This window comes from Salvelinus sp. IW2-2015, linkage group LG4q.1:29, assembly GCF_002910315.2.
Source record: "Salvelinus sp. IW2-2015 linkage group LG4q.1:29, ASM291031v2, whole genome shotgun sequence".
NCBI classification, from domain to species: domain Eukaryota; kingdom Metazoa; phylum Chordata; class Actinopteri; order Salmoniformes; family Salmonidae; genus Salvelinus; species Salvelinus sp. IW2-2015.
Window position 1 is genome coordinate 51,958,217 of NC_036842.1, and position 72,089 is coordinate 52,030,305.

At 42.7% G+C, this 72,089-nt stretch overlaps 1 protein-coding gene across 1 annotated transcript; it reads right to left on the reverse strand.

The window, feature by feature from the left end:
- Nucleotides 1-6,136: 6,136 nt before the first annotated feature.
- LOC111962130 (protein inscuteable homolog) lies at nt 6,137-49,838 on the reverse strand. The gene is made up of 12 exons (XM_023984978.2): nt 49,742-49,838; nt 35,092-35,440; nt 34,063-34,115; nt 33,819-33,942; nt 32,794-32,907; nt 28,201-28,326; nt 19,627-19,798; nt 19,194-19,372; nt 19,038-19,104; nt 17,184-17,339; nt 12,600-12,676; nt 6,137-7,654 (listed from the first exon to the last, which is right to left on the reverse strand). Exons 1-12 carry the CDS (start codon nt 49,819-49,821, stop codon nt 7,526-7,528), a joined length of 1,626 nt encoding a protein of 541 aa, XP_023840746.2. The 5' UTR covers nt 49,822-49,838; the 3' UTR covers nt 6,137-7,525.
- Nucleotides 49,839-72,089: the final 22,251 nt, after the last annotated feature.

The window sequence follows — 72,089 nt, forward strand, 5'->3', positions numbered from 1 at the left end:
TCAAGCTGCAATGAGGGAGACAAAGGAGATACAGAGAGAGGAAGCATTGTTGCAAGCAGGGAGAAAGGTTAGTAGTACAGGGGTCTGGGACCCATGTGTGGTCCCCTAAAATGTAAATAGGGTTCCCTGAGAGAATCTTTCATATTATCGAACACATTAATAACTTGATTCTCTTGAAATGGGTATAGAATACAACATTTTAGAGTCAACTAAGGGTCTTTTACACTGTCAGAATTAACTTTCATGTAATTATGTGTTGGGACCTGTGGGACCTACCTTTTTGTGAAAATGTTATATTATCATGTATACTGAACAAAAATGTAAACGCAACAATTTAAAAGATTTTATTGAGGGAAATCGGGCCAACATCCTCAGTAATGATTCATCAGTAATGACTTGCCACTCATGTATTAAATAAGTAGTGAAACACGTATTATTGAATAGAACTTGTAAGGTAGTGATTCATATAGTAAGTTAGTTGTTTTTTCATGAGGTTGTGGCGATATACTGCCATCTGGTGGTGACTAGAAACAATTGCATAATAGGAAGTATTGCAAAGTAGGCCAGATGGCGGACTGAACACAGCGGAGCAGATCTCCTCAAGATAAAAACGTAATATTCAATATCTGTAAGTTTGACTAAATATTAGCACTTCACTCCACATATTTGTGGGTAATAACCTTCAATCTGGATAACAACACAAAACAAATTTTAACAAGAATTTAAGCTTTCAACCGATATAAAAACATGTATCGACCAATATTATCAAACCATGACTGAGACTAAACATAGAGAACCAATCCCCCCCAAAAAAGCGACTCCTCGACGGACACAGTCGAATTATGCCTTTCACCATCCGAAATGGTAAGGGTGGAAACAGATCTGTTAAAGTCGATAAATGATCAACTGGACTTACTTGAATTAGTCAGTAAAGGTGTTGAAGACGAGCCTCGAGATGAGTGATGAAAAAGCTGCGACAATGGAGAAAGAAACAAACAAGCTAAGAGGGACAGTCAATAAGATGGAAATGGACTTTAATGAACTTAAAAAGGAGAACATGTTTCTGAGACAAGCCTTACTTGACATACAGACTTGATCTATGAGAGAAAATCTGGTACTTGCTGGTATCAAAGAAAATGGCGGAAATCCTGAAATCGTGGTGAAAGAATGATTTCTTACAGTGCTACAGATCCCAGGCGATGTTTTCGACAAAATCCAATTTGAACGTGTACACCGTATAGGACAGAGATGAGCACCCAATCGTTGCCAAATTTGCATTCTTTAAAGATAAAATAATTGTTAAAAGCCTGGGTAAAAGACTCGCTGGCACGAAAATAGGCATGAGTGATCAGTTCCTGAAGGAAATTGCAGTACCGTGCAAAGTTTTGTACACACTCTTCATGGAGAATAGATTAAAAGTGAAACGTGTAGCTCTTGTAGTCGATAAACTATATATGAATTACCAAATGTTCCAAGACACCAAGACTACTCCATGGCTATTCTAAATATTACCAAGTTTCCATAGAGGAATTGAATAATGGAATACCATCCATGTTAGGATTTGTAATAGAAAAAATATATCGGAAAACAATAAACTAATGAAATAAACTACAACAACACTATACTATTCAAGATAGGGAATGTTGTAAAATAATGAGTATTCAACGTTCTATTTATAGTATTTTATAAATAGATAAGAAAGCATTAGAATAAAGGATAATTAGCAAAATAATACATCTTCAAATATACGGAACTGGAACACAAAAGTACTCAGAATTAACATGATAGGGGTAAAAACACAGCAAACAGAGAACATAGAAAGCACAGTATGTGGGTATGTGCGGATGCATTGTGACATTAGAACTGTCACAAAATAACAATAATTAGACGCCCCTTTTGTTAAGATGGAAACAAAATAGCAGGCCATCTAATTATTGTTATTTTGTGACAGTTCTAATGTTAAAGGTAATCTATTTATGATATTTTGTTTGTGGTATCGTTTGCTAAATGGTCTGGTAAAATGATTGGGAAATCAGGGTACGTTCATGTTATGTGTTTCTGTGGTTGTGTGATTGTGTTTACAATATAACGTTAAACTTCCAACGGAAAATAATATGTCTTATCCAATTTGGACATTAAGTAACTGGATCATTTTTGTAATATTCTGCAGAAAAGTATATTAAAATGTATTTTACTGCCGCTTAAGTTAACAGTATGAAAAGGCAGGTTAACAGTAGCCTAACGTTAATTTATAAGACTGAGTAGGTTATCGACACATAAAACGACTAACGTTAAGGGATTTCTAACATGTTTAGGCCAGTTTCATAATCAGCAATCAGATTGTGTTGTTAATTTACAGCAAACTGCTAACAAACCTCTTCTAATTAATCAAGGTGAGTGTTCCCTGAAAATGACAGAAYTTTTTGAATGTTAATGCAGTCACTTTGACACCTAAAAATCTCTGCTCTGTCTCTCTAACCTGCCAGCTAATTCCAGKAGTAGCCCCAGCTCTTCCTCCTGTAGCCAGCCAGCTATTCAGCCAACAAAGGTGATTAAGGTTCCTAAGAATTAATGCAAGTCAATTTCCTTTAGTAATTCAGRTCATCAATGTGMGTTTTAGAGCTGACGTTRGTCAGAAATGACTGAGAAGTATTCAGAGTATAGTGAGACTTCAAACATCCGGTGAAGGTATACTGCAAACGTATCAAGATTTCTGACCTCTATCCAACAAGAGCAGTCTACACTTAATGTTGAAAATAATGCTGTTCCTCAGACATTTTATATGTCCAATGAGGCCGCTGAGGAAACGTTGTTCAGTGGTCAGGATTTTGAGGATGAACTGTTTGTGGATGRGTTGATGGACACTGCAGGTGTAGAAGGTGGAGGTCAGGATGAGGTTGATGATGCTGAGGAGAACGTTGATGATGAGGGTGACGATGTCGAGGAGATGGTTGACGATGAGGTTGAAAGTCCACCGGACCGTTTCAAAGGCTACTTGGTGAATTGGGCTCTTGAATATGGAATAACAGTTGCGTTAACAGCCCTGCTTTCGATTCTGAGGTTCCATCATCCAACGTTGCCAAAAGATGCAAGGASCCTCCTCAATACCAACAGGCTAAAGAGTTAACAGGGGTGCACTTTTTTAAACTTTGGTATTCTCTATCTGGCGCGCTTGACAAACTTTGGCAGAAACTCCCAAATAGGTACATGTTGAAATTACAACTCAATTTTGATGGGCTTCCTCTTTTCAAAAGTTATTCTATGCAGCTGTGGCCCATARTGGGACTAATGCAAGGATTTAACATTAAGAAACCAAATTCATTGGCAGTGTATCTAAAAAAAATTGTGGAAGAAGCAAAACAATTACACTCTGGCTTTATGTTTAAAGGGAAACAACTCTTCATTACAATTAMTTCAGTAATGTGTGATGCCCCTGCACAGGCTTTCATCAAAGGCATCAAGTCACACACYGYCTATGCTGGGTGTGATAAATMTACWGCATATGGTTTGCATTTTCAAGGTACAGTAGGATGACCTTTCCTGAGACTAAATGTGCCTTAAGAACTGATAGGAGCATTTTCCCATGACTACATGCACCTTGTATGTCTTGGAGTGACAAGAAAACTGTTAGAGCTATGGAGRGGCAGCACTGGTCCACTTCAATGCCGGTTATCATCTCAAAGGGTTACTCACTTGTCTCAGAATCTACTTTCTCTAAAAAGCTATACTCCCTCTGAGTTTGCAAGAAAGCCTAGGGCTGTTGCTGAAAGACAGGTGGAAGGCTACGGAATTCAGACAATTTTTGTTATACACTGGGCCAGTTGTGCTGTACAATGTTTCGAGTGCACCGGTGTACAATAATTTCATGCTCCTTTCAGTTGCAATATCAATTCTTGCTAGTCATTCCCTATGTGTTCAGATGTGTGACTGCTAAAAACTTTGCTGGTGTCTTTTGTAGAGCWCTTTGCCAGCTCTATGGGGATAAGAATTTGGTATACAATGTGCATGGCCTTATACATACTMCCCTCCCAAGCAAAAAGGCAGTAACTGCTCATTTGGTCGAAAATMAGTTGTCATTTTTGTTACATTAAATASATGCTTWATCATGTGGACAAGTATCCTGCCTCTATTGTATTGTGTTTTGGAGAAAATGGGGGTTGTATTAGCAGTAACTGCAAAAAGTTACTGTSAAACCAAGGTAAATGGCAGTAACTGAARTTACTGTCTTTTAGCTTGGTTTCAACCTGCCCTTGGCTGCAGTTACTGCGTTTTACCTTGGTTTCATACCATTTTATTCTGATAGTGATGCAATCGAACCTGTATGACACTGACTGACAGCTACACACACATACATTGCTTATCTAGGGATACAACACCATGGCACAGCATTCCCYGGGGGAAATGATGGTTGAACTTGCTCTGAAACGCCGARATCCAGACACTGGTAAGAACTAGCTAGCTAAGTAGATCTGACATCAAAATMAATTAGCTAGCWAGCWAGCTAAGCTAGCTAACGAGCATAGACTAATGTGAAGGATGGTTTTGTTCTCTTTTTAACAAAAATATATGCCTTATAGAAATAGGACATGTTAATCACAAAACATAGCGTGACTGCAGAAAAGCTGTTGTTAATCTAGGGTGTCGACTGTGCAAACCAGAAGGTTGAGACAAGATGGAAAAATGCTGAATAACAAGAAAACAGGAACTGAGGAATGTGTAGCCACCGACAACTCAGCTCAAACTTCACAACAAACACTTCCGGATATCTGGATCCTGTGTGCTGTGCGGCTGGGACCAGCCTGGGCACCACCGATAGGCTAGCAAGTTTAAACCACGCTAAGCCTCTACTGTGACAGGCCAACTCTAAAGTTGGAACTACCTCTGTCACAGTATAAAAGAAGATGTCTGTACTATTTCAGTCAGTTCTCTGCTTTACCCTGCGTGGTGATACAGTGAACCCGTATATACGAAAATTGCATTTACCATTTATCGCTTATGTTAAGWAAAAATACTTAAAGTATATTCGGTGACTCGGTGACTGAATCACATTTTATCCTGATACCAGATTCGATTGATGCAACCCTTGACACAATGCTACCTACTTTCATAAAATGAGATCTGCAATTGATACTAACTTCAATCTATTAGCCATATAATGAATTATATTCTGACATTTCATCTGATGGTTTCTTTGAATCAGTACACCATGCACACGATTTCTAGCCAGTGACAGCCACCTAGCTAAAACTGACGCGCCCCTACCAAAACGTCAAAATCTACCTAGCTAGCATTAGCATGAAGCAATAGATTATGTTCCCATAAGAGACGATCAGCAGTTTATACTAGCTTCAATCTATTATACCTAGAATTAATAATAATCCCTAGTTGTATTCMGACATTTCATGGGTTATTTGAATCCGTAACGTTACACCACGATTCTGCCATGTTTCTGTGTTATTTGCCTCGAAGCGAGCATAGAAGTAATTTAGCTCGTCTGGTAGGCTCGTGTCACTGAGCAGCTCTCAGCTGTGCTTCCCTTTGTAGTCTGTAATAGTTCGCAAGCCCTGCCACATCTGACAAGCGTCAAAGCCGCTGTAGTACGATTCGATCTTAGTCCTGTATTGATGCTGTGCCTGTTTGATGGTTCGTCGGCGGGCAAAGCGGGATTTCTTATAAGCTTCCGGGTTAGAGTCCTGCTCCTTGAAATCGGCAGCTCTAGCCTTTAGCTCAGTGCGGATGCTGCCTGTAATCCATGGCTTCTGGTTGGGGTATGTARGTACGGTCACRGTGGGGACGACGTCATCMTTGTTAGTGATAAAGAAACAAATTTGAGCATTGTTCCTTGGAGATGTATGTCTGGCAGTGTAGCAGCTCTCGTGGGAGAGGCGTGGCTACGGACCTTGGGCCCTCATTAGGCCTTATGAAGGGATATAAGGCATCATTGATAATTGAACAGTCATCTCCTGTGACATGGTCTCGCTTTGATGAGCCAAGTTCTACCTTTGGCGTGCCATGTTACTCTTGTTCGTCATAGCTTTTTCTGGTCACATTAGCACAGTAGTGAAGCCYAGTTTCAATGGAGTCAGTTTCTGAATGGATACTTGTCTTGACAGTGACAAACAAACACAACATTCCGTTATAAGATATGCTCCCTTTATTACAGTATATGCATGCTATACAATGTCATTTATTTTTAAATATATATKTTTTTTTAAACAGTTTCACTGCAGATATTGTGTTTTACGATCCATTTATGTTTCTTAGTAGCAAATACAATGTTTGAGATCCAAGGCGAGATTGTAAAATACAATATGATCAATTTCAAAGAACTTTGTTGCCAMACAAACCTACTTCAGGAGTCGTCTTCCGCTCCAAACAGTAACCTATTTCATTAACTCCTCTGAACAAGGGAGGTTTAATTAGATCATGTAATCAAATACCTTGACAATATACTGTTTGTGCRACAAACTCATTATACAAATTCTTATCTGAAAGTAACAGAGCACAATAGTAATTTCTAATATATTAACAACCCATTAAATTGGCAGCTGACAAGATGTAAAWTAGACAGTCAGTGAAATCTTTGACAAACTGACTGATTTAAAATGATGAAGGAACTGACCAACAAGCTGTTCATTTCCAACACCTACAGTGTGTTGGGAGCCTGACACTTTAAAAGGTAGACTCAGTGAAATTATGTTYCAARGAGCAGCARCTCAGATATTGAGATGAGCAAGATGCAGGACTATACAGTCACACAGTTTCTGCACATGTGCACAGGTTCGCTTTCAGGTTGTTCCGTGTGGTAGCCAGGGCACCAAAACAGTGGAGAAGTTGAGCCTTGCGCTTCAACGCTGTTTTCGTTCTGCTTCTTCGTCATATCGCTGAGTCTACCTTTAAAGTGTTCTTGGTTCATTATCTGTCACTTTMAATTTCATTTCTAGCACCCACAGTGTTAGGAGCCTAACACTTTAAAAACAGTTCTTGATTCATTATGGGTAAATTTGTAAATTTCCAACACCCACTAACTTTTTAACACTTGGTTTAATAATGACGGTCCCATATGTACACTGTGGGTGTTAAAAACACGAAGGAGATTTTGGTACTAATTCATGAATGKTTCCATCATGTACATTATTTTAGCTTACCAGCTTGTCCTCCAATTTTGGTGTTTTGTACTCTGAGAATGGAAGTTCTGAAATMACTAACGGCAATTCCGTTCATGCTCAGATTTTTTGGTAAACAGTCAAGGCGTGCTTTGGGATATAGGGACTGATTTCATCAACCCTTCCTTTGTCTGTGTTTTTAAGTCTCAGGCTGAAACAAAAGCTCACTGTGACTCCCCCAGTATCTGTGCACCAGTGGAGGCTGCTGAAGGGATGACGACTCATAATAATGTCCGGAACGGAGTCAAACYCATGTGTTTGATACCATTCCATTTACTCCATTCCAGACATTATTATGAGGCGACCTCCCCTCAGCAGCCTCCACTGCTGAGCACCCAACCCCTCTGCTCTGGATCTTCCTATACAAAGCTCTCTTCCATGTTGGAGCACAGCAGGAAAGAGTCCACCAGTCTGGGCTTGATCAGCTGCTGGTGGTCGGTGGCCTCGATGCTGTCTGGACACCCCGCCGCCAGCCTCCTCAGGGCAGCCTMCAAAGCACAAGGAGAGGAATGGATCAGTGAAGACACTCAACATCTATTCCAGTGACAGCACATGACATAGCATAAAATAAGATTGGTCATTATAAATYTACAGGTAACTAACAAAATGAGCGTTGGGCCACCATGAGCCGCCAGAACAGCTTCAATGCGCCTTGGCATAGAGTTTACAAGTGTCTGGAACTCGATTGGAGGGATGCGACACCATTCTTCACGATAAATTTTATAAATTTGTTGTTGTTGATGGTGGTAGAAAACGCTGTCTCAGGCACCGCTCCAGAACCTCCCGTAAGTGTTCAATTGGGTTGAGATCTGGTGACTGAGACACACATCTTTAAAACACCGCTATGTTCTTTTAAGACCCCCTTTTCAAAGTCACCAGATCTCTTCTTCTAGCCATGGTAGCCAAAATAATGGGCATATTTTTACATGGCCCTAAGCATGATGGGATGTTTAATTTGCTCAATTAACTCATGAACACACCTGTGTGGAAGCACCTGCTTTCAATATACTTTGTATCCATCATTACTCAAGTGTTTCCTTTATTTGGCAGTTACCTGTAGAACAATAGACTATAGAGCTAGATATTGCTGACTTCGCAGATATACAGTGCCTTCTGAAGGTATTCTGACCCATGACTTTTTCCACATTTTGTTGTTACAGCTTATTCTAAAATTGATTAATAAAGAAAAAACATCAGCAATCTACACAATACCCATAACGACAAAGCAAAAACAGGTTCCGAATTTTTTGGCAAAATATATATATATATTATATATATATATATATATATATATATTACTGCTCAAAAAAATAAAGGGAACACTAAAGTAACACATCCTAAATCTGAATGAATGAAATATTCTTATTAAATACTTTTAATAAATCACACAAAAATTATCAATGGAAATCAATTTATCAAACCCATGGAGGTCTGGATTTGGAGTCACACTCAAAATTAAAGTGGAAAACCACACTACAGGCTGATCCAACTTTGATGTAATGTCCTTAAAACAAGTCAAAATGAGGCTCAGTAGTGTGTGTGGCCTCCACGTGCCTGTATGACCTCCCTACAACGCCTGGGCATGCTCCTGATGAGGTGGCGGATGGTCTCCTGAGGGATCTCCTCCCAGACCTGGACTAAAGCATCCGCAAACTCCTGGACAGTCTGTGGTGCAATGTGGCGTTTGGTGGATGGAGCGAGACATGATGTCCCAGATGTGCTCAATTGGATTCAGGTCTGGAACGGGCGGTTCAGTCCATAGCATCAATGCCTTCCTCTTGCAGGAACTGCTGACACACTCCAGCCACATGAGGTCTAGCATTGTCTTGCATTAGGAGGAACCCAGGGCCAACCGCACCAGCATATGGTCTCACAAGGGGTCTGAGGATCTCATCTCGGTACCTAATGGCAGTCAGGCTACCTCTGGCGAGCACATGGAGGGCTGTGCGGCCCCCAAAGAAATGCCACCCCACACCATGACCCACCGCCAAACCGGTCATGCTGGAGGATGTTGCAGGCAGCAGAACGTTCTCCACGGCGTCTCCAGACTCTGTCACGTCTGTCACATGTGCTCATGTGCTCATGTGCTCAGTGTGAACCTGCTTTCATCTGTGAAGAGCACAGGGCGCAGTGGCGAATTTGCCAATCTTGGTGTTCTCTGGCAAATGCCAAACGTCCTGCACGGTGTTGGGCTGTAAGCACAACCCCCACCTGTGGACGTCGGGCCCTCATGGAGTCTATTTCTGACCGTTTGAGCAGACACATGCACATTTGTGGCCTGCTGGAGGTCATTTTGCAGGGCTCTGGCAGTGGTCCTCCTGCTCCTCCTTGCACAAAGGCGGAGGTAGCGGTCCTGCTGCTGGGTTGTTGCCCTCCTACGGCCTCCTCCACGTCTCCTGATGTACTGGCCTTTCTCCTGGTAGCGCCTCCATGCTCTGGACACTACGCTGACAGACACAGCAAACCTTCTTGCCACAGCTCGCATTGATGTGCCATCCTGGATGAGCTGCACTACCTGAGCCACTTGTGTGGGTTGTAGACTCCGTCTCATGCTACCACTAGAGTGAAAGCACCGCCAGCATTCAAAAGTGACCAAAACATCAGCCAGGAAGCATAGGAACTGAGAAGTGGTCTGTGGTCACCACCTGCAGAACCACTCCTTTATTGGGGGTGTCTTGCTAATTGCCTATAATTTCCACCATTTGTCTATTCCATTTGCACAACAGCATGTGAAATGTATTGTCAATCAGTGTTGCTTCCTAAGTGGACAGTTTGATTTCACAGAAGTTGATTGACTTGGAGTTACATTGTGTTGTTTAAATGTTCCCTTTATTTTTTGAGCAGTGTATATACACACATTTTAAAAACACGTATTTACATAAGTATTCAGACACTTTGCTATGAGACTCGAAAATGAGCTCAGGTGCATCCTGTTTTTATTGATCATCCTTAAGATGTTTCTACAACTTGATTGAAGTCCACCTGTGGTAAATTCAATTGATTGGACATTATTTGGAAAGGCACACACACACCTGTCTATATAAAGTTATGTCAGAGCAAAAACCAAGCAAGAGGTCGAAGGAATTGTCCTTAGTGCTCCGAGACAGGATTGTGTCGAGGCACAGATCTGGGGGAGGGTACCAAAACTGAGCAATCAGGGAAGAAGGGCCTTGGTCAGGGAGGTGACCAAGAACCCTATAGTCATCCTGACAGAGCTCTAGAGTTCCTCGTCGAATGGGAGCACTCCACCAATCAGATTTTATGGTAGAGTTGCCAAACGGAAGCAACTCGTTAGTAAAAAAGGCACATGACAGCTTGGTTGTAGTTTGCCAAAAGGCACCTAATAGGCTGACCACACGCGAGCGTTGCAAAATAAATTTAGAAATCCATGTTATTCAATTGCATCAACACTGCCAACGAGCGTCTGCATTGCCAAGGGCTAAAATAGAAATCGGTTCTATTTCTGACGCAGATCACGCTGCAAGTCCTGCCTCTCCCATCTCACTGGTTTGTAGAAGCAGGTACCCACGTGCCATCTCCTCATTGGTTATACCCACGTGGGTGACTGAAAGACGAACGAGGTCAGTGGCGGTAATGCACCTAATTTATGAAAGTTGCCAATCGCAATATAAAATCAAGAGAAGAAAAAGCCTGGAAGGAGGAGAGATGACTAGAAACGATTCGGTTGACCGTTTTATGTGTGGACTAATTGTAGAGGACCTTGGGCATTTCAGGTAAAATAACAACTCAATGTTTATATCCCAGGACAAATTATCTAGCAACAGCAAGCTAGCTAAATAGGACAAATTAGCTAGCACGTGCAAGCTAGCTAGATAAATTGCCATACATGTTTAATGKTTTTCGACCTGTCCCCAAATTAATGTAATTGGTTCAGAGTTTGTTTTGATATTTTAACCTGCGTTTCGTGATTGCGTTTGGTGTGGGGGGGACACGATGGCGCACGCGTGCAGCCGGTTTGGGTTCTGTGTAAAGACTCTCAGACCATGAGAAACAAGATTCTCTGATAAAAGCAAGATCTTACTCTTTGGCCTGAATGCCAAGTGTCACATCTGGAGGAAACCTGGCACCATCCCTGCATTATGCTGTGGGGATGTTTTTCAGCGGCTGGGACTGGGAGACTAGTCAGGATCGAGGCAAAGATGAACGGAGCAAAGTACKGAGAGATCCTTGATGWAAACCTGCTCCAGWGCGCTCAGGACCTCAGACTAGGGCGAAGGTTCATCTTCCAACAGGACAACGYCCCTAAGCACACAGCCAAGACAACGCAGGAGTGGCTTCAGGACAAGTCTCTGAATGTCCTTGAGTGGCCCAGCCAGAGCCCGGACTTGCCCCTGATCAAACATCTCTGGACAGACCTGAAAATAGCTGTGCAGCAACGCTCCCCATCCAAACTGACAGAGCTTGAGAGCATCTGCAGAGAAGAATGGGAGAAACTCCCCAAATACAGGTGTGCCAAGCTTGTATCGTCATACTGAGTAAAGGGTCTGAATACTTATGTAAATGTGATATTAGCAAACATTTCTAAAACCCGTTTTTGCTTTGTCATTATGGAGTATTGTGTGTAGATTGATGAGGGAAAAGGCTGTAACCTAACAAAATGTGGAAAATGTCAAGGGGTCTGAATACTTTCCGAAGACACTGTAAATACTTCAGCTACTTGCTGATGGACTGAGGATTGACTGACTCTGCAGTGCATGACTGCTTCYGTATTCTGTAATAAAACAGAGGGAGCATGGCAGTATGAAACAAAATTACAGTTCTGCAGCAGGGGAATACCACATGTTTACATATCAGTTAACAACATTATCTCTGAAAGCCAACCCTCTTTGAAGGCTGGTTCCTACAATATCTCAATTTTACCCCTGGCGCTAGCYATAAAAAAATGATCCTATTAAATCGACTTGATTATAGCAAACACTGTAAAACAGTGAAGGAGAGAGCCCTTATGTGCAAAATCCATCCAGCAGTCTTAATTAAGCCTATGACTCTTATACACAGATCTAAAGAGTTCTTTATCTAGCCTGTGATCTGGCCTTATCAATTATGAGCAGGCTGACTGAATGATAAAGGATGAACAGGAATATGTATGATATGTGCCTATTTAAGCATACCCGGCTACATAGTGGGATCTCCTTATAATGAGAAGACTGGTTCAGATGCAAGGACTGCGGTGTCTTTCAACTTTGCCCCATGGACATCACCCTCTCATTACTTACATCTAAGTAATTAGGTACACTTATGCACTATGCCCTGGAAAGATATTACTTCAGAGTGCAGTYCAGGTGTATGGGAAATATACATAGCAGAGGCTTTAAAAACATACATACAATACACGTTCAAACACATTCTCGAGAATATAACTATTGTACACAGACATTCATACTAACACATACTCAAAGATCTAGTACATACCAGACATGCAACCAGTACAGAGTCGCTGTTGTTCCTCTCTGCTGGTGAGCGACACAGTTCGATTAGTCGAGGAACAGCTGGAGAAATGGAAGACCATGGTTAGTTAAGCAATTGTGTTGCTGATTGTTCTACATAATGTTCCTTTGATTACTGTGATTTAGGGCTGGATACAATCCATATCACCGAAGATCCACGATATAGCACGATTCAAATTTAAGGTCATTTCGGATCAAGCGTTTATCCTTAATGCAGCCTCCATAAACCTTACTTGGGGCCCCACAAGGGTGCGTGCTCAGCCCCCTCCTGTACTCCCTGTTCACCCATGACTGTGTGGCCATGCACGCCTCCAACTCAATCATCAAATTTGCAGACCACACACACACACAGACACACACACACACACACACACACACAACAGTAGTGGGCTTGATTACCAACAACGACGAGACAGCCTACAGGGAGGTGGTGAGGGCACTCGGAGTGTGGTGTCAGGAAAGCAACCACTCACTCAACAAAACAAAGGAGATGATTGTGGACTTAAGGAAACAGCAGAGGGAGCACCCTCCTATCCACATCGWCGGGACAGTAGTGGAGAAGGTGAAAAGCTTGAKATTTCTCGGCATACACATCAGACAAACTGAAATGGTCCACCCACACAGACAGTGTGGTGAAGGTGCAACAGGGCTTCTTCAACCTCAGGAGTTGGCTTGTCATCTAAAAACCTGAAACTTTTACAGATGCACAATTGAGAGCATCCTGTTGGGCTGTATCACCGCCTGGTACGGCAACTGCACCGCCCTCAACCGCAAGGCTCTCCAGAGGGTGGTGCGGTCTGCACAACGCATCACTGGGGGCAAACTACCTGCCCTCCAGGACACCTACAGCACCAGATGTCACAGGAAGGCCAAAAAGATCATCAAGGACAACAACCACCCGAGCCACTGCCTGTTCACCCCGCTACCATCCAGAAGGCTAGATCAGTACATGTGCATCAAAGCTGGGACCGAGAGACTGGAAAAACAYCTTCTATRTTAAGATCATCAGACGGTTAAAACAGCCATCACTAACATTGAGTGGCTGCTGCCTACATACATACTCAAATCATTGGCCACTTTAATAAATGGATCACTAGTCACTTTAAATAATGACATTTTAACAATGTTTACATATTGTAGCAGGTTCAAGGGTGTGGGGTGTCCACGTCACCAAGTTCAATAACCAAACACGCACAAGGAGCACAACTAGAATGCAAATGGGGAGTTTGGCACCTTGGGAAAAAGGGGAGAATTCACCAACCATTTCACAGTCCACAGTCCGTTCTCGTGGTCCGTTCCATTCTTCAGGGGTAATCCTAAAACTCGGGTCCTCAGCCAAACCGGTTCGGTACACAGTGYGGGTAATCAGACAGCTAGTTATCTCTTCTCACACCCTCTCCCATTCTCTGCCCCTTTATCCGCAAGCACTCCCTGGCTTAATGATCCACAGGCTCACCTCGTTGGGGCAGGAAGTCCATATAAGGCTCGGGTGGTGGAGCCAGCAAGRAAGGTATCTCCTTTCAATCATCACTCCTTGCCCCCCCTCCCCCAGCTCCGGGATGGAGGGGTGGTCCAGCTCCCTAGAGCATCCCTTCTGGAGAGGGCATCGGCATATCCATGGGCTGCGGCTGATCAGTGTACGACAGAGAAAGCGAAGGGCTGTAAGGATAGGAACCAGGGGGTGTTCTTATTCTGTAACATCCAAACTAGTGGTGCATGGTCCGTTACGAGGGTGAAGTGCCGTCCCAATAAGTAATATTTCAGCTTCACCAGGTGCCCACTTGATCGCTAGACATTCTTTCTCCACAATGGAATATCTTTGTTCCCATTTTCATTAGTTTGCATAGATCCTTCATGATTCGCGACATGAACGGGGTGCCCTGGTCGGTCAATATCTCGTCGGGGATGCCTACTCGGGAGAACAGTGTAACCAACTCACGTGCGATTCCCTTGGTGGCCATGGTGCGCAGGGGAATGGCTTCCGGGTTCCTGGTGGCATATTCCAGAATCACTAGGATGTATTGGTGCCTTCGGTTGCTCTTGGGTAGAGGTCCCCCGAGATCCATTGCGATCCTGCTGAAAACGGACTGAAATAATGGGTAMGGGAATGAAAGGAYCATCGGAAGTGGGGTTTAGTCGCCACTCGCTGGCACTTTGGGTAACTGCGGCAGTAATCTTCCACTGCTCTCTTCACCCCCAGCCAGTAAAATCGTGCCTTGATCCTGTCTAAGGTTTTCTCCACCCCTAGGTGAGCCCCAAGAAGGTGGGAGTGCGCCAACTGCAGGACAGATAGTACAAAGGGATGGGGCACCAACAACAACTCCATACATTCGTCATTCTTCACAACCTGATATAGCAACTTCTTTATTGAAAAATGGGGGTAGGTGATTTGATTTACCACCTCCATGTGTTTTCTGTTCACCACGGTCACCTGCTAAAGAGCGCTGGCCAAGTTGGGATCCTCCAGTTGGGCCGTGCCGAACCGCTAGAGAAGCTCTGGCGCCATCCTCATGGTCCATCGGGAACATGTCTTCCAGACTCGCCACCTCACCCMCCAGTCTGGCTTCACCCGAGTCGCCCTCCGAGAGGGGTTCTGTTGACGCCTGGGGGTCCACTTCCTGGAATCCACACATCTGGGCATCCCTCCTTCTGGCGTCCCTCCCTCCCACCTCTCCGGCTTTTGGTTCCCTCAGTTCCTCACGTCTCCGGACATACTGGTCCACGGTTGGTGGAACATCGGGAAATCCCTCCCAATAAGGACCGGCACAGGCAGGTTCGGGACGACTCCCACTGGCCCRGTGTGTTGTCCCTTTGCCGTTGTCCCTGAGGCCGAAGGACATTTCCTGCTGTCCAGGAAGGGCGTCGTCTCGGGGAGCTGGCTGTTGTTGTCCCCTCCATCCTTGCCCGGGGTCCCGGCGTGGTCCTCCGCTCCTTCAGGCGAGTGGAGGGTTCCGCCTTCTGTGYTTGTCCGCTGTGCAGGAACTCCAAAGCCACCTGTTGTCCTTTCAACAGTTCCACCAGCTGATCTGCGCTCTGCAGGTTAGCTTGGCTTGCTAACTTTTTGGCTTTGAACAGGAGAGAGCATAGAAATGTATCTATGACCACTTTCTCAATGGTCGTGAGCGTCAGTGGTTCAGCAGTTAGCCAGCTCTTGGCCAGTCTAATTAGATCATGCATTTATGATCGGGGGAATGCTGTAGGATCCTACGCCCAATCATGGAATCTTTGTGCCCTGCTAATCAGGGTGTAACCATACCGGCGCATGATTTCCTTTTTCAGCCCCTCGTAATGCGTCTCCTGGTCAGCCGCCAGATCCTGATGGTCTTCTGTGCCACGCCTGACTGGAAGGGTGCTAGCCGGATGGCCCATTGCTCATGGGGCCATTTCTCCCTAGCCGCCGTCCTCTCGAAGGCTTGGAGGTAAGCCTCGATGTCATCAGCTTCAGTATAAACCTACTGGGTTTGGGACGAGAGGCTGCCGAGAGACTGCCGAGAGACTGCCGAGAGCCTGCGCAGCTTCTCACACTCATCTCACACTCATCTCACACTCATCTCACACTCATCTCACACTCATCTCACACTCATCTCACACTCATCTCACACTCATCTCACACTCATCTCACACTCATCTCACACTCATCATAACATACGCTTTCCTCTCCATTCTCTGCCCCTTTGTGCAGGCCGCTTCCTCTTTTATCCCTAAGCACTCCCTGGCTTAATGATCCACAGGCTCGCCTCGTTGGGGCAGGAAGTCCATATATGGCTCGGGGGTGGAGCCAGCGGGCTGCAAGTTATTTCCCTTCAATCACCACTCCCCTCACCTCTCCCTGCCGTCTGCCACAATATCTCCCTGCCGTCTGCCACAATACATTACTCATCTCATATGTATATACTGTATCTTATAACATCTATTGCATCTTGCCTATGCCACTTGGCCATCGCTCATCCATATATTTATATGTACATATTCTTATTTAATCTCTTTAGATTTGTGTGTATTAGGTAGTTGTTGTGGAATTGTTAGAATARTTGTTAGATACTACTGCACTGTCGGAACTAGAAGCATAACCATTTCGCTACACTCGCATTAACATCTYCTAACCATGTGTATGTGACCAATAAAATGTGATTTGATTTYCTTTGATWTTAAATTTCAATCACGCTATACCGCAGATCTTCCACGATATGGATTGAATCGAGCTCTAAGAGAGCCAAAAAAGGCTTGAAAGGTAAGAATTTCCTCTAGTAAATCAGTCTCTATAAATAGATATCCCCCCTAGAGGGAACTGTCTCAAAAGTYGGGTCATCACAGTTGAGATCTTGAATGCAACTAAAATGTAAAAGGCCAAAAGAGTGGTCTAAATGCTATACGCTTAGGTAGCAGAGAAGCCGATGGCCTATGAAGTAGGGGGAACTTGCCTCTAGACACTAATCTTGAATCAGTTTATAATTTCCCCCACTAATTGTGAAATGTAGGATTGGGGGAGGGGAAGCTAATCCTAGATCTGTACCTAGGGGAAACTTGACCCCAGAGCGATGGCCTATACCTTGCAGCTGGATGGCTGTTTGGGCCACGTCCGGGTCTCTGCTCAGACGGGCCAGTGTGACAGCGGCTTTCTGCTGGACCCGCTCGCACGCCGCGCCCTCCGATGGACTGGAGGAAGATGGCTTCTCGCTCAGCAGCTGGAGCAGTCTCTCAATACCTAGCAAACAACAGACACACAGTCAGAGGACGTAGACACACAACACAGACAGTCAGAGGCCGTAGACCAGGGATCATTAACTAAATTCAACCGCGGGCAGATTTTTTCCTTGAGTGGATGGTCGGGGYGCATTAACATAATTACAAATAATTTGTAGACTGCAAATTGACCGCAAGAAGCCCAAACAGATATAATGTTTGACTAAAACATAATCATTTCAGACCTTGTTTACATTTGTATACGATCCCGTGTCTCTATTATGCGTGGTAATACTTGGGAACAGATTTCTTAAATTAAAATCACTTGGAGCTGATTTCCTGGGTTTTTTACAGTATTTTATGCCCAACAACAACATTTTAATAATGTATACATATTTTTTGCCTCAGAAAACTTGGGGGCACTGCTGTAGACCATGCCCGCTACTGGCCGTTCTCCCGCCATAGGCAAGGCCAAAAATTGCAGCCCTCCTATACCCTGCAAATCTAGAATAMTCCCAGTAAGCAAAATMATGTTGACATCAGTCCGTGGTATCAGCCCATAATGGAATGTTATGAATGCCCATCCATGTGGTAAGCCCACCATTTGTAAAACAGGCAGTTGCATTGGCTTTATTATACCTGATTTCTGTGACTAATCYATTTGGCTATMTAAGCTCTGAATATCAGCTACCCAACTTTATCAGGAGTTATCCTGAGCTTATTTGCAATGTGTTTACACAGAGGGAAATMAAGAAGTATTTTATTTTTCGCTATGATCAGCTCGTAAAAAATTGATGGATGCAAACTTGAAACCACTGATTCATGACAATTTAGCCCATGAGTTGAAACTCCTAGACAGCAGTTGTGAGTATCTTTATTGTCCATTCCTTATTATCCATTTTACTTTGACCTGTTTGTGCTCTATTTAGGCTATTTGATCGGAGAAACGTGCATGAAATAAAAAGTGTGCACTGCTTATCACAGGGCAGCATCAGCGCTCACCAAAGACCCAAATGCCACTGGTTGAGAGAAATTGTTTTGGGYCAGAATTATGTGAGGTTGTATGTGTTGTTAGAGGTGCGTCTATGTCAATTAACTTGMAAAATACCGCCCTCGTCAATCTGCCACCATAGGCGGCCGCCTAATCCTGCCTCATGGGCGGGCTGGCCCTGCCGTAAGAGGACGTAGACACAAAACACACAGAATAMGAAAAAATAGACAAACACAGAGACAAGGGCTCAATACATAACATAAACAACAACAGGTCAGACGACAAAACTAATAGGGTTGAAGAAGCAGGCAACATGACAAAAATGTGGGTTTACGTTGCCATCTTGAGGATTATAACTGCAATACAATGGATGGGGTTTTCCCTTTATCTGTCCTGTGTGATTCTGTCATTTATCTGCAATAATTTTGATAGCATTCTTTGATATTAATCCATTTCTCCGTGTGGAGATGTTAATTGTGAAGTCATCCTCATTCAGTGCCTTCCTGTATTATACTTATGCTCAAATGTTTATTTTACTCTACTGAGCCATTTACTTTATGTTCATATTCTTATATTTTAATATTTCTTATTGTTGTAGCATTGTTGAGAAGGAACCTGCAAGTAAACATTCCATTGAACTGTACATACCATGTGTATCCTGGACATATTACTAATAACACTTGAAACTTGAGATATCAAATACTGGTAAAAACGTTGTTTTTTGCATACCCTTCTCTTGCAGGACRTCAGATGAAGACTGRTCCAAAACAGAGAGGTTTGCCAAGATGGTCACCACCTAAAAAGGACCACAGTCAACAGGGCCTGTTATACCAGAGATTTGACCACGCTCAACACATTTTAGCTATGGATCAGTGTGTCCTCTACCTGGTCTTTAGAGTAGGGAGTATCCACTCTTTGGCGGTCTTTGCAGGACTGGAGGAGTATGTGGATGGCYTTGAGCTGGAGGAGGATCTCACAGGCCATGCTGTCGAAGAAAGTGATGTTGGCAAGGGCAGCAGACGCCAGGAGGAAGACCTCACCACAGGAGGCACTCTCGCACAACTCTGGAAGAAGCACATGCACACGTTTATCTCCGGAAATCATCTCAACCTCATCTTGACCMTACATTCATCGCTCCGTCTATGAATTTGAGAGTGGTCGCATTTCTGCAGCCCCGTCCCAGGATAAAGTTAGCTGCCGTTCTCTTGTTTTTCGTGTTAAAGTGTYGGCCTTTTAAAGTGTTTCAGAATGAATAATGATCTAGCTCAAGGACCTGTGGCCATATCAAAGCCCTGAAGTACAGCAGCCATGCACTCACTGATGAGGGCGGTGACGATGTCCTGCATGCTCTCTAAGAAGCTGCCCAAGTGCTGGGTGGAGGTGTGGTGAGGCGAGGTGATCTGGGCCACCACCGCCGCTGCCTCTGCCCTCGCCGCCTCAGCACTGTTCTCATCGGTCAGGATGTCAGCCAGGCACAGGATCCCATCCACCTAGAGTATAGAAGGATTGACACATTACACGCAACGACAAGCACATTCTGTTATGTCAAAWCATCTCATGCTAAACATAAGGATAACACGACAACGTAGCAACTGGTTCAATGACATCAAACCAGTGGTGGAAAAAGTACCCAATTGTCATACTTGTGTAAAAGTAATAGAAAATAACTTGCATAAAAGTGAAAGTCACCCAGTCAAATACTACTTAAGTATCAAATTACATGTAATTGCTKAAATATACTTAAGTATCAAAAGTACAAGTATAAATCATTTCAAATTCCTTATATTACGCAAACCAGGCGGCACCATTGTTTTTGTTTATAGTTTTTTCTACGCATAGCCAGAGGCACACTCCAACACTCAGACATKATTTACAAATGAAGCATGTGTGTTTAATGAGTCCGCCAGATGGCAGTAGGGATGACCAGGGATGTTCTCTTGATAAGCGCGTGAATTGCACCATTTTCCGCTCCTGCTAAGCATTCAACATTTCTGGGAGTCAAGGAAAATGTATGGAGTAAAAAGTACAGTATATCATTTTCTTTAGGAATTTAGTGAAGTAAAAGTTAATGTTGTCAAAAATATAAATTGTAAAGTACAGATACCCCAAAAAACTACTTATGTAGTAATTTAAAGTATTTTTACTTAAGTACTTGACTACACTGCATCAAACTTTATCTGAGGGAATTCAGTACATAACACATTCCACACACACACATTAGCCTAGCCCCATACCCACATATTGTATTTGCCATGGTCAACTCTTCTATCATTTTTAAGCCCTACATACAATGCATTCGGAAAGTATTCAGACCCTTTGACGMTTTCCACATTTTGTTACGTTACAGCCTTATTCTAAAATGTATTTAAAAAATGTACACACAATACTCCATAATGACAAAGGTTTTTAGAAATGTTTGCAAATTTATAAAAAACAGATATACCTTATTTACATAAGTATTCAGACCCTTTGCTATGAGACTCAAAATTCAGCTCAGGTGCATCCTGTTTCCATAGATCATCCTTGAAATGTTTCTACAACTTGATTGGAGTCCACCTGTGGTATATTCAATTGATTGGACATGATTTGGAAACACACCTGTCTATATTTATTTGACCTTTATTTAACTAGGCAAGTCAGTTAAGAACAAATTCTTTTTTACAATGACGGCCTACTGGGGAACAGTGGGTTAACTGCCTTGTTCAGGGGCAGAACGACAGATTTTTACCTTGTCAGCTCGGGAATTTGACCTTTAGCCTTCAGGTTACTAGTCCAACGCTCTAACCACTAGGCTACCTGCCACCCCTATAAAAGGTCCCACAGTTGACAGAGCATGTCAGAGCAAAATCCAAGCCATGAGGTTTGAAGGAATTGTCCATAGAGCTCAGAGACAGGATTGTGTCGAGGCCCAGATCTGGGGAAGGGTACCAAAAAATGTCTGCAGCATTGAAGGTCTCCAAGAACACAGTGGCCTTCATCATTCTTATATGGTAGAAGTTTGGAACCACCAAGACCCTTCCTAGAGCTGGCCGCCCAGCCAAAATGAGCAATCYGGAGAGAAGGGTGTTGGTCAGGGAGGTGACCACGAACCCGATGGTCATTCTGGCAGAGCTCCAAGGTACCTCTGTGGAGATGGGAGAACCTTCCAGAAGGACAACAATCTCTGCAGCACTCCACCAATCAGGTCTTTATGGTAGATTGGCCAGACTGAAGCCACTCCTCAGTAAAAGGCACATGACAGCCTGCTTGGAGTTTGCCAAAAGGCACCTAAAGGACTCTCCGACAATGAGAAACAAGATTATCTGGTCTGATGAAACCAAGATTGAACTCTTTGGCTTGAATGCAAAGCGTCACGTCTGGATTAAACCTGGCACCATCCCTACGGTGAAGCATGGTGGTGGCAGCTTCATGCTGTGGGGATGTTTTTCAGCGTTAAGGACTGGTAGACTAGTCATAATCTAGGAAAAGATGAACGAAGCAAAGTACAGAGAGATCCTTCATGAAAACCTGCTCCAGAGCACTCAGGACCTCAGACTGGGGCGAAGGTTCACCTTCCAACAGGACAATGACCCTAAGCACACAGCCAAGAGAATGCACGAGAAGTTTCGAGACAAGTCTCTGAATGTCCTTGAGTGTGTCAGCCAGAGCCCGGGCTTGAACCAGATCGAACACCTCTGGAGAGACTGAAAAATAGCTGTGCATTCAGCTCCCCATGCAACCTGACAGAGCTTGAGAGGATTTGCAGAGAAGAAATGGCAAATTTCCCAAATACAGGTGTGCCAAGCTTATAGCATCGTATCCAAGAAGACTCAAGGCTGTAATCACTGCCAAAGGTTCTTCAAGGAAGTGCTAATTAAAGGGTCTGAATACTTATGTAAATGTGATAGTTAAGTGTTTTGTTTTATATACATTTGCAAAAATGTCTAAAAAACWGTTTTTCTTTGCAATTATGAGGTATTGTGTGTAGATTGATGAGGAAAAAACTATATAATTGTTTTTAGAATAAGGCTGTAACGTAACAAAATTTGGAAAAAGTCAAGGGGTCTGAATACTTTCTGAATGCACTGTACATGCATTTGGCCTTGTTTCGACGACGGAGGTCATTAGAATAATATCCAGCATGCTTTGAAAGTATTAATGTTTACATTTTGGTCATTTAGCTGATACTCTTATCACAACATAGTGCCATCAGACTTCTGATACCAATGTAGAGTGAAAAGGAAAATTGCAATAAAAAMAAATGGTATAGAAAAGTATTTTGAACATACAAATTACAGGTCTCAAAAAGTTTCAAAAGTATCTTGTCACAACATACATTGGATTCTAGTTCATTCCGGTGAAATACAAATGACAAAATACTCAAAAGTAATTCACATACATATTTCAAATACAGGTAACAGAAATACTGCCCATCTCTGGCCATGTACAGAGCCACATATGATGTAACAAGCTCCGAGCATCTCATTGATTTGACAGGCGCCTTTGATTAATCAAAGAATCCCTTTATAGTAGTTATATTTGTAGGCGGTCCAGACAGATAGTTAAGTGTCGGGGTCAACCCGGGTGAGACTTAGTAGCTCTGCCTATAAAGCCATCACAATTAAACGACACCACTCCAAGCTGACTCCGGTTGTCAGTCGAACAGTGTTTCCCCCGACACATTGGTGCGGCTGAAATCCGGGTTAAGTGAGCAGTGTGATAAGAAGTAGGCGGCCAGGCAGGTCATGTTTCGGACGAGGCGTGACTCGCCCTTCTCCTCTTCCTGAGCCAAGGAACCTAATTCGGGGAGAAAAGGGGTGAAACAAAAATAAGCTGGTGGCCATACCACCCTGAACACGCCTGTTCAGAGTCGGGCATGGTTAGTACTGGGACACAGTGGTGTAAAAATACGTTCAAGTACTACGTACGTTTTTTGTTGTTGTTGGTATCTGTACTTTTACTTTACTATTTATATTTTTTGCCAACTTTTACTTCACTACATTCCTGACACCTGAAAATACTTGTTACATTTTGAATGCTTAGCAGGACAGAAAAATTGTCCAATTCACACCCTTACTGCCTACTGCCTCTGATCTGGCGGACTCACTAAATACAAATGCTTCATTTGTAAATGGTGTCAAAGTGTTGGAGTGTGCCCGCGGCTATCTGTAATAAAAATAAATAAAAAACGGTGCCGTCTAGTTTGCAATTTGAAAGGATTTATAAGGATTTATACAATTTGAAAGGATTTATACTTTTACTTTTGATACTTTAGTATATTTAATCAATTACATTTACTTTTGATACTTAAGTATATWTAAAACCAAATACTTCTAGACTTTTACTCAAGTAGTATTTTACTGGATGACTTTCACTTTTACTTGAGTCATTTTCTATAAAGGTATCTTTACTTTTACTCAAGTATGTACATTTGTTACTTTTTCCACCACTGCTGGAAGGGAGAACGCCTGGGAATACCAGGTGCCGTAAATTCCTCCCCAAAATYTCTGSATGTCTTTGCCCTGCTTTTATCTTKATTCTGATTGGACATTGTTTAAGATGACTGAGGGTTGTGGGTGGGTGGGTATGTGTATGTATGCGTGTGTGTTGTGTGGTGTGGTGGGGGTAGGCAAACTTGGGTGTGTGTGTGAGAGAGTGCGCGTCAACCCAAGGAAGTTGAGTCGAATGAGGAGTGTCTGTCTATGCAGTGAACTTTTTCATCCAGGTTAGGAAATAAAATCTTTATCCACATGGTGGCAATGTTGTACAGACAAAACTCTGGTACGCTTCCCACTGCTACACTAAACTTTTTTGACCTTGCGTCTGAGCAGTGGTGCCAGTGACCTAGGATATATTAGTGCCCAAATATACTGTGGAAGAAAAAAAATATTTGTATTAATATTAGCACAAGATATTACCTTAAAACAAATAACCTGTATAACTCTGCCTTTTGAAGAATTTGAAGGTCTAGTCTGTAAGAGTAGCGAGCATATTACAATACAGAGCACGCAAACAGAAAAACATGAAATAATTGGCACTTTTTGCTTTTGTGTCTCAGTTTGAGTAGAATTGTTTGAGTGAGCTCATACGAATTATCCATCATAGATTCACCTGTCAGAGTCATTTCCTGAAGACCATCACTATGAGCTTCATGATAGGACAAATCCATATTTCTGGCTCCTAATCCGTCACCAGTGTGCCAACACAGCCCATTGACGCAGAACAATCCACCTCTTAACTCCCGTCTTTCTCAGCAATATTCTGCWCTGAGATGAACTTCTCATTCATATTTTGCCCCCGGTCTACTCAGGGTCTCTTCCTAAAATTGTTTCTCGTCGTATGGAAGAAGACACTCACATGGCTTGATTTATGACAGTTTTGTAGCCTAATAACAAATGTCTACTACCTACTTTTTGAAAGGGGCATATATAATAACTTTGTACAGAAGTTAAGCTGCCCAAATACTATGTACTTTTTGTCAGTGTGAATTTTGTCTCCTAGTGCAGTAGACACTCAACCAAGCTCCACGACCATGGAGGTTAAACTTCATCGTGATCATTTGTGATATTTTAGGGCTCTATTCAATCTGTTTCGCTGAAACATTGCAGATTGCGCAACAGAAATMATAAYGTCATTTCCGATTGAGGCGACATATGCAGTGTTTACCGTGAATGCAGTCTCCGCGAACGCGGAAACATTGCCTTTACATTTCAATCAAGKTGTAACGCTGAACTTCCACGATACSTATTGAATAGAGCTCTTACTGTTTTAACCACATGCCCCAACAGACGTAAACAAACAGTTTCCAACCAATGAGATAATAAGTGGGAATCAGTCCCTTTCCTCCATCACCKGGCAACTGCGACAGGTGTGGTTGTCGCGGCTGAGCGATGGCTTGCGTTCGGTTCGTAGCATCAACTTCAGCAACAGTTCCCCCCCGGAGGCATTYGATCTAATCTGGGGCCCATTGTCGTTCTTGTTCTGTCTGGCGTTTCTACACCCGACTGCCTCCGTTCTCCAAGCTGCTCTTTGAGCAAACACAGACGCCGGTGTGGCATCATTAKTCAGTGAATGGGATTGTATTTGTCTTTCATGGCTGCCACTGGGTTGAGATACTTTGTGTTTTTTGTTTATTCTCCAAAGAAGGGGGAAAAAACACAGAAAATACTGTTTATATAGGTCGAAAAGCGTTACGCACTCAAACACACCACACGCACACATTTATCCGTCAACTGTGTCTAGGTRCAGTGGTCTCTTACCAACCTCAAATTCTTGCTTCCAGAGCAAATTGAAACGCAACGTTACATAAATCAACCTGCAAAGAGCCCATGGTGAGCAGTGAAATAAACGCTCCTTTGTACGATCTCTGTGAGCTCCTGATCAGCGAGCATCGCTCACGTGGCCAAGTCTCCCGCTACTCTCATTGTTAGCATGTTTTCACCTGTGAAAATAAACTTGCGCCCCTGTGAAAACATGCCATGCGTGTGTGAGGCCTACAGTCCCAGTGTGTATTAGTGGAGCATTATACCTGCCCACAGGGAGACTAAACATCTCCCACCGAAGCTCTCACTCCAGCAGACCACTGGAAAGAAGTCTGTGTCTGTCTGTCTCTCAGCCTGTATGTCTGGTCTGACTGTCTGCCTGTCTGCCTGTCTGCCTATCCTCTGCTGCTTATTAGTACAAATGTTTTAGTGTATGGATGTACAGTACCAGTCAAAAGTTTGGACACACCTCATTCAAGGGTTTTTCTTTATTTTTACTATTTTCTACATTGTAGGATAATACTGAAGACATCAAAACTAGGAGATAACACATATGGAATCATGTAGTAATCAAAAAAAGTGTTAAACAAATCAAAATATACTTTATATTTTAGATTCTTCAAAGTAAGCCACCCTTTGCCTTGATGACAGCTTTGCACACTCTTTGCATTCTCTCAACCAGCTTCACCTGGAATGCTTTTCCAACAGTCTTGAAGGAGTTCCCACAAATTCTGAGCACTTGTTGGCTGCTTTTCRTTGACTCTGCGGTCCAACTCATCCCAAACCATCTCAATTGGGTTGAGGTRGGGTGATTGTGGAGGCCAGGTCATCGGATGCAGCACTCCATCACTCTCCTTCTTGGTCAAATAGCCCAGCKTGGAGGTATGCTGGAGGTATGCTGGGTCATTGTCCTGTTGAAAAACAAATGATAGTCCCACTAAGCACCAACCAGAGGGGATGGCGTATCGCTGCAGAATTCTGTGGTAGCCATGCTGGTTAAGTGTGCCTTGAATTCTAAATAAATCACAGACAGTGTCACCAGCAAAGCAACCCACAACATCACACCTCCTCCTCCATGCTTCACGTGGGAACTACACATGCAGAGATCATCCATTCACCTACTCTGCGTCTCACAAATACACAGCAGTTGGAACCAAAAATCTCAAATTTGGACTCATCAGACCAAAGAACAGATTTCCACCGGTCCAAGAGACTTGCTTGGGCCAAGGCCTGATTCACGCAGTCTCCTCTATACAGTTGATATTGGGATGTGTTTGTTACTTGAACTCTGTGAAGCAGGGCTGCTCTGCGAAGCAGGCTGATAACTCTAATGAACTTATCCTCTGCAGCAGAGGTAACTCTGGGTCTTCCTTTCCTGTGGCGGTCCTCATGAGAGCCAGTTTCATCATAGCATTTGATGGTTTTTGCAACTGCACTTGAAGAAACTTTCAAAGTACTTGAAATGTCWTAAAAGTAATGATGGACTGTRGTTTTCACTTATTTAAGCTGTTCTTGCCATAATATGGACTTGGTCTTTTACGAAATAGGGCTATCTTCTGTATACCACCCCTACCTTGTCACAACAGAACTGTTTGACTCAAACGCGTTAAGAAGGAAATAAATTCCACAAATGTACTTTTAACAGGGCACACCTGTTAATTGAAATTCATTCCAGGTGACTACCTCATGAAGCTGGTTGAGAGAATGCCAAGAGTCTGCAAAGCTGTCATCAAGGCAAAGGGTGGCTACTTTGAAGAATCTCAAATATAAAATATATTTTGGTTTGTTTAACGCTTTTTAGGTTACTACATGATTCCATATGTATTATTTCACAGTGTTGATATCTTCACTCTTATTCTACAATGTAGAAAAAAGTAAAAATAAAGAAAAACCCTGTAATGAGTGTGTGTGTCCAAAATATACATATTTTTTTTTATTTTTTTATATTTATTTATTTTGTTACTTTTACCCCTTTTTCTCCCCAATTTTGTAGTTACAGTCTTGTCTCATCGCTGCAACTCCCGTACGGACTCGGGAGAGGTGAAGGTTGAGAGCCATGCGTCCTCCGAAACACAACCCAACCAAGCCGCACTGCTTCTTGACACAATYCCCACTTAACCCAGAAGCCAGCCGCACCAATGTGTGGGAGGAAACACTGTGCACATGGCAACCGTGTCAGCGTGCACTGCACCCGGCCCGCCACAGGATTCGCTAGTGTGCAAAGGGCCAAGGATATCCCTGCCGGCCAAACCCTCCCCTAACCCAGGTGACGCTGGGCCAATTGTGTGCCGCCCCATGGGTCTCCCGGGCGCGGCCGGCTGCGACAGAGCCTGGACTCGAACCCAGAAACTCTAGTGGCACTGCTAGCATTGCCTTAGACCACTGTGCCCCTCGGGAGGCCTAGGTGTGTCCAAACTTATGACTGGTACTGTATGTGTGTCAGTTTGTATCTGCATCCATATGTTTCTGTGTAAATCCTTTTGTTTGTGTATCAGACACRAGTAGTGGTGTCCAACCACACKTCCACCCAGCACCTGSGCAGCTTTCTGGAGTGCATGCAGGACATATTCCACTGCCCACATCGGTGAGTACCAACCTCTGAATGTGTGTGTGCGCTAGTGTCTACATGTTTAAACGCTGCACTACAGTACCTTCTCTAGCTGGTTGATGCCCTCCTCCACGCAACATATGGAGGCCACCGTCCTCAGGGCATGTGCGTAGAGGTCGCTGAAGCAGTCCTGCCGGCAGATCTTAAACAGGGCCACCACAGCGCCCTCCTGTGMACAYACAAAAACAACACCATTAGCATCATTAGCATCGCAAACAATGCTCAGTGCTAAACAAGCTAARGTGGGCTTATGTCAAATTGATAGTCCCTCAAGCCAAACAGACAAACTAAGAAACAGAACACATTGTGCTAGGTCAAACCTTCCAATAGGCTAGCCAACAGTATAAAACAAGATGGCTAGTCCATTGGACACTTTTGGCTAACAATGGATTACCCAACAAGGCTGAGTATTCAAGCCGACAGTTATCAGTGGGCTTGCCAACCTGACAAGCTATCCAAATGACTATTTAATCATTATTCTCTTGTGAAGTTTTGAGCACAAGGGTTTGATATGTTCAAMGGTCTGAGCACAAGGTTTTGATATGCTTCCTATAATGGTTGTTTATGTCTTTTGCATTGCAGATTAGGGTAAGCAAACGTAAGCAGTCCGTCATTTCCACATTCTGCCATTTCCTCTCACAAAAACACTTGCTGGCAGAATTCTATTCACCATGGAGATTGATAGAATTACCTGCAAGACAAGGTCCTGTAACTACCCCCATTATCCTAATAAGGCCCATTATAGGAGGTGGTGGTATGTCTCATGCACAGATAGAGCCACACAGCCAAGCCTGGAGTGGCTAATCATCCTGCCCCTACACCCTAAACACTCTTACCTTCTCTGCCCACGCAATACATTCCCTAGAAAACCAAAGCACCAAACATTTTAGCCAATCCCCGAGCAGCATTCTTCATTCAATCTTCTAAAGAGCGAAACTCCTAAACAAGTTATTATTTTCAATCTAATGGAGGAGTCCTGTAATCGTTTCATCACTTTCCTGTGACGCAGTTGTTGATGTTAGCCCTCACAGGTTTAATCCATTTTTTAAATTTAATTGTACCTTTTATTTGACCAGGAAGTCCCATGTGATAAATATTAAATGTTTTGAGGAGAGGAAAGAGGTATACCCATTGCTTTATATGTGTATATTTAAATATTTTTCATATCACATTATACAACTCAATGGCGTTTTGACGTGTGTTTGTGAGAGTGGATTCAGAAATAAAAGGCATTGCAGGTGACTTACCACACATGCAAGTGTATGAAGTATAGCACGAGACTAACTCATGAAACAGCTGATCTACATTTATGATGTAAAGGCTGCATGGCCGTCGCATTTGATGGAGTTCAAAAAGACTGAACTCCATCTAAATCAACCAAGTAAATGGTGCCTCTCCAACACAAGGTTTGAATGAATCCATGATTCATCCAGGATTTATCCATAAAACTGTCTTTGACATGTTAACATATGGTTTGTCTCTGGGAAGCCTAATTATTCATTTTAGCGAATGGAGACGAAAAGAGAGAGAGACAAAGAGAGTCAGAAAGCGAGAGAGAGAACACAGCCTCTGTCCTTACATGGTGTAATCTTAGTAATGGATCTGAAAACTTCCCATGTTAAATGTTTCTGAACTCCGTGGGAACTCCCGCATGGTTTGAACAGGACTCACGTGACGATTGCGTGCTACAATTATAACTAGATTATGCTTTCACACCCCAGCTTTTTCTTTGTTTCAAACGGCTGCAGGAGAGACCAGATGTAGATTTGTGAATCTGCAGACATGGCCGACGTTTAGATCCATATACTGTACATAACCACAGAAGGTAAACAGCAAGACAGTGAACTCCCATTAAATCATGACGTGGTCTTACTTCTTCTTCCTGTAGCCCTCCAATATACAATACCAGTCAAAAGTGTGGACACACCTATTCATTCAAGGGTTTTTRTTTWTTTTTWAAATGTTCTACATCGTAGAATAATAGTGAAGACGTCAAGACCATGAAATAGCATATGGAATCATTTATATTTGAGATTTTTCAAAGTAGCCATCCTTTGCCTTGATGACAGCTTTGCACACGCTTGGCATTCTCTCAACCAGCTTCACCTGGATTAATTTTCCAACAGTCTTGAAGGAGTTCCCACATATGCTGAGCACTTGTTGGCTGCTTTTCCTTCACTCTGCGGTCCAACTCATCCCAAACCATCTCACTCCATCACTCTCCTTCTTGATCAAATAGCCCTTACACAGCCTAGAGTTGTGTTGGGTCATAGTCCTGTTGAAAAACAAATGACAGTCTCACTAAGCCCAAACCAAATGGGATGGTGTATCGCTGTAGAATGTTGTGGTAGCCATGCTGGTTAAGTGTGCCTTGAATTCTAAATAAATCACAGACAGTGTCACCAGCAAAGCACCCCCCCACCATCACACCTCCTCCTCCATGCTTCACGGTGGGAACTACACTTGTGGAGATCATCTGTTCACCTACACTGCGTCTCACAAAGACACAGCAATTCYACCATGAAGGCCTGATTCACGCAGTCTCCTCTGAACAGTTGATGTTGAGATATGTCTGTTACTTGGCTGGTAACTAATGAACTTATCCTCTGCAACAGAGGTAAATCTGGGTCTTCCTTTCCTGTGGCGGTCCTCATGAGAGACAGTTTCATCATAGCGCTTGATGGTTTTTGCGACTGCACTTGAAGAAACTTTCAAAGTTCTTGAAATGTTCAGGATTGACTGACCTTAATGTCTTAAAGTAATGATGGACTGTCATTTCTCTTTTCTTATTTAAGCTGTATTTTACCAAATAGGGCTATCTTCTGTATACCACCCCTACCTTGTCACAACACAACTGATTGGATCAAACGCATTAAGAAGGAAAGAAATTCCACAAATTAACTTTTAACAAGTCACACCTGTTAATTGAAATGAATTCCAGGTGACTACCTCATGAAGTTGGTTGAGAGAATGCCAAGAGTGTGCAAAGCTGTCATCAAGGCAAAGAGTATCTACTTTGAAGAAACGCAAATATAAAATAAATGTTGATTTGTTTAACACTTTTCTTGGTTACTACATGACTCCATCTGTGTTATTTCATAGGCTTGATGTCTTCACTATTATTCTAAAATGTAGAAAATAGTAAAAAATTAAGAACAACCCTGGAATGAGTAGATGTGTCCAAACTTTTGACCGGTACTGTATATGCACCAAAACGCAGCTCTGTCTATTCTCCTCATACTAAATCAAATGTCTTTCTTTCATGGCTCAATTCATATTTAGGCTAAGGACCATACTCATGCGTGAGTCTGGCAAGGAAGCAGGGTGTGCATTGACATGAGTGAACACTGCCTGTATATACTGTGCATAATGAGCAGACCTAGAATACATAATGGTTGGTGGGGGGATTTAAACACCGGTGATTGAAACACCAACAGACAATTAATTATACAGTAACATACTCCAGGCTAAAAACAGACTCTCCAACAAACAGGCTAGGCTTCGCACACACCCTCATCTCATGGAGTCAAGTTAGCTCACTGGACACCTGATTGGGTTCCAGTACATTCATCGGACCTGCTGCATCGAGCGTCTCATCTTGCCACTGCCAGACTTTATCGCAGTCCGTTATGCAGCARATCGTAGACTAAAAGCACATCTATCAACAGTTCCAGGAAAGTAGGGGGACGGAGGGGGGTGGAAATAGATGGCAAATGGCAGATATTCAACAGCAAAAAGAAGGGGGATGTCAGCGCTACCAAAGCACAAAGATGACAGAGGAGCTTGACTATCCACCCGAGAGACAAAGGCTTTAGAAAGAAAGCAGAGTAATACATTCAGATGCCAACAGATGTTTAGTGCTCTGTACTCATTAGCCCCATTGGCAGCCATGATTTCTTAACCAGCCCTCTGAGGGTTCTCAGAATGGAGAGAGAGATGCTGTATGGGGAAAGGTAGAGCGGATTGATAGGTAAAACAGAGGCAGGGAGGCTGTGTGATCAATGCCCAGTCCTAATGGTAACTGACACTATTGATCTCATCTGGCAACAAGGGAGGTGTGTGTGTATGAGTGTGTGTGTGGGGGGGGGGGGCTCAGTCTCCCACCCGGAAAATTCTTATCAAGAGCATCCTGGAAGCGTCTGGTTGGCTAATGGCCACATGGACATAGTGTCTGGCCTGTCCCCTCTTATCTCCTGGAGCAAATTACTCTTTAGCTATAGAGCTTATTATGGTGGGTGGGTGCCCAATCCCTAGCCCCTTTACGATCGGCAAGGAAGAGTGAACAGGGACATAGGGATCTGTTTGGGATTGGGCCAGGGGTTCATGTGGAAGGATGGGGAAGTTGATGGCAGAGAGAGGTGGGACTGTGTTAACATGGGGATGTAGCAGGGCCATGTTCATTTGGCACCAAACAGAAGAAAATAGACTGAGACAGGGAGGGACTACTTGCACTTGTCCAATAAGAAACGCTCTATTTCTGTTGCATAATGTTTTGTGGGGGTGGGGAAATCTGTTGCGTGTCCTAATAAAAATGACCCAGACCATCATCCCCTCACATAATGGTCCTCCTGTGTGTATGCAGACACAAGGGTGGGCCTGTCTGAGGGGGTGGGCCTGTCTGAGGGGTGTGTCTCACCTTGGCGATGATTCTGCAGAGCTGCGGGCCGTCCTGGGTGAGGGAGAGCAGGTTGCTGATGGCACTGCCTATGGTGTACACACTGTCTGACGACTCAATCTGCTTGATCAGGATCTGGAGAGGACCCCGGGACACACACACACACACACACACACACACACACACACACACACACACACACACACACACACACACACACACACACANACACACACACACACACACACACACACACACACACACACACACACACACACACACACACGAAGGTCATTGAGATTGACATCTCTTTGCAGCAAGGGAAGCAGCAAGGGAAATTGCAATGAAAGGAGGAAGTTTTAGGAAATCAATATTAGCACTAATTAATGACTGTATTGTGGTATAGCACTGTGGTTAAGTTTATATGCTATATTATATACAACAAACTCAGCGTCATTTCATTATCTGAATACAGGTTTCATTTTCTATTGAACTCAGTATGCAACTCCTTATTACCAGTTCATACTCCACACTATTGTGATCATTCAAATAGAGACAAAAATCTYAACCAGCGATGCAGGAATGATGTAATCCCATATTATAGTGGCGGCTATATTATAGACTTTAAATGTTTACCTTTTGTATTCACCCTTCCTGAACTGTTCTGGTTTGTTTTTTAGTCTCTATAACAATACATCAGGGAGACTAACGGGCTAGCCAGGAATGGGTCTGGTTGTGGAGTGTGTGTGAGTGGCTATCTATCAACCACATCAAGAATGAGTAAGGCATGAACACGTCATTGTCCGTTTCTGTCCGTCAACGGTACAACTCAAGTCAACTATTCTCTGACGATTTTGCCCATCAAAAGTTGGCAGTTTATGCGTTTTTTTGTCGGACAGTCATCATCCGTTGTCATTCATCAGGCAACGGGTGACTTCTATTGAGAAAGCATTGGCTCCATTCGAAATTCTAGGAATCTAAATCCCAGTGTGCCAATGGCCTAAGTAGGTCAAAAGAGAATTCTGGGTGTAGTCAAAGCCTCATACCTGGATCTCATTGGCCAGGGCCATGTCAATCATGTGGCTGAARGAATCGCTGACATCAGTGAGGATCTCGTGAATGGCCTCCCTCATGGACTTCAGGAAGAATTCATCCTCGGTATGAAGGCATCTGTAGAAGAGAGGTCAATGGTTTGGATAAACCTTGAACATAAACACTTAGTGAGCTACTGTATTCAAATGTGTATGACAATATTCAGAGGTCATTAAGAGTTTTGTATGAATGTTTTACCTCTCTGTTATGGTGGTCAGCTCCATGCACTTCTCAAGCAAAGACTTCTCATACTGCACTCAAAAAGGAGAGACACATTTCAAGTTACAATAAGACAAACACACATTAGACACAAACAGTAGAACACCCACACGCACACACAGACAGTACACACACACGCACACACAGACAGTAAAACACCCACACACAGACAGTAAAACACCCACACGCAGACAGTAAAACACCCACATGCACACAGACAAACACACACAGACAGTAGAAAACCCACACGCACACASAGACAGTACATACATACACACACAAAGCAGAAACGAATGTAATTCTCCAGTCAAGGCGGATGATCAGCTATTTGTAACAGAAGCAGAACCTTCACATCATCATTTTAAAATGGATGGAGTGTACTCCGTATCATACGGTGCAAGTGTGATTCCACTCGACGGGAAACCTGCATGAACTGCTTTAGGGAAAGGGCCATCAGTGGCGGCTAATTCGTGTCTTCAGCAGCCCGTCCAAGATGGAACCAGACGGGTGGCTCCCAGAGACTCATTTTAATATCATTGTTGTCTGAATTTCGCTCTGGGCATGAATAGCGTATGGGACCTATAATAGGGACTATTTACATGCGGCAAATGTACAAGAGAGTATTCCCGGAAGTTTTTATGCATTTGTCCCTCTAGTGTTACTGACTAAGAGCCAAACAAATGCAAATARAGTAGAATCACACAGACAGAAGATCACTGGAAGTGCGTAGTTATAATTCCTTTGGTGTTAAACAAGTGAGTGTAGGAAGTAGCTAAACRCCTTTAAAAAAAAAGCCGGTTCTCATCCCCCCCAGAAGAAGGCCACCCACTGGGCACACACTGGTTGAYTCAATGTTGTTTCCACGTCATTTCAATTCAATTCAATTGAACCAACGTGGAATAGATAATGGGCAGTGCCACAACACTAAACCTTCTCCCTAGAGTTTTAGACCGCCCCTCCATCCTCCACTTGCTCAACCAGCCCAGTCCACCCTTCCTCCATCCTCACCTTCTGCATCTCTGCGGGGGTGTTGCGAGCGGCGCTATACTCATGCACCAGCGAGCGCACGTGGCAGTTTGCCCGGACGGCGGTGCTGTGGACCCGCTGCCAGCGGCCCTTCTCCAGCCGCTGGAACATCTTGCCCAGCTCGGTGCTGACCACCAGCGCCCGCCGCAGCAGCGTCTGCAGGTTGTCGCGGGCCACATGGTCCCGCGTGGCCACGATGAGCTCACCCTGGGCATCCTCCTCCACGCCAATGGCCTTGGCCTGCAGAACACACATGCACTCCACCTCCGTCATGTGACGCAGGTCCTCCATCCAGCGCTGCACCGAGTCCACCTGGAGCGAGTGCATCCTGCTGCACACACAAACACACACAGGTAATGTGAGTATAGAGCAGTGGTCACCAACCTGGGTCAAGATCACTTTCTGAGTCAAGATCACTTTCTGAGTCAAGATCACTTTCTGAGTCAAGATCACTTTCTGAGTCAAGATCACTTTCTGAGTCAAGATCACTTTCTGGGTCAAGATCACTTTCTGAGTCAAGATCACTTTCTGGGTCAAGATCACTTTCTGAGTCAAAATGCAAGTCGAGATCTGCCTCTTTGATTTTTTTTGTATATGACTTTAAAAAAATGTAAGCCTATGCAACATTAACCAATTAAAAACTGTTCTGTGTCACTGAGGTTTGGGCAGATGGCTATTGGCCCAATACGTTATCACTGCATATTGACTATGCTTGAATTGCCCTGCCAATGTTGTTCTTCTCAGACCATTTAAAAATTATATAAAAAAATGTAGGTATATGATCACACTGGTAATAGATCATTTGTTATATTTCTTGTGTAGCACAGCTAAGTGAGCATAATAATTGGCTTTTTTTTTTATGGACTGATGGCCTGCATCTGATGGTCAGTCAGGGGAGGAGCAGCGGTGAGGCTGCCTCCGCCCTCCTTCGCTCCACTGAGAAAAGGGGACACGGTCTTCCAGCTGAGTGCGAAATTTAAGTTGCTCTGCCTCATGCACCAATTCATGTTGTTACTCCAATGACCAGAGAAAGTGAAATATTCCTCGCTATTAAAAAAGCCACAAGCCACGAATAATAACAACGCAAGCTTATCGGAACACTTTGCTCTAATCATTCATTGCAGCTGCAGTGCTGGTTGTAGCGTGTGAAAGTAGGGAGAACGCACATTTTATGGTTTATAAAGATGTTGAACAAAGTGTTGAAAGTGCTGAGTAAGAACTTGAAGTTACACATAAAAACAGCAGCTCTTTGCTGTTTTRGTTGTGTCTCTCTCTAGTCATAGTTTTACATGTTTGGAAATCTCACKGTATCAACTTRGCTGTGCGTTCGAGGGTTCTTTTTACAGTCTATGGCTRGAGGAAAATGTGCAGACACAGTGATCTGAGCTATCTGATTGGCCAGCGGTAGGCCTTTAGGTGCATTTGATTTGCTCCCTGAGCCTGCCGGGTAGGTGGAGTTCCAGATACATGAAGTGGTTTGAAATGGGAACATTTTTTTTTCCCGGCGCTAGGGCTGCTGAATCAAGTGCACCTACCTCCAACAGCGCTAAACAAATACAAAAAAATAGGCTTTATTGTGTTTTTTACAAAAATGTTTGGTGATCGACTAGGAATGCCTTGGTTGGTGACCAGTGGTTTAGAGCATGCACATCTACTTTGGGTYGTCATGACAGAGATAGTATCACATATTTGTAACTTYTCCCAATATTGCTACTCCAATGAAACAAGCATACTCGGATATCCTCACACAGGTACGGGCCGAGACGGTTCAAATCTAGGTGTGTTTTTGTTTTCGAAACTTTAGCCTAACCATAACCTTAACCACTCGCTAGCATGCCTAAACTTAACCTGGTGCGCTTGCATTTACTGTAAAAAAAAAAAAAAAAGTCTGTTACGAATCGGAATCAGACAATATTTATGTTTCTTGTGAGACCAAGTTGATTCTTCCATATCCATACAAAACATATAGTCTGATTGCTCCTGAAATGAGATCTCGTCAATGCTGCTCTAGCCTTTAGTTGATATCCCCAAGAGCAGCCAAGTTTTCAAATAAAATACCCAGGGATCTCAGAATCAATAGTGTGGGAGCGAGGTCAAATACCCACCAATAACCGGTGGTGTTAGGACTCGTTAGTCAAACCTATTATTTCACCTCGGTGGAGAGACTGCATTAATCACTGGGTCGAACAGACCAAACACTTCCCACTGGGCACACACTGGTTGAATCGATGAAATTACGTTGAACCAATGTGGAATAGACGTTGAATTGACGTCTMTGCCCAGTGGGTGCTTTCTCTTCAGGCTTATTGAACCTAATGAACGTGGGCTTACTGGAGGCTTCCAGAGGGGTTTCTCCGGATGAGTGAAATCAACCCAGCGTTAAGGAGGCTGAGAGGTTGATCGCTACWACAKCCTCCTCTGCTTTGAGTAAACAAGGGGGTGGAGGTTCACCAATCTATATTCTACGCCAKGCTTTCCCAAACTCGGTCCTCAGCTTGATGATGAGTTCATTGAATCAGCTGTCTAGTGCTGGGGCAAAAACCAAAACGTGCAGCCCCTGGGGTTCCCAGGACTGAGTTTAGGAAATGCTGTTCTACACTAAACTCTAGACTATCTGGCATTCYTGGTAAATACTGAGTCATCTGGATATTGCATCAGGATTAGGGTTGCAAAGGGAGGGTATATTACTGGAAACTTTCGAAGCTTACGTATATTTCAAGGATTTTATGTAGTCTATCACAACACATCTATAGTGGCCCTTTTGGGTAGTTCAGATTTTTACAAGTGTCTAATTATCTCTGACCCTCTGTGGCCTTATCACATGGTTAATATTTAGAACAATGTTTTACAGCTTTATCATTACATTTTTTAAATGTTGAAATCATCTTATTGAATTATTTCATATATTCATATATGTGATGAGGCTCAAACAAAAGTCATTCGCAGCCAAGATTATAATAAATATTGTTCCAAGTAGAGGTTTGCTGCACTAATTCCAAAAATAGTCACGGTAAAAATATATCCACAGGGACAACACGCAGGATATCAAAGTTATATGCTTAGTATTTTGATTTATTTCGAGCCAGCACATAAACACCCAAGACCAAGTCGAAATGTTGGGTGTAATACAGTATATAATGCCATAGTTCACGTCAAACTCATTCCACGGAGGGCCGAGTGTCTGCGGGGTTTTCAGTCCACCCTTGTACTTGATTGATGAATTAAGGTCACAAATTAGTAAGGAATTCCCCTCACCTGGTTGTCTAGGTCTTAATTGAAAGGAAAAAACTCAAATCCACATACACTCAGCCCTCCGTGGAATGAGTTTGACACCCATGCCATAGTTGATTAGATGCTTTAATAATTTATACTTGAATAACGTTTTAAAAATGTATCCATATAGTATTTTATATCTGTGTCCATATTGTCCATGYGTTTCTAGTAGATAGACCATATGGTTCAAGAGAAAATAGCCTAGTTAATGAAACAAGTTAAGAGAGTGCCATAGATTTTCTTATAATTACCAAAATTACTGAAGATTCGGTAACTTTGGTAAACTACCGGAAGCTTTGCATCTTGTGTTGACAAAGAGCTCTAATAATACCCCAATCTCATTGGGTTATTGGGTGCTAAAAGGAAGCGTCATTATGTGCGAACTTTAAACAAACAAAAATCCAATTTGAATAGTCAAAGCCTGCCTTTGAGACAAATTTAGAGCTGAATCACTGTAGGACCATGGTGATGATGGATGATGATGATGTATATCTATTGTCTGGTATCATGAATTTTATTGACCCATAGGAACAAACATTGCCTTTGTTCTGTCTTTCCGCACGTATCGAGTTTCAGCTTTTAACACAGAGCTGGGTAAACATTGTCGTGCCATTGAGAAGGCACGTTTCCAATCGAGAGTATTTTCAATATCAGTCACTATTGAGTGTGTCTGTTTACTAAAGAAAACCATCCATTTGTTTTATGAGGTCAGCAGTGGTGTGGTATCTGATTTCACCAAACTATTGTCTGAGGCAGACTGAAATGAGTCATCATCCAATGACACATAATTTAATATATCCCCTTTTGGAATATAGCTATTAGAATATCTACAGTTTGATTGAGTTAATGGTTAAAATAACTATACTCAAATATAAACAAGTGTCATGTTTTCAGTATCACTACAGAATGCCAAATACAAGTGTAGGCATTCTCCCTTTTACTAAATGTTTCTCTCTTTTTCTCTCTCACACACACACCCCACACACACACACACACACACACACACACACACCACACACACACCACACACACACACCCACACACACACACACACACACACACACACACACACACACAACAGTAAACCAAATCCTAACTCTACTCTTGCACTTCGGGAATCAACATTGTCCTCCGCCCTGTCACTCTTCTCCTCGGTGCGGTGACGTGGGGATGCATTATCGGAAGCTGTAGGCAGAGATTTCCGACATCATCCATAATGATGAGGTTCACCGGTTCAAATATCTATCCCACAAACCCACTCACTTTGGAGAGGAGATATGCTCTCATTTGCTTCCTAATGAAGAGGGGTGCTACTCTCAAGGTCAAAGGTCACACTCTCAAAAGGTATCATGTGATTGATTTCATCAGTTGGGAGCGACATGACGAAAATAGGCCTAGCTCTTGAGGAAAATAGGAGCAGCTCTAACTCTCTCAACTCAAGAGCTGGGCCATTTTTTTCCTCGGCTGCACCTTGTCTCTCGGACATACAAAAGTGAAAAATAACATGTTTCCTTTGAAGGCACAGATAGAGCTGCTGATGACGATAGTGTCCCTAGCCAATTAGCCCCGGAGAGCTGTGTGTGTGTGTCCACATTCTAATGGTTTGATGGTGCACCCACCTTCATGCTGCAGAGACACTGCAGCCCACCTGGACCCCCCTCTCGACAGAGTGGACGCTAATTAGTAATGTGTCACGGGTGACGGGGAGATTGGAAGGGTCAGGGGATTTAATTGCCTGCCATTTGTTTCACAAGCCCTGCAGAGATGCCCTAGCAACATTTTACCAGGTGAACATGACTCAATGGTGTATAAAAAAATAAAAAAACAGGAAAATGACCACGTTTGGATTTCTCCCGCAGTATCATGCCATGCTTACACCTTATGCTGGCAATGGTCATCTTAAAAGTTTACTGACAGAAATAGCTGTTTTCATTAAACACTATGAGGGACATTTTCTAACTGTAAAGGTCCTCTCGACATGACCATAACATTTGAAATAAATCACTGAATCTAAAATGGATTGGAATAGAAAAGCTTGTGATTGTGTCACATGCAACACATTTTCCAGCTGATGTATTTAAATCTGCATTTAAATAATTGCCACCTTCTAACATTGTAAAAAAAAATTGCAAGAAGCTATCATTCCTGCTACAATATTGTGATTATCATCGTGATCTGAAGCGAGTTATTCTAAGGTTCAGTCAGAAAATGCACAGTCTGGGAATTTGCTTTTAAAACCCACTTGGGGCACACAGACACAGTACCAGTCCAGATCATTTCGGAATTTAAAAAAACTAAAGGTTCCAGAATTACATGAATGTATACACACAAAACCTCCAGTAAAATGACCCTACCTCTGCTGAAGCAAATCATAGTAATAATAGGTTTGTTTTCCAAAAGGGAGTGAAAAAGCCCACTCCAGTTTGCGGGAGATGACAAATATTTACATAGGGGGCCAGGGATGGGGTCGGCCGTGCCAGCGGCTGTGTTATCACAGACCGGGGACTGTGAAGATGAGGCGTCTCTCTCCGCCTCTGGATGCTGGGGGGACAAGGGAGAGTRGTTTACACAGTGGTTGGAGTGTAAACACACTCGAGGCGCAGTGACAGAAAMACAGAGACAGAGAGATGGGYCCCRGGTGTCAGCCGGCTTCCGGAGCCTGGAKAACTATGGGCTGAGATACATGGAGACATGATGTATGTTAGTGGGATTGGGCAGTGAGGTGGTGGGATTTTGTGTTACTGGCCTACACACAATACCCCATAATTTTAAAGTGGAATTATGTTTTTAGTTAATAAAAAAATGAAACGCTGAAATGTATTCAACCCCTTTGTTAGTTATGGCAAGCCTAAATAAGTTCAGGAGTAAAGATGTGCTTAACAACTCACATAATACGTTGCAGGGACTTTTTTTAAACGACTACCTCATCTCTGTACCCCACACATACAATTATCTGTAAGGTCCCTCAGTCAAACAGTGAATTTCAAAAACAGATTTAACCACAAAGACCAGGGAGGTTTTCCAATGCCTCACAAAGAAGGGCGCCTATTGGTAGATGGAAAAAACATATCCCTTTGAGCATGGTGAGGTAATTAATTACACTATGGATAGGGTATCAATACACCCAGTCTCTGCAAAGATATAGGCGTCCTTCCTAACTCAATTGCCGGAGAGGAAGGAAACCACTCAGGGATTTCACCATGAGGCTAATGGTGACTTTAAAACAGTTACAGAGTTTAATGGCTGTGATAGGAGAAAACTGAGGATGGATCAACAACATTGCAGTTACTCCACAATACTAACTTAAATGACAGAGTGAAAAGAAGGAAGCCTGAACAGAATAAATATATTCCAAAACATGCATCCTGTTTGCAATGAGGCACTAAAGTAAAATTGCAAAAKAAAATGCGGATTCTAACATGTATTGACTCAGGGGTGTGAAAACGTATGTATATTTATGAGATARTCCTATATTTAATTTTCAATAAATGTGCAAACATTTCTAAAAAAACATGTTTTCACTTCATCATTATGGGYTATTGTGTGTAGATGMGTGGGAAAGAAATCTATTTAATCCATTTTGAATMCAGGCTGTAACACAACAAAATGTGGAATAAGTCAAGAAGTATGAATACTTTCTGAAGGCACTGTACATAAACATTAKATTGTTTAACGGTTAAATCATTTAAATGTGCATTTTATGGAGGATTATCAGTGCTACTTTGAAAATGACATTCTTAAATGCTAAATTGAAATGTTAAAATGAGAAATGCATTTAGGGCCCTCAAAYGGCTAGGACCGGCCCTGTCTGTGTGTGTGTGTCAATGCCCTGTATGAGCCTCTGAGAATGATGCCACAGAGCATAGTACCGGCTAATAGGGCCCAAATGAATTGTGGATAGTAAATAAGCTCCATCATTCCTCCCTGGTTCCATTTGCGATATAATTGATGTTAATGTGTGAAGCACACGTCCATTGCGTTTGACAACACAATCACAACATACTGTACATTAGAGTAGCGCCGTTAAGACACACAAAGCCAAAAAAATGAATAGTCTCTCATAGACCATTTCACAGCAMAATAGGCCTTGACTGTGAGCTTTACTCCTAATCTTTATGACTGTGATAGACGCAAATAACAGTGTAATATTATATCATTCTGATTCTGCACACAGAGCATGTCTCGGCACAATGAGCTGAAGAGAAAAGAAAATTGGAGAATTGTATTTCGCACAATGAATTGCGGTGGTGGAAAGGAACTAGTAGTTATAAATAGAGGACAGCAGTCATTCCCAGTGTAGTTTGTAGGCGGAGTATGCTATCTAGGGCCCCAGTAAGCAAAATTACGTTGACGACTGGTGCATTTTAGGTGCTGAATTAAAAGGTGAAAATATGCATTTTCCAGACGTCGAAAATACGTATTTCCCAAATGTTGAAAATACATATTTTCCATACGTTGAAATCAGGTGCATTTTAGGTGCRGAATGAAAGGTGAAAATATGTYTTTTCCGGACATCAAAAATACATCTTTAAATATGAATTTTTTGGTTATTGATTCTATGGACAAATTTCAACAGCACACACATTCTCAGTGAAGTAAGAATTATATAACAAAAATAAATAAATCAAGTCTCTTAAAATGTGACCCGTTTCAGGAAACGAGGTGTATGTCGCGGGTCACTACTTCACACGAGAGCCATTTGAACAAAATCCTTTTTTTATCAAAATGCATTTTTTGGGCAGAAATGCTTCTGGAACATGTGAACTTTAATGTGCCTGAATAAAAAACTTGTATGCCATCTGTAAATACAAATAAAATTGTTAAATTACGAGCCTAGTTGGTTTAGCTACAGAAAAAGTGAGCAACCTTCCCGCTAGCATTGATTGGCTGAGATAATGAGTGGGCTGTACATGCCGAGAGAGGAGTTTGGATTGGTCTGCCATATAGAATGCTTCTGTCTATTTGAGCTGGTTATTATGTGCAGGTAATCCTGGCTAATGCTGCTTTAAAAAATATATATTGCTTAGTAGAATTGCATAAGTGTTGCTCTCCACTTTCTGGAGGACAGAGTTTTGAAATCAGTGAAATTATAGTATGATAGCTAAAACACTTGTCTCCGGATTACATGTTCAAACTAAGGGCAACTATGGCATCCGTGACAGGAAGAAGCGTCCAACCATGATGTATATGGGTAAGATATTCTAGATATTACACATTTCTAATTTTGACAATAGTCTTTTCCTTTCAAGTTAAAGTGTACTGTTAGCTAGCTAGCTAACATTAGCTGGCTTGCTCGCTAGCTAACTTTACGTGTATGATCTTATTATTTGTATCTCAGAGCCATTTGCTCGGCTAGATATAGCCTAATGTTAGCTAGCTAACATTGAACCTGGTTGGTTAGCTATTTGCAGATTCATGCAGGGTAGTAATGTCATGAGTTGGGATTATGGTTAATTGTTTAGCTAGCTAGCTACATGTCTTAAAAGACTCCACTATGCAAGTAACCAATTCAGTGTGTTCTTATATTCAGTCTGACCATCTACTCCAATTTCAGAGCACTCTCATCTGAGTGTGCCAGAGCGCAGAATAACTGATGAATTTATGAACGCCCGTTGAATATGGCCGGTGTCAGTAAACTTCGGCAAAAAAGCATAATGAAATTGTTGCCAGCAGCACAGTTACAGTCATCAATGAAAACAGCCTAACCAGCTGTTAGGGTGAGTAAAATGGTCAGAATGGGATGTTCTCTCATTTGTGTCTGGAAGTAGCTAGCAAGCTAGTCAGTTAGCTTGGGTGCTTGACTGCTGCTTTTAGTACAGAACGATTGGATCAACCCTTAAAGAGATGGGTCGGGCTAAAGCTTAAGAGGGTGTGAATGATGCTGAATGGGTGTAGACAAAGAAGAGCTCTCCAGTTGGTACCAAAACATTCAAAGGCCATTTTCTCAAAAGTGAGGTTACAAGTTGATCAACTTTCCAAGCAGAATTACTTTCCCATTGTTTCTCAAATCTAGTGTATGATATACCATTTTGTAGATTTGTGTCTCTGCTTTTGACCTATGTAAAAAATAATAATAATAATAATGTTGCTACATAAGACTGAATCAAGGCGGTCAGTCACATAGTATGTGCTTCCAACTATCAGTGATGATGTTCAATGTATTCCAATTTACAGAATAAACCAACAGACCACATCAACTACAATAACATTCTCAGTAACGGTTACAAATAAGTACAATTTTGGACGATACAGACCAGCTCCAAATCTGAAAGAATGATAGATGTCTAGGCCATGTTTCACAAGTTTGAACATCACATTACAATACGGCACAGMTTAGTACAGTAAAGCACAGTAGAGCACAGTATGGTACAGGAGAGTCAAGTTTTATTCAGTAGAGTACAGTACGGTACAGTACAGAATAGTTTAATTCAGTGGAGAAGAGTACAATASAGTACACTATACTTTACTGTGCTCTACTGTATTGTACTGCACTGTACTCTACTGTACTATACTCTACTTTTATTTACTGTACAGTGTACCGTAATGAGAGGTACTGTGCTGTCCAAACTTGAAATATAGATGTCTATGTATGATATTACAGACCTCTATGATTGGGCTAAATCAAGTCCAGACCGGACCAAATCTGAACCAAACAKACAAAAAAGACGTCGCCGCCGGAAAATGCTTAGTGGGGCTGCTCTTTGGGATAGTGTAGCCTACRAGCCTTCCTCTTGARAGCGAACCTACGAAATGTTCAATGCATATAACAAGGAATATACAGTATAACACCAGCCACGTCAATAATTGAACCATTCTCCTTATGTTTGAGATGTTAACTATCTCCCACCACTCTGCATAAAGTGTCAGATTTCTCCAAAATGGAATCCTTAAAATTGGCAAAYTGGGTTCTTCTTTCAGTTTCCTTGCTAAAAGCAGTGCTTCTTSGCAATCGTCACAAGCTTAACTTGCACTGAAGCCCATATACGGTGACAGGGATGCATCAGTGTCTCGGGACAACCCGTCAGATGCAGAGAGAGAGAGATCAACCTCTAGTGATGGAGACCAACCAACCGGGGCCGAGAATAAACTTTTCTTGCTGAGGGAATTCATCATCATTGCACAGTGAGTCAGTGTTTTGAGAGCTAAATAAAGCACTGCCCGGTGCTAGCATAGCATTAGCATGTTGCTAGCATTCTCTCTGGTGTGACTGATGCTCTGTTTGTGTGTCACGCAATTGCATCACAGAGACACACTTTCAGGCACAGAGAGAAAAAACACGTTCAACTTTCAACGCCAATGCTACGCTATTTATAGTTGCGACTATGTGGATATATCACTATATTTTGGTGCTTGGGCGCTTCGTCGATAAGCACTGTATGGTAAACAGACAAGTAAAGCCCAGCGGTGTTGGGAAGACCACCTGTCTTCGATCAAGCGCAGCGRYAGTTATCGGGCAGGAGGAACTCGCATTGCAAGCACCATGCTCTATGGGTGCCACATGGGACTATACCAGACAATCACCAATTGTAAAACCTCCACCTGGTACGTTACAGTAACTCAGTGATGCATTGGGCTGTGTAAATCTTCAAATGTCTTTGGAGACTGAATTCAATTCATAAGCGGCTAGTTTGGCTGGGCTGGGTGAATGCATAACAACTGAATCACATCCGGGGCAGCAAAGGTATGGCAATTGGAAGGTTCCAACCCCAAGTAAGGACAATTGATGGGGGCCAGAGACAAACGCTCTTAGACTTCTCAGCCAAAGATTTCTACTTAGGTCTCCAATAAGAAAACCTCTATTGTAGCTTGTGAACCCACATGTGCTTCAATGTCTGGTTTGCATGAATGGCACCATATAATGTCTGGCACCACATATGAATATTATGCAGATACCACAAGAGAACCACATTCAGACAGTCTGAGGGAAAAATGTAGGCTGAATGAGCTGTGAGATTTTGAAGAGCAGGTCATTGAGGCTTTGGAGAAGCAGAGGAAATGGAAACAAGGAGACTCTTGTCCCACACAAAGAAATAAACATGTATGCAAATGTAGTAAGCAAGAATGCTAAGGTATTCTTATTGGGTTCTGAACATTAAATACACATGAATGGAAAATCGTGCACTACATTGGCAGGTAGCCCAGTGGTTAGAGCGTTGGGCCAGTAATCAAAAGGTTGATGGATTGAATCCCGAAGCTGACAAGGTAAAAATCTGTCGTTCTGCCCATGACCAAGGCAGTTAACCCACTGTTCCCCGGTAGGCCGTCATTGTAAATAAGAATTTGTTCTTAACTGACTTGCCTAGTTAAATAAAGGTTCAATTTGAAAAATGCCCTGCTAGAGCTGCCCCGGTCAACTGTAAGTGCTGTTATTGTGAAGTTGAAATGCCTAGGAGTAACAACAGCTCAGCCGTGAAGTGGCCGGCCACACAAGCTCACAGAACGGGACCGCCGAGTGCTGAAGCGCGTACAAATCGTCTGTCCTCGGTTGCAACACTCACTACCGACTTCCAAGCTGCCTCTGGAAGCAAAGTCAGCATCATCATTGTTTGATGGGAGGTTCATTAAATGGGTTTCCATGGCAAAGCAGTCGCACACAAGCCTAAGATCACCATGCGCAATGCCAAGCGTCGGCTGGAGTGGTGTAAAGCTCGCCGCCATTGGACTCTGGAGCAGTGGAAATGCTTTCTTTGGAGTGATGAATCACGCTTCACCATCTGGCAGTCCAACGGACGAATCTGGGTTTGGCGGATGCCAGGAGAACCCTACCTACCCCAATGCATAGCGCCAACTGTAAAGTTTGGTGGAGAAGGAATAATGGTCTGGGGCGGTTTTTCATGGTTCGGGCTAGGCCCAGTGAAGGGAAATCTTAATGCTACAGCATAAAATGACATCCTAGACGATTCTGTGGTTCCAACTTTGTGGCAACAGTTTGGGGATGGCCCTTTCCTGTTTCAGCATGACAATGCTRCCGTGCACAAAGTGAGGTCCATACAGAAATGTTTGTTCGAAATCGGTGTGGATGAGCTGGACTGGCATGCACAAAGCCCTGAACTCAACCCCATCGAACGCCAGGCCTAATCGCCCAACATCAGTGCAAGTCCCCGAAGCAATGTTTCAACATCTAGTGGAAAGCCTTCCCAGAAGAGTGGAGGCTGTTAAAGCAGCAAAGGGGGGACCAACTCCATAGCCCATGATTTTGGAATGAGATGTTCGACGAGCAGGTCCCCACATACTTTTGATCATGTAGTGTAGTTTGTTGATAGATGCTCTACAGATGGTCATACTAACCAACTTTATCTCGGTGCAGAGCCAAAGCATATACCTACCGGCTGTCTAAATAGTCGGGTAAACAATACWTTCCTGTGGATATTTTGTCAAAACTTTAGAACAGCTGAAGGATAAACCGCACAGACAAGCGCTAGAGTAAGTTCAAAGGTCGTTTTATTTAACATTCTGGCTTGTAAGGAACATTTACACGATTTTGCACACAAATGTTTCAGGCTGTATTAGGGTTGCAAAGGGAGGGTATTACTGGAAACTTTCAAAGTGTGCTTTTTATTTTTACATTGACTCTTTTTAGAATTAGCACCGCAAACATCTACTTGGAACAATTTATTATAATCTTGCCTGCAAGGACATTTGTTTGAGCCTTATCACATGTAAAATATTAAATAATAAAATAAGAGGATTTTTAATGTAAAAAATAGAATGACAAAGCTGTAAAACATMATCCTAATTATAAACCATCAACTTAGTGAATACCATTGGTGTTTAATATGAAGGTTTCAGCATGAAATATATATTTTTTAAACACTCATTTATTTTACTTGTTTGTTGTCAATGTTTRGGCCTCGTACTGGTGGAAGTTGTGAAGAAAACGTCAATAGTTGGAAGACTTGCAMAGTAAATWGAAAATAATAGCTCATTGGATGGTTTTTTCATTAATTAYGCAATTAGGCAATTTTCTCTTGAACCATATGATCTATCTACTAGAAACTCATGGACAATATGGATACTACTTATGAATTTGAAAATAAGTTAGTWATTCAAGAATAAATTCTTAAAGTTACAATAGATTGCCATAGATTTTCCTTTATTACCAAAATTARTGAAGATTACGGTAACTTTGGTAAACTACTYGTAGCTTTGCAACCCTAGGCTGTATATACCAATTAATTAGCCTGCTGTGCTTTGATGATCGAGGTTGTCGCATACACTCCTCCTGAAGTAGCACATGGGATAAAAATGCCCTGCCCTAGACTAAGAGACGGTGATTGGGATCTGAGGTATGAGGCAGACATCTGACTTCCAGATGTTTCCATCAGCGCAAAGCAGACTGACAGCTCTAAAGTGCAGTCCAGGAATGGGCTCCACATTCTCACACACACACACACACACACACCACCCACCTCACACACACAACACACCACAACACACACACACACACACACACACACACACACACACACACAACGTAGGCCTATGTCACGGCTGCACACATAACATCATCTGTAAAAGAGCACACACGCACATCTGGCTGATTATGAAACTGCTGGTATCCTGGCTGCAGTGCATGACATGGCCTCTTTCAGGCATGCACCTGAGGCAGAAGGTGACCAACCAAACAGTTTGCATGCAGGAGTAGTGTCCTCTGTTAACTTATAGGGTTTATTTCAGTGTATATCTATATAGATGCAGATGTTTTTGCGATATCTGCATATGTGTATGRTCTTTTTGTATTCCTATGTGTATGTGATTCATGTGTATGCGATTCATTTGAATCTGATTGAAAAGTAAGTGTGTGAGAGCATGTCTCATGTGCATTCCTGACTGTCTGTATGTGAGTGCCATATGTTGGAATCTTCAGTATACGAAACAGCCCTCGCAGTGCATTTGAATGTATTTGCGTGCATGGAGGGATAAGTCTATTCCTAGACTGTGTGTGTGTGTGTGTGTTTGGGCTCAGAGACACACCCCACCCTAACAGTGGCAGGGCGGTGATGCATTCACTCTCAAACCCAGGCAAAGACTGCATAATGACACCATGTAGCCAATGTGTTTTTAGACCCATTTACAGATCTGAATCTGAGATTATTTTATTACCAGTATTACTACTATTAGTAGCAACAGTGTACACAACATTATTGTGCACTTATGTAGCCTATATGTGTGTGTTATTGTACATGTGTGTGTTTGTATTTGTGTACGCATGCAGAGGTTCTTGCGTTGTTGAATGTGTGTGCAGCCGTGTGTGTGTGTTGGTGTGTGTCTCATGAGACTGATGCGAGGCTGACAGTTCCATAGATACAGACAAAGCTTATTATGTCATATGTGCACCATGCGAGTCGTGTGCACTTACCTCATTGGAGATGATGAAACAGAGCTACTGTGTCTGGAGCTCTGAGGAGTGGCCATTCTGGAGCTCTGAGGACTAGCCATTCTGGAGCTCTGAGGACTAGCCAATTCCTGGAGCTCTGAGGCTAGCATTCTGGACCTCTGAGGACTTACGCCATCTCTGGAGCTTGAAGGACTAGCCATTCTGGAGCTCTGAGGACTAGCCATCTCTGGGAGCTCTGAGGAGTGGCCATTCGGAGCTCTGAGGACTAGCCATTCTATCTTGTGTCCATACCACTTCAGCACAGCACCTGCAAAAAACATTCGATTATTATTAGACAAACCAAAGTCACACATTGCTTTTCTATCAATTTCACCATGTAGTAATGTAGAGTAAGTAATACACAATGTATTGCATCACGTATCCACTTGAACACAATTTATACTTTTATTAGAATCCTAAATCGAACATTTTAAAAGAGGACCTGAACACTTACATAATCATACACAGACAGATGCACACACGCGCTGACGCACACACCACAACACACACCACTGCCTCTTGGCTGTGTAGTTTCCACGGCACGTATCCACTACAATCTCTCCTTATTGATCTGCATCCAAGCCTACTATTCTTTTTTTTACCAGAGTAATTCAATTATCAATAAAGCCCCGTTTTAAATAGCTATAGCCCCGGTGTGCCATGATAATATTTCTTATCTTGTAATTTTTGGCTGGCTGCCAGCCAGTAACTCCCACTTTGAACCCAAGCAAGGGAGCTGAAGTTCTTAAGTGCCTGCAATTTTGTTCTGCATTTTTATTGATGTATCCCATTTAGATTGTCAATTTTTTAAACCCGCCGTGGCATGAGGGGGGGGGGGGCAGGGGGCGGTCCCATATTATAATCCATTTAGTTAATGCATCCTGCAGTGGAATGATTACAGATTTCATGTTTACTGTAGGACTATGATTAGCACATAGCTACATATGAGACTCATAGTCAACTCTCTGGCCCAGTGACTTGGAACAGGTTTGGCCACCGTGGTTTGTGTGTTGATCAATAGATTGAATAACCCTTGTAACCCATATTTCTTCATTCCATCAGTCACAAATTAACATACACAGCTCCCCTGGTATCCTTAACGTGTGTGAAATGGCAAACAGTAAATTTGAGCATAGTGTGTCCATTTGAATAGGGGCTGTTGAACAATTGGTGCCATTCCACTGCTCAGTGGCAGAGCCCCCCTGTTTGCATGTTATTTTTGGCATTAATTTTGTCATAGGGTGCTGTGTAGCCACTTTTCATTTTTTTGACATTGCAAATAACTCGCCGTATTAGTCAATCTTGTCGCTCTACAATATGCATATTATTGTTATTATTGGATAAAAACCTCTCTAGGTTCTATAACCGTTGGAATTAATGTCTCTGAGTGGGAACAAAACTCATCCTACAGCCCTTTTCCTGACAGGAGTGGAGATTTCAGAAATCTTGGCCTCTGTCCCAGGTCAGTTTTAATGTCCTTGTTGAATGCTATGAGGATACAAACACTGCGTACAAACCTTCCTCTAGATGTCAGAAAGTGGTGGACAATTTGAAATGAGTCAGTTGCGCGCCAATCAGGGACCCTGTATAAAACAACCAGACGAGCGGAAGTAACTTTCCTTTGGACCTGCGCTCAGACGCAAAGAATGGACGTTTGGACGACCTCTTTTCCAAGCCTTGGTTTAGCCAGAATAGTATCCGACGCGGTCAATGTTTTCTGTAACGTGTAACTCATATGTAAACGATTAGAATTAATTAAACGCGTTTTTAATAGCAACTATATAATCCGTTTAGTGCGATTTTGAGGTATTTATTTGTTGACGCCCTCCTGGCTCGGCACGTTCTCGCGTGGTGACATATCCGAACGTATATTGTCTTTCATGTCGACGGACAACGAGGACACTCGTTTCGACCAAAAGACGATAGCCGAGGAAAGGATACATTGCCCAACGATTCTGATGGAAACAAGCTTCCATAGTAAGAATATTATGATGAAAATCGCTTGTTCTGTTTGAAAAATTTTAAATGCATAACTATCACACATTTTGTTTCGTTGTGCTTCGCTTTGGGCGGAGCCCGGATACTGCAGCAGTAGGATATTTTAGGAAAGTAAGCGTCAGACGATTGCATAAGACTATTTGTCTTTCGTTCTGTCAACCGTATTTTTTAGTCAAGTTTATGAATTATTATCGATTAGACTAGATCACTCTCAAAGATAGGCCCCGGACAATTTTCAGGCCAGTTTGGTGCTACTATTCTCATTGGTCAATAACCACGTCTTTTTTGTGGCTAAATATGCATTTTCGAACAAACTCTATTGTATGTTGTCTCAATGTTACATGGAGTGTCATACGGAAGAATTCTGAGAAGGTTAGGTGAAAAATAATATATTCTTGGTGATCATAACGTTATGCTCCGTTCCCTTGAATTCATGCTTGAGAGTAACGTTTGCACATGTGGTATGCTAAATATAACGATTTATGTGGTTTCGCTGTAAACCGCTTAGAAAATCTGAATATTGTCTGAATTCACAAGATCTGTGTCTTTTCCATTGCTATGCTTTGCTATTTTTAATGAAATGTTTTATGATGAGTAAATTGGTAATACACGTTGCTCTCTGTATTTATTCATGTCGAGTTGTGATGGTGGGTGCAATTGTAAACTATGATTTCTACCTGAAATAATGCAAATTTTTCTAACAAAAACTATCCTATACAATAAATATGTTATCCAGACCGTCATCTGAGTGAGGTTTTTTCTGGTTAGTGGCTATCAATTCTTTTATTTGCCGAATTGGTGATAGCTACTGGTGGAGAGAAAAAATGGTGGACAAAGAAAAATGGTGTCTTTTGCTAACGTGGTTAGCTAATAGGATTTACATATTGTGTCTTCCCTGTAAAACATTTAAAAAATCAGAAATGATTGCTGGATTCACAAGAAGTGGATCTTTCATCTGGTATTTGGATTGTGATTGAATAGATACTTAGATGCTACTATTTTACTTGTGACGCTATGCTAGCTATGCTATTCAAGCTTTTTACTGGTGGGGGGTGGGGAGGTGCTCCCGATCCGGGTTTCTGAGGCGGTAAAAGTTAATACGTGTCACATATCAGTTTGCGTAAACTATCAAAATAAGAAAGCTCGAACACTCCATGTATAACTCCCAGCGAATTTAATGGGTATGTCCACGGCCGTTGAAAGAAGTGGACCAAGGTGCAGCGTGGTGAGCGCTAACGTTTCACTTTTTTTAAAATGTCTCCAACAAAACAACAAACGAAAAACGAAAAACAACCATGAAGCTTACAGGGCAAAGTGCCACTAACAAAGATAACTACCCACACTGAAAGGAGGGAAAAAGGGCTACCTAAATATGATTCCCAATCAGAGACAACGATAGACAGCTGTCCCTGATTGAGAACCATACCCGGCCAAAACAAAGAAATAAAGAAACATAGAAAACAAAACATAGAATGCCCACCCCAAATCACACCCTGACCAAACCAACTAGAGACATAAAAAGGCTCTCTAAGGTCAGGGCGTGACAGGATATTTACCAACGTTTTGGCATCACTGTGAGGAAGGCACAGTGATGCCGAAACATTGGTAAATACCCATTAAATTGCTGGGAGTTTATACATGGAGTGTGCGACTTTCTTTATTTTGATAGTTTAAAGTTTATTCATCGTTAGTCAGCACCTCCACTTAAACAATTTTTTCTAGGTATCAGTTTGCAAACAATGTAAACAAAATATTTGTTTAATCATTGAGTTAATAAAGCCGCATACGAACATGGTCTCTTTTTTGCTTTCTTGAGTAAGGCATCTCCAACAAGCAGGTGTTTCAGCCTAGCTCAGTGCTTTCTGTGGTGGTGGGGCAGCCAGCAGAAAATACGAAGTGTAGGGGTTGGTAATGTTCTCTAGTTGCGTCGTGATTGGCTCAGTGTTCTGTCACTCATGGAGACACTACGTCACCGCAAAATGTACGGGTAGAGCTAAAYGATTCAAGCCTCTTGGGTGCTGCCATAGACTTACGTTAGATGTGRCCATCCAACAAGGCTCAAGGTCATTGACCACAGATAAAATTACGTCAAATCACGTTATATCTACCTTCGCTTTGATTGGACTGATTATGTCAACATCCTACTTTCAAAGTCTTAGCTAGCAGTCATCATCATGAATCAAGTCAGCAATCTACTGGCAAATCCTTTTCAATCCTTGTCATATGAAGATAAATAATACATAAAACGTATCTGTGCTCATAGGCCACTGGACATAAACATTACACAACAAGTTGGAAATCGCAAATTCAACAATGAGTGCTAGGGCGCCACTGCAGCCCCAGGTTCGATCCCAGGCTGTGTCACAGCGGCCCGTGACCGAGAGACCCATGGGACAGCGTGTAATTGGCCTAGCGTCGTCCAGGTTAGTGGAGGGTTTGGCTGGCCGTGATGTCCTTGTCTCATCGTGCTCTAGTGACTCCTTGTGGCGGGCCGGTCGGTCGTCAGTGTTTCCTCCGACACATTGGTGCGGCTGGCTTCCAGGTTAAGCGAGCAGTGTGTCAAGAAGCAGTGTGGCTTGGCTCTCGACTTTCGCCGAGTCTGTAGGCGAATTGCAGCAATGAGACAAGATCGTAACTACCAATTGGATATCACGAAAAAGGGGGTAATGCAATGGGCCAGAAAATACTACAGTGAGTTCAATACAACTGGGAACTCAGATAAAATTAGCTCTGGCTGGGAAAATACGGAAAATATTTTGAATGGTCATCCAACTCTGAATTCCAAGTCGGGATTTGGGCCTCTTTCTAGAGCCTACAAGAAGCACCGCCACACCACCTTCCTGTTCAAGTGAGCACAGCACAACAAGGTGAGTCCAAAAATGTATTGTATGCTGCTGCATAAATTATTTAATATACCAGGGATATATGTATACTGTGGCTAAGAAAGTAATACTAAGTGTATGTTGTGTAGTAAGCTGTTAGGAGCCCATGTYCKTCACCCTAATAATWTGCTCCCTTTTCACRWCATAATTTAGCCTACTGTTCTGARTTGGTGGTGCAAATTTAGCCTATAGCCTGTTTTAGAGAAACGTTATCATCAAATATTMTAAGAGCTTTCATTGTCTGCTTATATGCCCCCTTTATTTATCATACGTTTCTGAGTTGGTGTACAGGGAGAATACTGTAAGAACGGCCCATGTTCTGAATTCTGTCGCCGTARATTTCAAAAGTGCTGAACAACTAGTTATATTGACTACGTCTGTCCTAGCTCGCTCATTAATYTCTTAATCGAAATTACGGATTGCCTCTTATCCGCTCGTTGTCCGCTTATGCCATAGTTTGTACATCTCAATTGTCAGTAGAAACCACATTTGTTCAAACAAGTCAGCCATATCAGCTATGTTTTTTTAAAAGGCAGTAAATGAGGCTGAATGAACTGTTTCGCTGACAGATAAGGCTCAGCTGACAGCCAGGTGTAGCAGTGATAAGGTGTAGGGACTGCTGTTGGGACTCTGCTGTTGGGACAGTTTTATGTAGGCCCTAACAGTTTGTCGGCACCGTTTGTCACCGTTATAGTGTAATTAATGTATTGTTTAGTGTTGTATAGTGGCTTTGCTGGCATGCATCAACAAAATATGTTATTGCCCCACCAAGATTTACATGCTAAAATCGCCATTGTTGGTGAGAAAAATAACGACAGAAGTCAATTAGACAAATCTACTATGAGAGAGAGAGAGAGAGAGAGAGTAAAGTGAGTACTGTTTCACTGCAGTCTTGGCACCACAAGTACAATACTCTGCTTAGAGAGGGCAAATCTGATATCATCACTAGCCAGGTTTTTATCCAACATGTGAGTAAAGTACATGTCGGATAATAAATGTATCAAAGTTATTTTTATCTGCACTATGTCATCACACACAGCCTTTTATTGTCACGGCCGTTGGAAAAAGAGGACCAAGGTGCAGCGTGGTGGGCGTACATTTTCTCTTTTATTCGAAATGACGCCGACAAAACAATAAACAATACAAAACAAACCGTGAAGCTCAAAAGGCTATGTGCCCTAAACAAAGTCAACTTCCCACAAAGASAGGTGGGAAAAAAGGCTACCTAAGTATGGTTCCCAATCAGAGACAATGATAGACAGCTGTCCCTGATTGAGAACCATACCCGGCCAAAACATAGAAATAGAAAATCATAGAAAAACAAAACATAGAATGCCCACCCCAACTCACGCCCTGACCAAACCAAAATAGAGACATAAAAAGGCTCTCTAAGGTCAGGGCGTGACATTTATCCACAACAAGTCAGTTTGATGGAAACACCTCTGGTGGGAAAATGCACATACTGTTTTTAAGCACATTTGAAATACATTTTAATAATATGAAGGGTGAGATTGTTGCAGCTGTTGGTAAATAGCATCCACTTTGTTTTGAAAGGAGGCCAGAAAACTGTCACAGAGGTCGGAGGTGATTGTGAGAGAGGGGTTGTCCAATGGGCGGAGAAGTTTGTTGATGGTCGAGAAGAGCACTCCTGGGTTTCCTTGTTCATTCCTTATGATGTTGGAGAAATAGGCAGATTTGGTTGTGGCAAGTAAGTCCTTGTGGTCTTGGTAGGCCTCCTTATGGACAATAAGCCTTGTCCGTGTGTAGAGCCATTCTAGTTGTCGTCCTATGGCTTTCATGGCACGCAGCTCAGGAGGGTACAATGGCGCTGGGATGTTGACGGAGACCACCCTTGTTTTAAGGGGAGCCAGAGCATCCAGGTGGGAGGAGAGCTCAATGTTATAATGAGCCACCAGGTCAGTCACTGAGGATACATGAGGTTCAGGGGTGTCATGTGATTGCAGCATATCCGAGCTGTGTTAATCCTTTTTATATTTCATTTTGTATGTTCAAAAGAGGTTACCTGCAGTACATGTGTGACTTTGATCTTCAAGTCAGACCAATGAAGGACAGCAAGCCCACCTCCACGACCCATAGCACAAGGTTMGACAAGGTAAACATAGCCAGGTGGTGTTGCTTGGTTAAGCAGGTAATAGTCATTAGGTTGTTGCCATGTCTCTGTTAGGCACAGAACATCAACACATTCGTCCACAATAATGTCACTGATGAGTAGGGCTTTGTTGTTCAGGGATGAGTATTAAAAACAGCAAAAGTGACTGGCGAGTGAACTTCAATGCAGGTATTCAATGAAGGAATTCAAAAGAAAACAAATCAGCTGGCTAGCTAAACTGTGCTGATAGGAAAAAGTCACATTTCTTATCTGGTTTCGACGTCGAGGTTCAGAATTACTAGATTAAAATCCTTAAGAGTCAATCTAATGAACATGATGAAAAACTCCCCATCAAAATCTGTCAGTTTAAGCTAGACATCAGTTTTTTTTTGCATGGGTTGCGAATCCACCGCATCCGCCTGTCGCCATTCCGCATCTGTGGTGGAAAGTGGCATAGCTATGGCGCTCTGTCAAACCTGGAGACGTCCCGAAAATTAGTCTTCTCACAAAATTGTCTGTAGCGTCCAAACGGTTTGCCCTACTATCTCGCCTGAAGGTAACCCAGACAAATGAATGGGAGCAGTTTTGTGGCAACAAAAATAATGGGTTAAATATGTTAAATATATAAATATTTCCTGAGCTTATTCCTTATAAAAAAAATGCCATTTAGGACATTGTGAGAAATATTGGGGCTGCTGGSAAAGGGTCTTCCTGTGAAGCGACCTCGGGAATGGGGTTGTCTGAGGCCGGGAGAGCCGAGTGAGACTCATTCCGGGTTTTCTTTGGCAGTGTTCAGAGTCCGGATTACGGGGATGATACACTGTATACTATCCCTGGTTGGCTCTGGAGGGTTTTCAGAGTGTGAGTCAGATGACATCAGTCCGTGGCAGCCTAAAGCCCCGGCTTTGTATTTATAAGGGGTGAGTGAACCATTGGTGGTTAATACGCCTTTGATGGAGCTGTGTCGTAGGACGGCAGATCACCTGGGGGTGGATTGGCTGTCTTCTCCCCCGCAGTGGAATTCCTCCAGGAATTAGTGATATGTTTTTTACCGTCTTGGTGATTCTGGGCAGCGGCGGACGTCTTGGCACAGACACTGTTCTGGGTCGAAGGAGAGTGGGGTGAAAGCAGATTCCTCCGCAGTGAAGGGGAAGAAGCAGACCTCGTGACCATAGCTGGAGGCCGGGGGCTTYTTCTTGGGGCCCTCCTCCCCAAGCATTTAGGGTGACAGCAGTACTCCCAATGGGGGCAAGTTACCGATTTGCCGAAGTCCCCTGAACCCGGTGTGGGCCGGGTATCAGAACGGCTGTATCACAAAACACATTGTTTCTACCCAAGGTTCCTCTCTGTTCAGGTGTATCAAGAGTGCGGTATCGTCCAGATGTGGGCATAATAAACAGTTTCTTCCCCACATTCAGACACACAGTTGTCAATAGTGGTGGATATTTWAAAAAGCATGACAGAAAAAAATGTATGATCCCAGTCCTCAGAGCAGCATTCTGCCCCTTCAGGAGATAATGTATGAGAGACTGGCAGCATTCTCCATCCAGTGGCGTTTCACCATGGCTGATGAGGACAGTGACGAGGGGGTAGAGTCTGCAGATCGCTGTGCTCCTATTTTTTGTGGCGTCATTACGTCAATGATCCCCGAGGTCATAGCGCCTGTCTTGAGAGAGGAGATTCAGGTGGTCCCTGTGTCAAAAGTACAGAGCGGTTGGTACAGCCAGTACTTCTTAATTCCCAAGAGCGAAGGAATGTTGCGTCCCATCCTGGACTTCAAAATGCTCACACTTCGCCGGCTATTGCAGTCGMTGCGTCCCAGCAATTAGTTCACGTCCATAGATCTGAAGGATGCATTTTTTTTATGTGGCTATACATCCTCCCCACAGGAAGTTTGAGGTTTAATTTTGAGGGTGTGGCGTATGAGTTTCTGGTCCTGCCTTTAATTAACCCTTTAACTGGCACACCAAGAAAAMAATATCTTAAAAAATGTTTGTCTGCAAAACATGTATTTAGACTCAGTATATGCCATAAATTTAAGAATTTTGGGTTTGCATTACATAAAATTTGATGGATAATGCATCGCAAACTTCTCAACCAGCTGGTTGAGTTGCGCAATTAGAGTAAACACATTTTGTATTGGAATTTGCATAGACTTAAAAGATCTCATAAATTATTTAAGAATTTACATTGTCTGCTTCATTTACTTAATGAAGATAGGCCTAGTTAAATGAGGACTGATATAATATATTCATAAAATATAATACATGTGTCAAAATATGAATATTCAAATGCATGTAAGTTAATGTGTTTATATGCTTAGAATACCAGTACAATTACATGTACTGAATGATATTGCGAAACGTACTGTATTGAAGATAACAGGCAGACAGGAAATCATATGGATTTTAAAGGATTGTTGTATTTGCACAGACAAATAAATCCCATAACAATATTTKTCCATTGTCTATTATCACTAGCATTGACTTAATAGCATTCCTTGAATTCCTTCAACCGCCTGGTAGAGCATATTTTTACAAGAATTACAAAAATTGCTAAACAACAACATATTAGGAATTATATCATTCTTAAATTATGTTATAGAGATCAACAACATTTTACACACTTGCAATTTCCCTTTTTTTGCGGGGGTTGGAATTTTACCCTTTTTTCTCCTCATATGGTAGTTACAGTCCTGTCCCATCGCTGCAACTCCCCTACAGACTCGGGAGAGGTGAAGGTCGAGAGCCATGCATCCTCCAAAATACGACCCTGCCAAGCCACACTGCTTCTTGACACACTGCTTGCTTAACCAGACGCACCAATATGTCGGAGGAAACACCGTCAATCTGGCGACTGAGGCAGAWTTTTTTTAAACACAATTAGTAAAAAAAAAAGTGTGGTAAAGGAGGTTTTGCTCACGTTCACTTCCTGGTTTTCAACCATCTTCGGAGTCTGATAATGAAAACCACATGATCATTTTACTAAATGGCATCGGTTGAGATGATAAAATATGTGAGATGATATGAGATATGAGATGATAAAATATATAAAATGTCATTTTATTTTATTTCCTCAACCGCCCGGTTGAGCTGCCTGTTAAAGGTTAAAGGGTTACGGCTCACCCTACTGCCCTGCACCTTTTCTATGGTCGTGGAGACGGCTTTGGCACCTGTGCAGTGCCAGGGGATCAACATATTGGCCCATCTGGACGATTAGCTGGACGTAGCAGAGTCGAGGGAACAGGTTCAGCTCCACACTGCCAAGCTGGTTTCCCATATTCAGTCTCTGGGGTTCATAATGAATTCAAAGAAAAGTTGTTTGACTCCGGCTCAGCGCATTCAGTTTCTAGGGCGCTGCATATAAATTATCTAGAGCTACTGTTTTTCTAGTGCTGATGCTTTTCCTTCTGATGTTGGATGGCCAGCATATGTTGGTAAGGTGCGAAAATAGGATGGTGATGGCTCATATGGAGCAGTGCTTATTTCTAACGTATCTTCCCGGATCTCTCAACGTGGGTGCGGATCTACCTTCCAGGGGGGATCCTATCTCTACGGAGTGGAAACTGCACCCCACGGTGGTTGCCCAGATATAGGACCYTTTCAGATCTTTAAGTATCATGAGAAAACTTGCATTGTCGTCTGTTTTTCTCAATGAGTGATCTGGCTGGGCTCTCTGTTGGGAACCGATGGTTTGGRGTATCAGTGGCCTCGGACCCTGCGCTATGATTTTCCTCCGGTGGACCTGATTCAAGCCACCGTGGCGAAAGTCCGTCAGGAGAGTCTGTTATTGAATCTTGTGGCTCCTCGTTGGCCCAGACAACCCTGGTTCCCGGAGATTATCCACCTGTTGGGCGGGGACCCTTGAAGGGTTCCGTGTCATCGGCGCACGGTAGAGTTTGGCACCCACAACCACAGATCTGTGGGGTTGGGCCCTGAAAAGGTTGAATTTCACGGATAGTGATTACGACTATACAGTCGGCTTGTGCGCCCTCTACGAGAAGGTTATGTACATAAGTGGCGCGTGTTTGAGGTTCTTTGGTGGACATTTTGATGTTCTTGRAATAACTTTTTGAGCAGGYCCTTTCTTTTTCCACATTAAAGGTTCATATGGCAGCCACCTCGGCATGTCATGAAGAGATTGACGGCTCTACCCTGGGGTCTCATCCTCTGGTGGGGCGGTTCCTGAAAGGCATGCGTCGGCTCAGACCAGTGTCTAAGCCTGTGGTACTGACCTCAGGGACCTGGCTTTGATCCTTGACACTGTGTGAGCCTCCGTTTGAACCATTGGGGTCTGTGGACCTGAAGGTCCTTTCCTACAAGACTACCATACTAATGGCCTTGGCATCGGCCAAGCGCATTGGAGATCTCCACGAGCTATCAGTACACCCTTCCTGTTTGGAGTTCTCACATGGCGTAGGGTGCTTTCTAAGCAGCGTCTTTCTTATTGGATTGTGGAGTATATCTCCCTGGCATATGACAGTAAATGACAAGGGTTGCCTAGCGGTGTGTGGTAACCCTTAATCCACTAGGGGTGTGGCTGCTTCTTCCACATAGTTCAGGGGCATGATGATTGGTGATATCTGTGATGCAGCGAGTTGGGGTTCCTCACATACCTTTGTGAGGTTTTATCGCTTGGATGTAACTGCTCCAAGTGTGGCTCATAGTGTTCTTCTGGCTGGGTCCGGGAGTGGGTGTTAGGCAGTGCGGAGGTTGAGCATTTATTCGGGTTACCAGAGTTCCCTATGGATTTGAGCCTTGGGCTACCTGGGAGTGCCTGAGAACACAGTTTCCAGGTCTCTGCAGGTTCCTGTGGGTTTGAGCCTCYGCCTGCCTTGTTCATCGATTGGTCGATAATATGCAGCCACGCGTGTGTTCTTCACCAAGTCACGACAGGGTTTCTGTTTTGGACTTGCGGTTCCTTGCGGTACGTGTTCTGACATGTCAGGCTCGCAAGGTAAGTATRGTTCTTGGAACCATGAGGTCTATGGACTGTCAGTGTGCATCGCAGAGTTGCAGCAGGTTCTGATTCCCTATATGGGCTCTGACGGTTCAGGCCTCATGAGGCGCTGACAGTTCAGGCTTCTCGGGTAAGTTAAGCACATTCTTACTCCTGAACCTATTTAGGCTTGCCATAACAAAGGGGTTGAATACTTSACTCGAGACATTTCAGCTTTTCATTTTGAATTAATTTGTACAAATTTCCAAAAACATAATTCCACTTTGACATTATGGGGTATTGTGTGTAGACCAGTGACACAAAATCTCAATGTATTTTATTTCCATTTTAAATTCAGGCTGTAACACAACAAAATGAGGAAAAAGTAAAGCAAGGGGTGTGAATGCTTTCTGAAGGCACTGTAGTAGCTCCGCTACCATCTAGAAGGCAGAGACAGTACAGTACCCTGCCCTGAACCTTAGAGATTGCTGGCCTATGTACTGTACATACTGTATTTAAGTCATGACTCATCCTATATAACTACTGCTGTACACACATTTTCTATTCGTATACTGTCCATACTGTCTATACACACACCATTTACATAAATATATATTTATAATCCGGACTGACATTGCTCGTTATGATATGTCTTACTTTCTTGTTATTTTTTTACATTTTATTGTGGATTATGTGTGTATTGTTATTGTATTGCTAGATATTGCTGCACTGTTGGAGCTAGAAACATAAGCATTTCGCTACACCTGCGATAACATCTGAAAGACGGTGTACTGTACACGACCAATAAACTGTGATTTGATTTGTGACTTGCACAACATGGAACTATTAGAACGCGTCAAAGCTCTGACATATTGGTCTTTTACTGACTTGAAATGATAGTGCTGCTGAGGTATTTTCCTAACGTTCCTCAGAAAGCATGTTTCAGTGTTATTTTCAAGTCTAAAAGGAAATCTGAGTGTCCAAATGGCTTCCTGCCCGTGCTATGGAGAATGTGGACGGCTCAGGTGCAGAAACAAAGGACACTTCTGTTTTAGCCGTGTCACATTTGGGGTAGAATAACAACCGCCTAGTGGCTTGTGTGTCTAAGGACTGCTGAGGGAAATCACTCAGGTGTGCACTCTAATTTATTGTGGCACTTGCAGTTTGTGTGTGTGGGTGTGTGTGCYCGTGTGTGATGTCTTATGTAGTATCCATCTCCAGCGTGTATTATCAGCCCCTGCATTGTACATGAGATCCATCTTGCTAATTCACCACAAAATATTCAATTCCTTAACAGTATGGGGTAGCAAGCCATGTGACATACACTGCACAAAAGGTTTGTACTGATTACTATAAAAATCCTGAATGTCGGCCATTTAAAAAACTGAGCTACCGTACAGTTGACAGAGTCACTGAGACACCACACAGTCGTTGCTATTTTCCTTTATTTGGTGTAAGATACTGTAAACAGTTCCAGACAAACATGTCATTGTCTGCAGGCCTCAATGTCTGTGGTCTTAATAATTGCAGAGTCACAGTTAGCAATACATTTTCAGGACTTTTTAATGCTTTGTGGGGGAACATTAAGCCCTTTTCAGTCTCTACATGAAACCACTGCCTGGATTCAGCAATTGGGTCCACAAGCCAAAAACATAAAGCAAAATACAGCCCTATAGAGCTCCTCATTAGTTTGCCAGAGGAAGTAAAATAGCATATAACAAAAGAAGAAATGGGATACTATGCAGTTTAAGAAGAAAGAAGCAAACCCACTTACCATCTAATAAAAAGCTTTAAGTTCAGAGTGGTGATAGACAAATTCCTCAAACCAATCCCACAGCTCTGTTTTCCCTTGGGAGAGTGGGTTCCCAGGAAGTATCTAACTAGCGCAGCCATCTGACCTCCCTGGCCTTTAAATAGACCTGATATGCCCAGTATGGGCGACTAGACGGCATAGTGTCCTACCAGTCCTCTAATTGAGCTATGAGAGGAGGTTCACAGGAGGAGACTGTGGTCACAACCTCAGCTACGGGGCTGTCATCGGGACGGGAAGGCCTGGGAAGGATGGGTAGGATGGCAGGGTGGGTGGTGGGAACATGACGGAACTTCGCTCTGCTCTGGCATTCCAGTCCCACACACAGTGGGCTGTCTCAATGTGGGCCCTGTCCTCTCAGACCCACAGGGCAGCACTAACAGAGCCTGTTCACAGCGACTGAAGCAGCTAACAAAAGCTATAGGCATGCTCGCAACAAAAGATAGTTCTGCTGGAACAGACTACAGTAGCACTATGGAACACATAGTGATATAAACACCAGCATGGTGGGCACGGGTGGAGACGGTGTTAAAAGAAACAAACCAGTATATCAAAAATGCTGCTAGCTACACTATGGCTAAGCAGATTGACACCAAATAGTCAACGACCAAATAATCAGTGGGCTAGCTGGTACACGGAACAATCTGCCCTAGGTTGAAGAATATTGCAAAGATCAACAGGTTCTTTCCAGAATCAAAAATCCCCTCTAGCTGATATCTCAAGTGAGTCTAAAAGTAGAGCATTCCCCAGATAACGGTGGTATTTTTGGTTTGAGTTAGCTTTTTCCCAAACTAGCGGTCCCCTTATTTCAAAATGGGGTCACGAGAGAAACTGAAATAAAATGTAAAGAAATTGCGCTTGGTTCATAGAACCGGGGTTATGTCAGTAATAAACAGAGCAGTTCTGTTCTCTTCCTACAAATATGGCTCTACCTTTTGAACAGTTTAAGCTACAAAATATTATAACCCCATCACTGAAAGATAAAAACTGTTTTGCTCTACAATGCCCACAAGCCGCATAGGAGTCAGAGTGGACTAAATCAGACTGGGGGGAAAAGAACATCATCAATGATAACTTTATTTTCTACACAGAAGATCATACATAATTATTGCCTGATGATCTTCTGAACTTCCCAATACCTTTCTGATTGATTTCAGTCATACTTCCTTCAGGTTGAAATACTGTCAAAAGTTCTGTCAGACTGATTTGTAATAGACTGTCATAGTCCATTGGCCATTGATTACATCACTTTTTTTACATGGTGGGGTCATGAAAAATTATTTATAAAATTGGGGTCACGGGCCGAAAATGTTTGGGAACCCCCTGAGTTAGCTGATGGCTTGCCAATGCTAACAGAGGTGGAAAATAGCTAGTTATTTATTTTAGGCCCATGGACTGCGGTAACTGCTGGTAAGTTTTAAACAAATGTGTATGAAATCCCTGAGTATAACTATTAAGCTATCTAACATCTATTCAAACTACAGGTTCTAGGCACGTTTATACAAATATTTCGGTCAAATCTGAATAAACAAACACTGATAATCAAAGTAAACACATTCAGTACCTTAGTACAATTGACCACCCCGCCATTTTTGAATTCTCAAAATGGTTCTCAGACATAGCAAGACACCACAAAGTCTCTACAAACCTCCGGTATAAGAGCTATCCCCTATGCTTCTTCTTCTTCTTTGGTATATGACGGTCTGCAAACAGATGTTATAGGTGCATGCCGCCACCTACTGTAGTATGAATTCATTATACTTTGTCAAGAAATTGCCCTACCAACTAACCCGGCACCTATTAAAACCTCACCACTATACCACTACTTTGGCCCTATCTGATCCAATTCCAGGCCAGCAGCCTGGGAGGACGGGACACTATCGTTCAAAACATCTTGTAACTCTTCTGCAGTAAAATCTTGTACACCCAAGTACTTCTCCGCAGCTGCCACCACAACATCTATCCTCTGTGATTTACGTTCCATTCCTGCAGTACAATTGACAACCATGACCATGAACGCCAAAAAACGAACCTTACTGAAGCACATGTTATTCCTATCACTCTTTATTGGCCTCGGCCTACTCACAAGGGTCCTCTTAGAATCCCATCTTCTGCACTTCTCTGATCCTGGCAACCTCAACCTACCTTTCTCACACCGGACACCTCTGATCTCCAGCACCATGGGTACCCATTCAGTTAACACACACAACTTTTTCCACCAATACTACACATTCCTTTGTCTCATGTTCTCCTGGACATTTCTCACATCTAGGAATCTCCATCCTACACACTGCTGCCACATGACCATAAGCTTGGCACCTAAAACACTGTAARGAATTCAGGACAAACACACAAGGGATAACTGACTTTATCTGTTAAAGACTCTGCATCAAAACTCAGTAGTACAGACAGTGTCTTCTCTGTTTCACCACGCTCTCCACTGGGTCTGCGCCGCACCAATTGGCGGGCGTCACAGACACCGGGAATCTTCAACTTCAGTTGATCCTCCTCAACACTTAACGCCACCCTAGTTATCACTCCTTTTAACGGCGCCCTGCTCCGGAGAGGAAAGCAAGTCACAGTTCTTGTCCCCAGTCACGTGGTGTGGTGCGCACTCTCCCTCTGGACAGCAGAAACGCAAAGAATCTACACGATTCCACTTCGAGTCACTTTCACCAACCCAAKATTCRCCAACCTGCTTTCCACCCAACCTGACACCACATATGGATCTGCCAGAAGACAAGGATCCATTCTCTCCAACAAAATCTAACTTCTACTGGGCCAGAATCATCTTTGTCATCATCAGGAAGAGGCTCAAACTCAGCGGTCTTCACCGCACCTGCCACCGCAGTTAATTCATCCTCACTCTGGTTCTGTGTCATCCACCACTCCATATTCACTCAAAACATGTTCCACTTTTCTTCTTTTTTTCTGTCCACCATCTTCTTCTTCATCAGATTTTCCGSAATGCTTGTGGATTCCCCCATTCCATATTTACTTATAAAATGTTCCACATTTCTCCTTTTTTCTCCTCTTTAACTTTAAAGAGAAAGTGCCACAATATATCAGAACTGATTCACTGAGGACAAGTTTCACTTGTTTTGTTGAAATACTTCTCCATTCGTCGAGCAAGGGAGAATTGTGAAGCTTCATATTAAGAAAATAAAATCTTTGATGTTGTTGGAGCTCAACTCTGGTAGAGCTGGGGTCGCAGCCCATTGACACAAGCAGAGAACATACAGTGCATTGGGAAAGTATTCTGACCCCTTTCCTTTTCCACATTTGGTTARGTTACAGCCTTATTCTAAAATGGATTAAACCATTTTTTTTCGCTCATCAATCTACACACAATWCCCCATAATGACAAAGCAAAAACAGGTTTTCAGAAATGTTTGCAAATGTATTCAAGTATTCAAACCCTTTGCTATGAGACTCGTAATTGAGCTCAGGTGCATCCTGTTTCCATTGATCATCATTGATGTTTCGACAACTTTTATGGAMTCCACCTGTGGTAAATTCAATTGATTGAACATGATTTGGAAAGGCACACACCTGTCTATTTAAGTTCCCACAGTTGACAGTGCATGTCAGAGCAAAAACCAAGCCATGAGGTCGAAGGAGTTGTCTGTAGAACTCCGAGACAGGATTTTGTCGAGGCACAGATCTGGGTAAGGGTACCAAAACATTTCTGCAGGTCCCCAAGAACACAGTGGCCTCCATCATTCTTGAAATGGAAGACGTTTGGAACCACCAAGACTCTCAAAACTGAGCAATCGGGGGAAAAGGGCYTTGGTCAGGGAGGTGACCAAGAACCCGCTGGTCACTCTGAAAGAGCTCTAGAGTTCCAGTATGGAGATGSGAGAACCTTCTAGAAGGACAACCATCTCTGCAGCACTCCACCAATAAGGCCTTTATGGTAGAGTGGCCAGACAGAAGCCACTCCTCAGCAAAAGGCACATGACAGCCCGCTTAGAGTTTGCCAAAAGGCACCTAAAGGACTCTCAGACCATGAGAAACAAGATTGTCTGGTCTGATGAAACCAAGATTGAACTCTTTGGCCTGAATGCCAAGCGTCATGTCTGGAGGAAACCTGGCACCATCGACTACGGTGAAGCATGATGGTGGCAGCATCATAATGTGGGGATGTTTTTCAGCGGTAGGATCTGGGAYACTAGTCAGGATKGAGGGAAAGATGAATGGAGCAAAGTARAGAGAGATCCTTGATGAAAAATATTTCAAATATGTTCAACCCCCAATTTGCACKATTTCTGTAGAATCACCCATAAACTGCCATTCTGTGCTCTCGTCCTCCTCATATCCTCTCCTGCCCCTCTTTCTCTCTATCCCCTTGATTTTCCCTCTTCTGTGTCCTCCCTTTCTCTTCTGCTCTGTTTATTTCCTCCCTACTTCTATCTCTTCTCCCCCATATCGTCCCCCCCTCTATTTCGCTCTTTGCCATATCCCACTATCCACAAGTCTCCCTCGGAGAGAGAGAGCACACTGAGAGTTGGCCTCTACCTGGCTCTGGATGACCCCCCTCCCCTCCCTTCTCTGCCATGGAGATGGAACTCTCAGAGTCGGAGAGCCTAATTAGCCCTGACACTCCTGTATAGTGACTCACTTTGCACAGGACGCATCCTCCCTCCCTCACTCCCTTCCCCTCCCCTCCTCCCTCGCCTGTCCCCTCAGCTCCACAGTTCTTTCAACCTACAAAACAGGAAGCAGCGGCTTTCGATAACAGCTACTTCAACAAAAAACCTGGACCCCCCTCCCAATCACCTCCCCCAATGCATTCTCCCGCCCACTCCTTCCCAGCATCGCTCCGTGCGTCTCAGCCTCTTACATCTACGACGCTCCTGAACTCTATCCGTCAGCATCCCCAGGCAGGCAGAGGCATCTCTCGGGAAGACGTCAAAACGTTCTACACCTTTTTGTGTCATTAGCTGCACGGTAAGACCGCCTGTGGAAATGGTTAGTGCCATAGGTCCTAAACTATAATAGGTATTGTATCAAGTTATTCTTTGATAGCGATAAGGGAATTTTTTAAAGTGCACTTGTAAGACCATATAATAGGCACTTGGTAAAAATACAGTGCGCATGAGATTATAAGGTTCTAACCCAGCGTTTCCCCAATTGGCCATGGGGACCCCAAGCACTACACAGCTGATTCAAATGATCAACTCATCATTAAGCTTTAATTATTTGAATCAGCTGTTTAGTGCTAGGGTAAAAAACATAATGTGCACCGTTTGGGGTCCCCATGAACGCTGCACCAACCCTTTACATGAATTAGGTGTGCTTGCTGAAGGCAAGTTATTTTTATTATTATTTTATTTATTTAGAAGAAGAACAAAATTCACCCTCAGCAGCCTCGCGGCTGTGCCGCAGTCACAACTAATAACACTTCTATTACATTAACTACCACTACTACCACCACCACTACTGTCACAGTCCCCACTACTTCCACTACTAGCCCACTATAACAAATCTTGAACTGTTCAAGCTATCCGTTCCTATCGAATCAATCAATCAACCTTTCCCTCGACCTACTTCTTCAACTATAATCAGTCACCACCATTACTATYGCAGACACTTATCACTACTATTTCTTATTTCAAAAGTGTAAATATTTTAAAACAAGCTAGCAAGCACACAACATATTTTTATCTTCAGGAAATGTACTTCTCTAGTTCTACATTCTTTTCAAGTAGACCATATTTGAATATTGTCAAATATATCATAAACCCTTAGTTGTCAGGTAAAGTTTTCAATTGAATGGAGTGCATCTCCTCGTGCACCGGAAAGCTCTGATTACGTGAAGCTAGGCTGACTGCGGGAGCTGTCAGTGCTTTCCGTGGAAGGTCCCTTACTCGGTTTGACTGCTCTGTCTGAAATGATTGAGTGGCACTTTGAAGGCTATATTATTTTGACAGGCCAACTTAAAGGCCTCATGTGGGCGATGGGAGAATTAATAAAACATGGCAGTGTTGCTATTTCAACAAAAGCCAAGTTTAGACAAACTGTAATATAAATAGGGAGACATGTTGAACGCACACAGTGGATTGTTCACTTCCTGGATTTCACATTGCACACCATTTTAATAGAAAACMGAGAAATGAAGTGTCAGAGAACTTRTCAAAATACAACTTTATTTACTTTACTGTTCTTTAGCAGGTTTATTTGACAGGGACAATGGTCATTAATCAACATTTACGTAAATGTGCCAAAGTTAGCCAGCTGTCTAATTTCAACGGTAGTCTTTGGACAGGAACATAAAAGTACTTCCTGTTGTTTGGAAAGAGTGATGTTTAAATATTTGTTGTTTGGTGTGTTTGAGAACCGCCCTCAAAGTTACGTATGAGTAGAATAGTGCAGAGCAACAACACAAAAAAATCCCTGTTGCCCTTTAAGCCCTCTTAGATCTACAGTGCATTCGGAAAGTATTCAGTCCCCTTGACTTTTTCTACATTTTGTTARGTTACAGCCTTATTTTTAAATTGATMAAATAGTTATTTTTCCTCCGATCTACACACAATAACCCATAATGACAAAGCAAATTTTWGCAAATTTATTACAAATAAAAACTGAAATATCACATTTACATAAGTAGTCAGACCCTTTACTCAGTACTTTGTTGAAGCACCTTTGGCAGTGATTACAGCATCGAGTCTTCTTGGGTATGAAGCTACAAGCTTGGCACACCTGTATTTGGGGAGATTCTCCAATTCTTATCTTCAGATCCTCTCAAGCGCTGTCAGGTTGGATGGGGAGTGTTGCTGCACAGCTATTTTCGATGTTCCATCGGGTTCAATCAATTGAATTTACCACAGGTGGACTCCAATCAAGTTGTAGAAACATCTCAAGGATGATCAATGGAAACAGGATGCACCTGAGCTCAATTTTGAGTCTAATAGAAAAGGGTCTGAATACTTATCTAAATAAGGTATTTCTGTTTTAAATTTTTTATACATTTGCTCAAAAAATATATATACTGTTTTTCGATTTGTCATTATGTGTTATTGTGTGTAGATTGCTGAGGATATTAAAAAAAAAAAAAAAAAATTTTAGAATAAGGCTGTAACGTAACAAAATGTGGAAAAAGTCAAGGTTGTCTGAATACTTTCCGAAGGCACTGTATAAATTATTGTTTTTGTGCTGCCCCTTTCAACTTAAATATGTTTATACAACGGGTGGGTCTAATCCTAAATGCTGATTGGTTTAAKACTGCATTCCAGCTCCTGTCTATTCCACAAGTTACCACAGGCTATATCTATGATGTTAAAATGACTATTTACTCTGTTCCATCTGACTGCGCAATCCACTGTTTCATCAGCCCAGCCAAGCAATTTATAAACTTGATCTCCACTATAAAAAGCATCTAGACATTATTTCACATTTCTTTCAGACTAACATTCKGTTTTCAACAATGGAGATTTGCATAAACCTWGTTGTCTTTCTCACAGACATTTGCAACATTGTTTCAAAATTCAAATCCGATCTCCAGCTGTCCCATAGTAATGAACGAGTCGGGATGAGACAGACAGGCAGGCAGCGTTTCTCAGCCAGTTGAAATCATAAATCATTTGGCCATTTTTATGGATATATACAAAGAAATGTCAAMTGTAAAAAGGTCAAACAAAACAAAGTGCAGCTAGTTTGCAGTCTTTCCATCTTCTGTCTGAAGTGATTGTGTTAGCTGTCTTGTTGGCTACCTCCTCTGAACAACAGTGTCCTGACGAGTGAGCACAAATCGCGCCTCATTAGCTCATTGTTATGGATGCATCGAAATAAATGTCACTAGAAAACAGCTTAAACAAATGCAAATGCAGCTACTTTGCTGTTATTCTGTCTGACTGTAAGTTAGCCGTAGTTGGCTAGCTAGCAAGCAAGGGATAAGAACATTGCCAGCCAGTATGGCAATGGAACATTTAGAACGAACGACTGGGTCGTGTCCATAGATATAGAACAAAAAGACTGAACGACTGAGTCGGGTCTCTGGCAACCGAACCGATAGGACGAACGACCAGCCATCTTGGGTAGCAGCCTTAGATTTGTGTTAGGACTATCTATATCTTGTGGAAAGATGAACTAGTATGAATAAATTCATCAAAGTAACGTTTTTAATGAAAATATGTCAATCATTATTTGGATATGTTGGTAACCCGTTGTATAAAAGTGATAATGCCATCAAAGCTGACGTTTGGAGGATATATTGGCAGGGTTTGCCGGCCAACGACTTCGTCTCGGGCCTAACACCCGTGCCAATATATTCTCCAAACACCAGCCTCTTGGCCAAATTGGTGCTTGTTTTAGGTCTATAAACATGGGTGGGGTACACTTCCGGTGAAATAACCTGACAAAGATCCTTGTAGGATCGAAACTCTGTTTGTTTATTAATAAAGGTACGGGGTGGAGCTCATTAGGCTCCATTTCTTTTTTAACTACTTTTTTCATCCCTGCACCGCACTAAATGATGTGTGTTTGATCAAACTTGACTAATGAATTAAAACATATCATGATGTAAATAGATTTCCAAAGTTTGGAGACTTTTTTGAATAGTTTTTTTATTGGGGACAGCAATTTGCATCACTT